Source organism: Ochlerotatus camptorhynchus, unplaced genomic scaffold, assembly GCF_037179485.1.
Source record: "Ochlerotatus camptorhynchus isolate MF236.1 unplaced genomic scaffold, CSIRO-AGI_Acam_v1.1 ptg000417l, whole genome shotgun sequence".
NCBI classification, from domain to species: Eukaryota; Metazoa; Arthropoda; class Insecta; order Diptera; family Culicidae; genus Ochlerotatus; species Ochlerotatus camptorhynchus.
The window spans coordinates 598,056-659,003 of NW_027040903.1; the positions used below are offsets into that span (position 1 = coordinate 598,056).

Below are 60,948 nucleotides of genomic sequence, written 5' to 3' on the forward strand. Positions count from 1 at the left end.
AATACCCACAGGTCACCCTTAATAGCACCCGAAAAAGAGCAGGAATTAAGATGCCCTGCCCGAAGATTTTTTTTCATTTCTTTGCAAACCGTTTTATTTTGCTTTACCCTGCACTCAACTACTAAAATAATTCCAAAATACGTATGTTTATTTTAAACATGAGAAGCATGTTTAAAATAAACATATATATTATTGTTCGCATAGCTGTCAAACCAAACAAAAATAAATACGTTTATTTTCAACACGAATATTTTTTTAAATAAACGTAAAATTATTTTTATTTTAAACATTGATTTCACATGACTTCAAACATGGAAGACGTTTGAAATCAACCTAATTTATGTTTGTGGCCAGAACAAACTGAGTTTACGTTTAAATTTACCTCAAATATTTTTGTTACGATGATAGTTTTTTTGTGTGTTTAACTTAACTCTGACTTTATTTCAACTTGACTTGATTTTGTCTTTAACTAAACTTTAGCATAATTTTTACTAAGCTTTAAATATTTATTCAATTAAACTGGATTTTAACTTAAACACACAAGTTACTTAACTTTTTCTAAACAAACATAATTTTAACTTAACTTTGACTTGACTTAACTGTAGAGGAACTTCCAAGAACTGAAATTCCTCTGAAGTTCCCTGGACATAACTTTCACATAACTTCAACGTAACTCTAACTAAACATCAACGTAAATTTAACTTGACCAAAACTCAACTTTATCATAGCTCTTACTTAATTTTTAAATATACTTTAGCTTAACTTTAACTTAACTTTAATCAAGCTTTATCTAGTTATGCTTTAAATTAAGTTTTACTTTACCTTAACTTTATTATAACGTTAACATATCAGGCATAACATTTGATAACGGCACAAAAGCATTTGTAAACAAACTTTTTAAGGCCCTTTACACGCGAACCAAAGCACGCCCACGCAAACCAATACCACTTTCGGAAAGGTGATAGTTGCCCCTATCCGATTATGTTGTTGGTTTGCGTGGGCGTACTTTGGTTCGCGTGAAAAGGGCCTTAGAAAGTTTGTTTATAAAAAGTTTTGTGTCGTTATCAAATGTTATGCCTGATATCTTTAACTAAACTTTCACTTAATTTTATCTTAAGCTAAACTTTAACTTAACTTCGGTATAATTATAACTCATCTGATTTTATATAACCTAAATTCAACTTAACTTTTACTAAACTTTAACTGATTAACTTTACTTTAACTTAACTTTAACTAAACATTAGCTTAAATTTAACTTAACTTTGACTTTATCTTAACTTAAAAAGAACTCCCAATTGAAGTTCCAAGAAGTATCAAAAACTGCCAACAAGTTCAAAGAACTGAAGTTCTTTGAAAGTTTCCCTGATGTTCCGTGGAAATTTGCTATAAGTTCTCTAGAAATAATTTTAACTATACTTTATGTCGTTTTTGTTTTTGCAGTGTAGCTACACCGGTGCTACACTGCCGTTCACCGAAATATTTTAGGGTGTAGATATAGGATGCACCTTTGTTTACAAACAAATCTAGATAAACATTTCAAAAGGTCCTATCTGCATTGCATGATTCTCTTCATCGACTTTCTCTTTCATTAATAACTCAACTTCAAAAGCATTCCCTGCTGTGTTCAACGTTCTAAGCACAAGATAGGAACTGCTGCTATCAAACTGTGTGGCAAAATTAACACCAAATGCATTTGCGTAGGCGTGGTTATCAAAAGAGAAAGTCGATGAAGAGAATCGATCAAAGCAGATAGGACCATTTGAAATGTTCATCGAGAAATGATGTTGAGCTGTCAAAGACTCGTCCTTATTCCTGCTTACACTACACCAGTGCCACACCGCAAAAACGAAAACGACATTAGCTTTACTCTAATATAACATTAACTTTATGTTGACTTAACTTTAAATTAACTTTTACCTTTAAACAGCTTTAACTTAACTTTATACACCGTTCACATTACAGCGTATATCACGTGATATACGCTGTCTTGCAATGAGCACTCGTACATCTAGTTTTCACTGGAAATCCTATGTATGACTGCTCATTGCAAGACAGCCTATATTACGTGATATAGGCTGTAATGTGAACGGGATATTATTATACGTTTTACTTAACTATCTCAATTTTAACCTGAATTTAAATTAACTTTAAATCAACTTTAACATAACTTGAACATATCTAACGTAACTTTAACATATCCTTAACTTAACTTCAATTAATTAATTTAACTTAGCTTTGACATACCTTTAACTAAACCTTCATAACAATTTATCTCAACTTGATTAATTCTAACATAACTTAAACTTAATTTTTACATAAATTTAACTTAACACGGATACGAATTTTGTTCATTTATATCAAAAATATAAATGTTTATACCCTAAACATATTAAAAAACATATAAGTAAATTGAAAACATGTTTAAAACGAAAATATTTATGTTTGAATTAAATTTAAATGCATGTTTATTTCAACAATATCAAAATCCATTGTATTTGACAGCTTTTGTCACCATGTCTGTGTTTGACTGACGATGATCGGTTTCTGGACGTGACGAATAAGAATGGAATCATTCTCCAGTGGGACCTGGCCAAGCGGAATTGGTTGGCGGCGACAATAAAGGCGCAGAAGATGGTGGTAATTTCACTAGGCATTTCGCACGGTCTGAAGTTTTTGGTACTGACCGGATTAGATCAAGAGCTGGACGAAGAGACAATGGAGCTGGTGATACTCTGATTGGAAGAATTCCTATCAGTTATATTCCTGTACGAAAGATAGGACTGGCTCCTGGATGAGATGTTCTATGTAGAGACATGATACAGTCATCAAACGCCGGGTACCAGCATTGATGCCATGTTTCGAAAACGTTGCATTGTGGAAGAATCGCATTTGGTTTACAACTGTCTTCCCAGCTTGAGTGTGTCAGGTTGATTGGAAACGAACGTTTTAATTTCTCTTGCATTGATGATTTATAATAATAAATAAATATATATTTTTTAGATACATTCTAAAATCATGTTTTAAATAAAAATATTTATTTTTGTTTACAAAGCTGTCAAATCAAACAAAAATATTCACGTTTATTTTCAACTCTATTATTTTTAAAATAAACGTATAATGATTTTTATTTTAAACATTAATATCACATTACTTTGAACATAACGTACGATTGAATCAACCTATTTTATTTTTGTGGCCAGAACAAACTGAGTTTACGTTGATTTTTACCTCAAATATTTTTATTTCGATGATACTTTATTCTACGTGAACCATTACTAATAAATTTAACTTCTACTCTCGGAAATTTAAAGGATTTCGTTAATGACGATTGCGTGAAGTTTTGCTTCAGTGTAGTGATGCGAAGAAAAAATCGATGAAGAGAATCGATCATCGCAGTTAGGCCGTTATGATTCTGAACGCTAGATTTATTGACGTTTTATACACGGTAACAAAAAAGTCCAAACGTCCAGATCATTTTACCTACTTTTGACTAGAGTCGGTGTCGGCAAAACCACCCAACAGGGGTAGTAAAGTGTGGGAACCCAACGTTACGTATAATCATGTTTACCTACTTTTGGGTACAACTAAATTCAGTGCCAACATTTCAAAGGGGCGTAATTGCATTTGTAAACAATGGCTTTAGCCGTCGATTTCCCGCGAATAAAAGCTCACTCATGAAAAATAATGACACCAGCAGGTAGAGGAATGTTTCCTCTACCAGCTCGCATTGTAATTTTGGAGAGGTAAGATTTCATTCGCGAGAAATTGACGGCTAAAGTCATTGTTTACAAAAGCAATTACGCCCCTTTGAAATGTTGGCACTGAATTAATTTTTTAGTAGAATGCAAGTGGAAAATTTCATACGAATTGCACACAAGTAAACGAAAGCTACTTTGACTTGCTTTACCTACTTTTGGGTTCCTGCGCTGTAGTGCCGAGATGAGTGAAAAGAACTTACTTTTGGGGACTTTTATCTTACCGACATATAGAAAATGAACACGCTTTTTCAAAACTACCCAAATTTGGGTAGAATCCACCCAGATCGGTAAAACATGGGTAAGCTGTGTTGGGAGTGACAAGTTGACAAAATTTTGATGAACAACTTTGACATAAATTCGATCGACGTTGTTCATTTGTCAACTTGTCACTCCCAACACAGTTTACCCATTTTTGGGTAGGTTCTGTTTTGACCGATCTGGGTGGATTCTACCCAAATTTGGGGAGTTTTGAAATAGTGTGTACACGCGCGCGTATTTTTTTTTGCTGGCTAGACCGTGTACGCGCGCGCATTTTCTTCACACACTCCAGACTGCAAGCTGAACATTGCATTAGGTCCTGAGTAACATTGATCGATTCACTTCGTCGACTTTTACTCTTTCGTCAATAACTCAAACCCATAGCCCTTCCTTTTTGTGTTTGTCGTATTAGATGCTAGATAAAGTTTTTTTTTTATTTATCGATTTGCGTGCTGAATATACCTAGGAATGTCCTTACATGGCCGTTAAGAAAGTTGACGAAGAGAATCTATCAATGTTACTTAGGACCTAATGCAATGTTCAGCTTGACTAGTGTGAAGTTTAGTTTAAATCGAATGTTGTTTACATTGTTTCCGTTTGGTTTGTAGTTTGTTTCTCGTGTGAGTTTATTTTGAAGTAGTTTAATAAAGTTTGAATTTACTGACGCTCTCTAAAAAAACCGAAAAATGGCTTATCTTAAACCGCTGAAGTGTCTCAATCTAGGTAAGATTTGTCGATTTTATTTTTCGTGTTATTTACTTTGTTACATAAAACTGTTTCTTGCAGATACGAATCAACAAAAAAATTTCATTAAATTTTTCAAGATGTTACCAGATGTAAGTAGGATATAGCATAAATTTCTCCATAATTTTCGTTGAAATAGCCTTGAATTATTCCTCATGAGTATCTGCGGAATCCTGGAGCTTACCTCACAATTATTGACTTGGAATCTCATTGTCTTATCGGAATAACCTTAGGAACTTTCTTCAGGATTTTCCTGAAAATTCCAGTTATCCTCCCATACTTCCCTTATATGGAGTACATTTTGTATTTATTTATTTATTTCGTCAAGTAAAATGCTCATTACAGCTAAAATAGGTACTATTTTTCGGATTTATGATGTTATGAGATATTATCTCATTATATTATTTTAGCTGTAATGAGCATTAGCAAGCTTGATTGTAACCACTGTATGTAGTCTACTTTAGATTGTTATTTACAAGATGCAAGAAGAGAAGGTAAAGTGTGTGTATGACACATAAAACCTGTCAATCTAGCTTTCAGAGGGCCACAATAACGATGAGCAACGCGATGAGCGAGCAATCATCGATGATAAAATCGCTAGTTGTGACCTTCTGATAGCAAAATTGACAAATTTTATATGTCATACACAAACTTTTCCACCTCTTCTTACCTCTTACAAATTAAAATTATCATTATAGTACCTCATAGTTTCATAATTACGAAAAATAGCATTTTAGCTGTAATGAGCAATTACAAGCCTGGTTACAATGTTTTACTTACATACTATGCTTTATTTCTATTATGTTTTAGTCGGGTTTTAATTTCTTCTTTTGACATAGTGATGTTAATGACTTCACAGTGTAGATTATACTGTCGCATCGTTCGAATGAAGGGGCCATTTTTTGCGTAATTTGTTCTGTGTGATTTTTCTGAGAATAATTTTCGTGTTCTTAGATGCCGACAGGGTGTGTAGAAGTTTAATTGTGAAAGTATTTCTGATGATTCTATGCGATGTGAAATAATGTCATTGATGAAGAAAAGCATTGCAAATTCGCGGTGTTGCACCAGGGAGGCAACTTCAAAATCATCTTCAGAACTTTGTTCTGAATCCTTTTAAGTGCTTTTTTTCTGGTAGTGCAACAACTAGACCATATTGGCACAGCGTAAAGCATGGCCGGTCTAAAAACTTGTTTAAATATTAGAAGTTTATTCGTCAGTTTGTAATGGATTTCCTGTTTATAAGACGATACAATGTGATCTTTAAAAGTTTTAATTTTTGGTCAAGTACTAATCCAAGATATTTCACTTGGTTTGACCAGGAAAGTGGAACTCCATCACTATATGTGATTACTAGGTACTAGGTAGGCAAATCAGGGAGGTCCGAAGTGAAAATGTTATACAATATAGGCCCAAGAATGCTACCCTGAGGAACTCCTGCTCTTAACAGGTAGTCGATCAGATTTGGAATTTTGATAATTTACCTGCAGAGTTCTGTCAGTTAAATAATTATGAACTAATTTCATAATATAAAATGGAAAATTAAACTTTTTTCAATTTAGCAATCAAACCTTCATGCCAAACACTGTCGAATGCTTTTTCTATGTCTAGAAAAGCAACTCCAGTTGAGTGGCCTTCAGATTTGTTTGAACGAATTAAATTGGTAACTCTTAAGAGTTGATGAGTAGTTGAATGCCCATGGCGAAATCCAAACGGCTCATCTGCAAAAATTGAGTTCGTATGGATGTGATGCATCATTCTATTTAAAATTATCTTTTCAAAAAGTTTACTTATTGAAGAAAGCAAACTTATTGGACGGTAACTAGAAGCTTCAGCTGGATGTTAATCCGGCTTCAAAATTGGAACAACTTTTGCATTTTTCCATTTATCAGGAAAGTATGCTAAATGGAAACATCTGTTAAATAATTTTACCAAGAAAGACAATGTACTCTCTGGGAGTTTTTTGATGAGGATATTGAAAATTCCAAAAGGGCCTCCCTTAGCTCAGTCGGTAAATGCACAGCTACAAAGCAAGACCATGCTGGAGGTGGCTGGGTTCGATTCCCGGTTCGGTCTAGGAATTTTTCGGGTTGGAAAATTTCTCGACTTCCCTGGGCATAGAAGTATGATTGGACTTGCCACACCATTATACCAATGCAAAAATGGTACAGGCATCGAAAGCTCTCAATTAATAACTGTGGAAGTGCATCTAGAACACTAAGTTGAGAGCACGCAATAAGCTAATATGCGATAAGCAATAAGCTTGAAAATGCGAAGAAGAAGAAGAAGATGGAAAATTCCATTATCACCTGGAGCTTTCATATTATGAAACTTTTTAATTATAGACCTCGCTTCGTCCAAATTAGTCCCCCAGGAATCCTCAAAAATATTTTCCCGAGTGAAAATATTCAGATAATCCCGAGCAACCTGATTCTCAGTAGGACTAGTAAGACCCAAACTGAAATTATGGGAACTCTCGAATCGCTTAGCAAGTTTCTGAGCTTTTTCCAAATTTGTGATCAAAATTTTACCACCTTCTTTAAGCGCTGGAATAGGCTTTTGAGGTTTTTTCAAAATTTTTGTGAGTTTCCAAAAGGGTTTGGAACTCGGGTCTAATTTAGAAACATTATTTTCAAAAGTTTTGTTCCTCAGGGCAGAGAATCGCTTTTTAATTTGTTTTTGCAAATCCCGCCAGATAACTTTCATGACAGGATCGCGTGTTCTTTGATATTGTCTCCTGCGGACATTTTTAAGACGGATCAAGAGCTGAAGATCGTCGTCTATTATAATTGAATCGAATTTAACCTCGCATTTTGGTACTGAGGCAGCTCTTGCTTCAACTATAGAAGTAGTTAGAGATTCAAGAGCATAATTAATTTCATCTTTGGTTTGCAAAGGAATGTTTGGATCGAAGTTATATTACATAAATGTTCGATACTGCTCCCAATCAGCTCTATGGTAATTGAAAGTAGAGCTGTTGGGATTACAAATTATTTCTTGGGATATTTCAAAAGTTACTGAAAGGTGATCAGAACCGAAATCAGCATGGGTAACCAATTGGCTTCAAAGTTGACATAAATCAGTTAAGACCAAATTAATAGTTGAGGGATTTCTTGCAGAAGAAAAGCATGTTGGGCTGTTTGGATATTGAATAGTGTAATAACCTGCAGAACAATCATCAAACAGAATATTACCATTGGAATTGCTTTGAGCATTATTCCATGAGCGGTGTTTTGCATTAAAATCACCAATAATGAAGAATTTAGACCTATGACGGGTAAGTTTCTGGAGGTCACCCTTGAGAAAATTCTTTTGCTGGCCTACGCATTGGAATGGCAAATAGGCAGCTATAAACGTAAGTTGTCCAAATTTTGTTTCAACAGAAACTCCCAAAGTTTCAAAAACTTTGGTTTCAAATGAAGAAAGAATTTTATGTTTATTCGTCTATGAACAATGATGGCAACGCCACCACAGGGTCCATCAAGACGATCATTTCTATAAATTAAATAATTTGAGTCCTTCTTAACCTTATGGTCAGGTTTAAGGAACGTTTCAGTTATAACGGCAATATGCACGTTATGAACTCTCAAAAAGTTAAATAGCTCGTCTTCATTATCTTTAAGAGATCGAGCATTCCAATTTAAAATGTTTAATGCTTTAAAATCCATTACTGAATTTTAAAGTCATGACAATATTATTGGCAAATTTTACTCCAGTTTGAATAGCATCAAACATGGAGTTAGATTTAAGCATATCAGAAATCATGTCAATTAATGAATTCTGTAAAAATTCCATTTTAGGAGCAGTAATGCTTCCTAAGTCAAAATTGTCAAAATTTCCGTTAGAATTACGTTGGTTAGTATTTTGATTTCTACCCGTTGCAATAGCAGCATAGGTAGCTCCATTAACTGCGCCGCTACGCTGGCGACGCCCATCGCTGCTGTTTTCAACCGTTCGCTCCAAGACAGAACGTTCCCAAATGCATGGAAAATGGCGTCCATAGTACCGATCCATAAATCCGGAAGCTACAAGTGTGTCACCAATTATCGAGGTGTATCCATACTTTGTAGTCTAAGTAAGGTATTTGAGAAAGTGATCCACACCGTTTTGTACAGAGCTGCTGCACCGATCATCTCCAACAGTCAGCACGGCTTTTTACGCGGATTTCGGAATTTACGCGGTTTTTTTTTACGCGGATTCCGGAATTTACGCGGTTTTTTTTTACGCGGATTTTGGTTTTTTTTTTACGCGGATTTCAGAATTTACGCGGTATATCGCTTTTTACGCGGTTTTTTCTTACACGGTCTTTTTTCACTCGGTTTTTTTTTACGCGGATTTCGGAATTTACGCGGTTTTTTTTACGCGGATTCCGGAATTTACGCGGTTTTTTTTACGCGGTTTTTTTTTTACGCGGGACGTATCACCCGCGTAAAAAGCGACTCCAGTGTAATATCCTTCACTCGCTGCAACAACGTTATTCACCATCAATATTACATGGGGCCGGATTCTCTAGAACGTGCAATTTCAATCTGCGATCTAGGTATTACGATCGATTCGAAGCTAAGGTTTAACGAACACATAAACATCGTAACTGCTAAAGCATATAGGGGAAAAGTTGGCTTCGGCAATACCTTAACCTATTATCGTCAGGGGGGTAAACAACGTCCTTGAGAGCTCAATTTTGGCATGTGGATACATTGTGTTTCAGAGCAACTATTTGCCAAATTTGAGTGCTCTAGGACTTTGTTTACCCCCCTGACGATAATAGGTTAAGGTATTGCCGAAGCCAACTTTTCCCCTACTGTGCTTGGTTTTATTCGTCGTCATGCTTCTGGTTTCACCGATGTTTATTGTCTCAAGACGCTATTCTGCTCGCTGGTTCGCAGCATTTTAGAATAGGCTTCCCCGGTTTGGTCTCCATTTTACGTTACGCATATCCTTGCGGTTGAAAGGATTCAGAAAAGTTTTATAAGGTTTGCATTGCGTCAGCTCCCCTGGAATGATCCAGTCAATCTTCCAAGTTATCCCGACCGATGCAAGCTGATTGATTTGGAATCCCTCTCTGCCAGGCGTCTCAAATTGCAACGACTGTTTATCTTTGACCTCATAACAGGAAACGTGGACTGTCCTGAACTTCTGGAACTGATTCCATGGAATACTCCTCCTCGACGATTCCGTAATTCCCCGTTACTTGCAATTCCATTTCACAGAACGAACTTTGGATTCAATAATTGTTTTAATTCTTGTTTGCGTTCCTTTAATGATGTTTGTAGCGAGTTTGATTTTATTTTGACCAAACATGTGTTTAGTGCTAGAATAAGGCGTTTAGATTAAATTAGGTTTTAAGTAATGAGTCTGTACGACGTAGTCGAAGATGGTGATCAAATAAACAAATAAACTCGCTGAACATTGTTAGCAGCGAGGGGAGTAGGTATAGATGAAAAATTTGAAGCAGGGGTGATATTTGTACCTACGGGTACGAATGTAGAATTTGTTCCTCGCTGACCGTTATTAACAGCAGAGGAATTTGTACCTGATCGGGAACGTGGAGCGTTTCTTACCTGTCGCTTAGAACGAGATTGTAGGATCGCTTTGCGAGTCTTACATTCCCAAAAAATGGATTTGTGGTTTTTCCCTCCCCTTGGCTAGTTTTTTAACCTGGACGTTGATGGGCATGCCTAATCTTATGCTTCATAGTGGAGCGTTGGAGACGGTTGGTTTAGGTCCGGCATCGTTGGCTCATGTCGTGACAGAATAGCGTCATGAGCATGCGATGAGGATTACTGAGCTTCCCCTCTCTGATGAACCATTGCATAAGATAACCAAAGTTCTAGCCTGAAATGATAGTATCACACTTGTTACTCCTTTATTTGAGAGCCGCGTTGTGGTACGCTTACGTGTAGGCACTGACGTTGGGTGCGATACTGGTGGGTTTTGCCGCAAATCACTCTTGTTTTATTTATTTTGGCGCGGATGGATTGCAGGGGAGTTATACCAACCGGTGAACACTCGTGTTTATTTCAGTTACCGTGGGGACGTAATTTGTGATTAGCACCGGTCCCTTTCAAATTGTATCATTATTTATGTACGGTCCTTATATTTGAAATGACGTTTCACATGCATCTAGTGATGGCCGATTTTCTTACGAATAATTGATTAATCGATTAACGAACCGAAAAGTAAAATATTTGTAATCGGTTATATCGTGCTGATATAAGGATTAACATCTCCAGAGGATCCTCACCGATCGTTTCAAACATGTGCTGCACTCTCATTGGTGGAAAAATGGCAGTACAGCGAACAAAAAATAATCGATAAGGGGCTGTTCATAAACTACGTAGACAGTTTTTTTTTGGGATTATAGACCCCCCCCCCTCACCCTACGTAGACAATTGTCCATACAAAAAATAAATTTGTATGGGCCGTGGATAGTTGCCAAACCCCCCCCCCCCCCTAAACTGTCTACGTAGTTTATGGACAGCCCCTAAGTTGTTAATCGAGTAATTAAAAAATGGGACATCTCTGATTTAGGTGTGTTTGTTTTGATGAAAATGAGCGCAAAATTTCATCTGTACCGAGGGGGCAGCAAAACCACAAAATTACCTTGAATACGGGGGGTATTCATTGGATGAAAGGGACCGTGAAAGAGGACAATAAAATAGAAAGTTTTTCTTCCGACAGTTTCATCTTAGTATTTATCTTTGGTTGTACTATTGAAATATTTCAGAGGGTGCCCAACGGTGCTCCTTCTACACTGAACCAAAACATCCGCAATACTTCGAATGATTATTGCATTGCTCGAGCCCTTTAACAATATGCATTCGAATTTCGGATGATTTTCTTATGGTTGAATTCGTCGTCAGATGATGAACATCCATATGACTGTCATCCAAATACAGGATTATTTTCGTTTGAAAATCAGCTATAAAACATACGGCACTCAGAGGACAAACATTTAAGAATAGTGTGACATGCAAGTGCTTTTAATTAGATTTATAATTTGATAATCTACAATTCCATACTGAATAGCCATTATAAGCCATTCCATTATGCATACAAAAAATTTTCGTGGTGGAGACAACCTCCTCCATCACGAATTAGTCAAACATTGGTTTTCATCCTTTACCTATGTTCGTAACAGCTCTGATAGCGATGCATATGCTTCCACCTTGTTTGTCAGCTCAGATCAGCAAATGACGTTCGATAGAATTATTTACATCATCGTTTTGAACGATTTGCGTTATGGGGCTGAACCAATACCATATGCATTTCCATTTAGTATGACAGACATTCTGCAGAGAGCATTACGCATTTCAACTGAAGGCTCTATCCCTTCTCATAACAAGTTTCATCCTGTATTCGAGAGGAAATTATCTGATTTCAAAACAACCGTCATCCGGTTGTAGCTATCATTCGAAAAAGCGATTTCGGTGTTTTGTTTTGAATGGTCTGAGGTTTCATTCGATCAGAGGATGATGTTTGTGTACAGTGTACTTGCGTGACAGGCTTTCGTTGTTGTTTTCATTGAGGTATTACTCAGGGAACAATGTTGAACGCCATTTTTGTGCATGGTATTGCGGCTAGTCTTATATGTGCTTCATTTTGATTTGAGATAAGTGTTTGAACTATGGCTCGGGATTTCCACTGTGGCGTGCTTCTATTGTGACATAACCATACGTATTTTTGTGGTGCGACATAGTGGAAACGTGTGAGCGTGGTTGAAGCATGTACCCTCCCTAATAAATTTGTTATGGTTATTTTCCTTAACGACGTGTTTGGGGTATCATCCAAACCATTTGTGGAAAAGTTCGACTATTTGGGTTATTGTTCGTTTATGGTATTTTTTTATTAGGGCTGTGTAATTTGGGAGTCGGATAGGAAACTAGCTTCAGATTGAAGCATTTTAGTCGGTTGAAGGTGTCACCTGGGACGAACTAATATATATTAAATATAGGTCAAAGTCAAAAACAACTTGAAACACGTTACATTTTGGATTACATTCACAAGTGCAGGTACTTAATAAAGCATGGTAGGTAGATTAGAGATTTCAATTATTTATTAAATTGGACTAGAGATGTCATAATCATCAAGCGGACTTAAATAGGAGAATTCAGACAGTCTAGTAGCATTGGGTGGATTAACGGAAGAGTTGGGATGCGGAGGGTCCGCTTAAGGAGGCAACTGGCAACTAGCCTTTTCATGTATTGTCTGTTTATTTTGATTATTGCTTTAAAATATCAATTTGGTATATATGTGAAAGGATGAATCAGTGGGAGATGGATTTTCGGTTTCTTTACATTTAGCATCACTATGTGTCATTTCTTCAAAACCCCCCAATAACCGGCCTCTTCAATCCCTTCCTTTTCCCATGGCGTTCAAGTGGTCCGCATAGACTATTCAGCCATTACCCGTCCTTTATCCTCGGCTTTGGATTGACTTGCGCTCCCATTGCCTCACCAAACGCTGCAAAATGAAAATGAAATGAAAAATTGGATTTGTGGTTTTCACCACAATTTGAACATTTGAATTTCTTAGGATCTTCCTTCACAGAACAGTCGTCCTTTGCGTGAGAGGAATCACCACAATCAGGGCTCTACAATTTCGAAGCTCTAAAATGAACTCGTGTTTTGTTTCTCTCATACATACGTGTTCGACGCTTCATTTCTATAACGCCTAGCTAGACTATCAGCAAGAAACGAAAATAAAAAAGAAGGACGCTTGGAAGGAAAGGCTGGCTGTGGAACTTCTCGTCGTTGCTTTGCTCATCGCTTTCAATGTAAATAACGTCGATTTTCTAGTTAAACGAACTTCATTATGGCTTTCAATCCCCTTTCACGAACACTCTATCGCCGCTCTTTCAATTTGTTTAAAATGCGTTATGTCCCGTTTTCGATCATTTTTTTAGATAAATATATGGATGGAAGATAAATTAGAAATATGACGTGTAATCTTCAAGTGTTTTTACGTGAGAAATGCTTTAAATGTGTTATTTCATTTTCCGTCATATACGTCATGAAACCTCTGTTGATGTGTTTCATGAAAGAGAAAACTATCAAAGTCGAGCGCTCTTTCGCTCATCCATTTCGACGAAGCTTGAAAGGAAGACCAATGGAGCGACGGGAGAAAGAGAGACAAGCGATTGAACATTTGTTTGTGCACGCCGACTGAGGTTCTAGAATGCTACGAAGCTGTTCGACTTTAACAGAAAAAGAAAGCCAGCAGTCTCTTCGTCGCATCGATTTGGTCGATTGAAGCTGATATTGTGACGCCCTGACCACAATTCATGCATTTAGCTGGCATGTAGCAATTTGTAGTTCCGTGACCCCATCACTGGCACTTACGGCGCTGGGTGAGGTTTTGGAAATTTCCTCCAGTCTTCCTGAAGTGTTCGCACTTTACTCGTATGTTTTGAATCGGGATGACGTATAAAGACCGGAAATCAATGGCAGACGCCATTTTGAAATCCAATATGGCGGCTTCCGGTTATAGAAAAACTGGGAAATACTCAGAGTTGGTTGGAAATGCTAACATGAAGCTTTTTTAGTGTGATAATTTATTAGCTAGAGAATGATCTTTAGAAGAGAGTAGGTGGATAGTTCCGTTAGAGTACGGCAGTATGAAAATTGAATAGAAGTTGAAAATGAGCGAAGGGCCATTAATGCGACAGTTTTTAAAGTTAGACGCACATCTTTTGCCTAACCCGTACGATGTACGCGGAGACTTGAAGTATGTCTCCAAGTCTACAGGCAAAAAATGTTCGTCCTTCTTTTGCTCATAAACTGACGGCGGTTGTGGAATAGTTCTAGCGACGTTTTCATCACTACCTACTTTTTTGCCTGTAGACTTGGACAACTAATAAGCAGACGCCTTGCAAAAAGTTAATGAAGCTAATGTGTTAAATGAAATGTATAAGCGGTTACACATACCTTTTATGCATTCTTATAGGACCTATGTGGTTTGCCTTATGGAATGTATAAGGCTGATCTTTTGGCAAAAATGTATAAGTGAAACACATGAATAAAATAATGGACGTTTCGTGAATATTGAAGGATATTTGTCCGGAAGCCGCCATATTGGATTTAAAAATGGCGTCAGACATTGATTTCTGGTCTCTTGACATCACCCCGATTCCGTAAATACGCATATTGAAGGATATTTGGCATTATTTCCCAGTTTTTCTGCAACCGGAAGCAGCCATAATGGATTTCAAGATGGCGTCTGACATTGATATCCGGTCTATATACGTTATCCCGATTCCGAAAATACCCATATTGAAGGGTATTTGCTAGTATTTCCCAGTTTTCCTACAACCGGAAGCCGCCATCTTGGGTTTAAAGATGGCGTCAGGCATTGATTTCCTGTCTCAAGACGTCACCCTGAATCCGGAAATAACCATATTGAAGGGTATTTGATAGGTTTTCATTTTTTTCCTACAACCGAAAGCCGCCATCTTGGAGTTTAAGATGGCGTTGGTCGACGATTTCCGGTCTCCACGTCACCCCGATTCTGGAAATATTCACATTGCGAAGAGCATGGAAATCGGAAGTGGTTATCACAATAGGGGGAATCTTTTCCTTCTTGGCATTAAGCCGGGAAAGTTTACTAGAATTTTTCTTGGATGATGGATAATTCTAATTCAAATTGATTGCTCAAATTAATTTCATCAGAAGGAGGATCAAGAGTTTGCCCCTTTATTTTGCGCTTAGGTGGCAGTAAATTTTTATCCAAATCGACTTCCAAGCACATTACTATAAGAATCTGAAGGATCGAAGAGGAATTTTCCAAATCGATATCCAAGAAGGATTACCGCGGGTAGGGTCCAAACAAAGATCGAAGAGGAATAAGAGTTGAACAAGGTAGAAATTTTACAGGTGGACCACTGAAAAGTGCTGTTTAAATTTGTTGTAGCTTTACGTAGTAGTAACACTTCCTTCAGCAAAAAGCAAATAGATCCGCACGGCAAGAGAGAAATAATTATGTTTCATTACTTATTGTCTACTTCCAGAAACCTACCACAACGGTGCGTTTTTTTGATCGGTCGGACTACTACAGCTGCCATGGATCGGATGCCGAATTCGTTGCCAAATGTGTGTTCAAATCTACAAACGTAGTAAAAATCATGGCTCCTCCGGGATCGGATGTTGAAGTACCCTACGTTGTGCTCAGCAAAAACAACTTCGAACGATTCGTGCGTGACCTTTTACTGGTTCGTAATTATCGTGTTGAGGTCTATACGAATAAGGGTCCCATTAAGGCGTCCAATGATTGGGTGCTGGAATTTAAAGGATCACCCGGAAACTTATCCCAGTTGGAAGACATATTGTTCACAAATAATGACATGGTAGCAGGATCGGCGTTGATGGCTCTTCATGTAAAGCAGCAAGGGAAACAGAAAGTGATCGGTATCGCGTGCATTGAAAGCATCGATCGAGTTTTTTCGGTTTCTGAGTTTCTCGACAATGACTTCTACTCGGAACTGGAAGCGCTAGTGGTGCTGCTCGGACCAAAGGAGTGTATTCTTCCATCTGCGGAGGCCGACGTAATCTTATTTTTTTCTAAAATGGCTTATATTTAGGCTTTAACTTGATTTTTTTTTAGTATGAACGTATCAAAACTCTTCTGGAGAGGAATAACGTTATTGTCACATTGAAGAAGAAGCAAGATTTCTCACTCGAAAAGAATGACATTATACAGGATTTGAACAAGCTTCTTAGATTTTCTAAAGGTCAAAAAGAAAGTGCCAATACTATGCCTGAAACCTCGAAGATAATTGCACTAGCTGCACTGGGTGTGGCCATTCGGTACTTGGAACTAGCGAATGAATCCTCCAATCATGGCCACTATGAACTGAAGATGCTAAACTTAAACAGGTAAGTGGAATTAGTTGAAGAACCTATTTGCTTCATATTTACTCCATTACTGGTATTTAGTGGTAAGTTGGCGAGAGTTCAACAGTCAACAGTATACGTAGTTTATGAACAACACCTAGTTACACAAAGCTAATTAAATAAACCATGAATAGACATAAATAAACCGAATCTAATGAGTCAATTTTTTAATAGATTTGTTCATCTGGATGCAGCTGCCGTCTCTGCGTTGAATCTCTTCCCAAAGTCAGGTGCCAACATTAATTCAGCCGCTTTTAAATGGCACAGTATACTAGGAGTACTCGATCGCTGCAAAACTCCTCAGGGGCATCGTCTGATGGCTCAGTGGCTCAAACAACCACTACGCAGCTACGATATCATCAAGGATCGTCACGACATTGTAGAATGTCTGATCGATAGTACTTCTGCAAGATCTGAGCTACATGATTTGCACATGAAGCGGCTTCCGGACATTCTCATTGTCGTCAATAAACTGATCCGTAAGAAAGCCTCTTTGCAGGATATCTTCCGTTTGTACCAAGTGGTTCTACGAATGCCAAAAGTTCTACGTCTCTTAGAAACGCTCGAAAACCCGACAGTGAGAAACATCATCAATGAGCCAATGAAAGATGTCCTGGGAGATCTGAAGTTGTTCAAATCTATGGTTGAACAAATCCTTGACTTGGAAGCCGTAGAACGGGGCGAATATTTAGTGAAGCATACCTTCGATGACAAGCTAAAAGAGTACAAAGTACAGATGGATGACATTGAGAGTAAAATGAAACGGTTACTTGCAAAAGTTGCTGATGAATTGGGTTTGAATGCAGGCACCTCTATCAAATTGGAATTTGTTGGGCACCATGGATTCCATTTCAGGATTTCCCTCAAAGATGAGACCATTATCCGAAAAAGTACAAAATTCCAAGTAAGATATATATTCTCTATTCGTAGCATACCGCTGACTGTCATTATATCCCTTTCAGATTTTGGATGCCGTCAAGGGAGGAGTCAGGTTCACCAATGAAAAGCTTGCCGATTACAGTGCCGACTTTACTAGTTCCAAAGAGTCTTATGAAGAACAACAGAAAACGATTGTCGATGAAGTCGTTCGAATTGCAGTAGGTTACGTCGAGCCGTGGACAATGTTGAATAATCTAATTGCCCAGCTTGACTGCTTTTTGAGCTTTGCTGTAGCGGCTGTCAGTGCGCCAGAGCCGTATGTCCGTCCTAAAATATTCCAGGAAGGCGAAGGTCGTTTGAAGCTAGTTCAGTTGCGTCATCCATGCTTGGAACTGCAAGAAGATGTTAACTTTATTGCCAATGATGCCATCTTTCAAAAGGATGAAACGACTATGTATATTATTACTGGTCCAAATATGGGAGGCAAAAGTACATTTATTCGATCTGTGGGCGTAGCTGTGCTTATGGCCCACGTTGGAGCATATGTTCCGTGTTCTGAGGCGGAGATAACAATTGTCGATTCGATTTTGGGTCGAGTTGGAGCCGACGATAATCTAAGCAAAGGGCTGAGTACATTCATGGTGGAGATGATTGAAACCGCTGGTATTATTCGTACCGCCACCGACAAGTCATTAGTAATTATCGACGAACTTGGTCGGGGCACCTCCACGTACGAAGGATGTGGCATTGCTTGGTCCATTGCCGAATATCTTCTAAAGGAAACTAAATGCTTTACACTATTTGCAACACATTTTCACGAGATTACTGAAATGGCCGAAACTCTCACAACCGTAAAAAGCTGCCATATGGATGCAATTGCAGACAATGGCAAATTTACATTGCTATATCAAGTTAAACCCGGTGTCATGGAGAAAAGTTTCGGAATTCAGGTTGCAAAACTCGCCAAGCTCCCCAGCGAAGTTGTTCAAGTATATACTCTCACTTAATAAAATCAACAAATTTTCCAAGTAGGTATTGTTTCGTTCTAGCTGGCTCAAAAACTATACGAAGAATGTGAAGACCATTATGCTCAACTACAGATGGAGAACGACGAAGATGGAATGAAGCTCCTTAAATCTGCCATTGGAAAAATTGTTGAGGTTGATCCAAATAATGATGAGTCTATTGAAACGATGCTTCAGGATATCCGAATCTGTGTAAGGAATTCAAGCAGTACATATTTCCGTAAAACATTTCCTAAACTCTACGCATAATTTTTAAACGTCGGCGTCGAAAACCTTGACGTTTAATTTGTTTAACATCTACCTATCTCGTTTTACAATATAGAAAATAAAGTTAAAGAATTTACGTTGGTGTCAATTACATTTAATTTAATCTGAAATGCTTAATAGTAAAATATGCAAGAAAACGGGTTTCCCAGGACATTGACCCAGTGTTTGGAAATCTGTCAACATGCCATTGAACTACCGTGTGTCAGGTTCGTAACTGGTCATGAATAGATATTCAAAAATGAGTGAAGTGTCAGACACCTTTGCCGAATAAGAGTATTCAGTTTTGTAGCACCAAATGAATGAACAAAACGAAGAACGATGGTTGCACAAAAAAAAAACGATCTCAACTGTTCACCGTATAACGTGTTCAATGATTGTATACAACTTTGAACTGCACATATCTTCTCTTCGTGTCTACCGCACAACATTGCCGTACAGATCCATACAAAGCAGTGGATGATACATAAGGAATCGCAAACGTCATGTTTCTGCCGCACCAACTCTGGCAGTAGCACAGCGCAGCTAGGTACATAAGAAACATTCCTTCGTCCTGCGTTACCTTACGAGCGAATAAGGGTAGAAATAATCGAAGAAATGGAACGCGGATAAGTTAGTTAGTTTTGATTTATAATGAACACGGATCAATGTCATGGTCGGTTTTAAATGAATGAATCTAAATTTATATACTGTCAAGAAAACTCTGATATTAAAGTTATATGAATAGATAACTTCCTGGTATCTTCGGGGAAATTATTAACTGTCCTTCTTTTGGTACAATGAGTCTTCCAGCGGGGACACCGTAACATCCGTAAAAGTGGTAAATTCATGAAATTGGAGTTAGAGCTGCGTAGTTATTAGTGGAAGCACTTATTGGTGAGTTTTAAGAAAAAATATGGGGTTTTGGTCCAAATATGTACCCTGGAGGACTAAAGCTGGTCCATTAAAAGATCCGGAACATGCGTAAAAGTGGTCAATTCATTAAACTGTTTCTAGAGCTCCATTTTTGTTTTGCGAACACTCTTGTTTATGTGTTTTTCGAATTAATTTCATATTGTGGCCAGAATATTGATGATCACAGTCTGGTCCTCCGGAAGATCCGGAACATCCGTAAAAGAGGTAAATAAATTAAACTGGTCCTAGAGCCCCATGTTTTTTTTTGCGCAAGCACTTGTAGATGTGTTATCTGACTGAATTTGGCATTGAGGCCAAATTATGCACACTGGAGGTCACAAACAAGTTGTCCAGATGATCCGGATTATCCATAAAATAGTTAATCAAGCTTGCTACAACGTATGAAAAATCCGTGAATGGGTGTCTTCGGGAAAGTTTTCATATATTTTTTGGACAACTTTGCAGTGACCTTGGTCATCAGAACAACTTTGCAGTGAACAGTTATTTCTCAGAATGCCAAAATCTTTAGATATGATACATGCACAAGCTATATAAAATTTGATGTGAAATGTACGTGAAAACATCGAGAAACTTGAGTCCTTACTTACTTACTTAAGTGTCCTGAGCGCCATCCCTGGCGCAAAGGGCCAACGTAAAAGATCTCCATCCTGGGCGATTGTTTGCTTTCGCCTTGACCTGGGCCCAGGTCAAATTCCGGTCGACTTGCTTAATCTCCTTGTTTAGGCTTCGCCGCCATGAGCCCCTGGGTCTGCCTCTGCTGCGATGTCCGGCTGGATTCCAATCCAGCGCTTGTTTGCAGATTTCATTTCCGCTCTTCCGTAGAGTGTGGCCAACCCACCTCCACTTACGTTCCCGAATTTCTGTCGATATCGGCTTCTGGTGACACCGTCGATGGAGCTCGGCATTCGAAATCCAGTTGTGAGGCCACCAAGCACGAATTATATACCGCAGGCATCGGTTGATGAACACCTGCAGCTTCTGTGTGATCTCCGCTGATACGCACCATGTTTCGCTAGCGTACAGCAGTACAGATTTCACGTTAGAGTTGAAAATTCGGATCTTCGTGCGGAGACTAATCTGATTTGACTTCCAGATGTTTCGTAAACTCGCAAAAGCAGCCCTTGCCTTCTTGATCCGTGCACCTATGTCACTCTTGGTTCCGCCGTCCGACGCTATCTGGCTGCCAAGATATTGGAAACTTTCAACCTTCTCCACTTCCTGACCAGCTACCGTAAAATTGGATGGATTTCCCGTGTTGATATCCAACGATTTAGTCTTGCTGACGTTGATGTTGAGACCTGCCGCTGAGGAGCGTTCGGCGAGATCGTCGAGCTTACTCTGCATGTCAGAACGCCGTTGTGATACTAAAGCAACGTCATCCGCCAAATCTAGGTCGTTTAGATGCTCCATTGTAATAGGCTGCAAGAGCAACCCACGGTTCGGCACACGGTCGATCGCACCAACCATTATCTCGTCGATTACGATGAGGAACAGTAGCGGTGATAGAATACATCCTTGCCTCACTCCAGCGACTACCCGTATAGGGTCAGATAGGGCTCCGTTGTGCAGCACCCTGCACGTGAAAGCCTCATACTGAGCTTCGATGAGGTTGACGATTTTATCCGGAACTCCCTTGCGCCTTAGGGCGCCCCACAGGTTTTCGTGGTTGAGTCGGTCGAAAGCTTTTTCGTAGTCAATGAAAACCAAGTAAAGGGACTCTTGGAATTCGTTGACCTGCTCCAAGATTATGCGGAGCGAGACAATATGGTCCACACAGGATCTTCCAGCACGGAATCCCGCCTGCTGCCGTCGGAGAGTCGCGTCGATCTTCTCCTGTATCCGGTTGAGGATAACTTTGCATAGAACTTTGAGAACACAACACAGTAACATAATGCCACGCCAGTTATCGCATACAGTTGGGTCCCCCTTCTTTGGGACCTTCACTAAGACGCCCTGCATCCAGTCAGCCGGAAAAGTCGCGGTGTCCCAGATATTGCAGAATAGTTGATGCAACATTTGTGCAGATAGCATGGGGTCAGCTTTGAGCATCTCTGCTGATATGCGATCGACCCCGGGAGCCTTGTTGGATTTCATGGTTCGGATAGCAGCTTCGATCTCCGGTAGGGATGGCGCCTCAGAATTGACGCGAGTGATGCGTCGCACTCTTGGCGGTTCATGCCGAGATGTTGATGGCTGGTTGACCGACGAAACTTGTAGAAGCTGTTCGAAGTGTTCAAACCAGCGTTTCAGCTGATCAGTGGGGTCGGTGAGCAACTGACCAGTCGCGTCCTTCACTGGCATCCTAGGATTCATCCTTGCTCCACTCAGGCGTCGTGAGATATCGTAGAGGAGACGGATATCGCCTGTTGCTGCGGCTTTCTCACCTTCATCGGCTAGGGAGTCCACCCACGCTCGCTTATCCCGCCTACACGAGCGCTTCACTTCCTTCTCGAGAGCCGAATACAGTTGGCGGGCCTGGTTCTTCGCTCCTCTGGTTCTCGCCCGCTCTATCGCGGCTTTTGCATTTCTCCGCTCCTCTATCTTCCTCCAGGTGTCATCCGTGATCCACTCCTTTCTCTGAGCGCGCAGCTCGCCCAGGTTGTTTTCACTCGTTTCAGTAAAGGCATCCTTGATCGCCGTCCATTGCTCTTCTACGCTGCCACCATCAGGAATATCCGCAGCTCTGGTCTCCAGTTCCTCGACGAATGACCTTTTTACTGCTGGATCTTCCAATCGGCGTGTGTTGAATCGCCGTCCGAGCCGCTCCTCCCGCCGCTGGACCCGCGCGATACGAAGGCGGATCTCTCCAACGAGGAGATGGTGGTCAGACGCGATGTCGGCACTGCGTTTGTTCCGAACGTCAAGAAGGCTCCTTCTCCATTTTCGGCTGATGCAGATGTGGTCGATTTGATTTTCGGTATGTCCATCACGGGAAACCCACGTGACTTTGTGCACTGGTCGATGGGGGAAGAGCGAACCCCCGATCACCATGTCGTTATTGCCACAAAACTCTGCCAACAGCTCACCGTTTTCGCTCATTTCGCCAAGACCATGGCGCCCCATGACACGCTCATAATCCGTGTTGTCGGAGCCGATCTCCGCATTGAAGTCGCCGAACTTGAGTCCGCCCACGGAAAACATCGATTTTACTAATTATTTTACATTAAGAAAAAAATATATTCTTCAGATCGATCATTAAGCTTAGCCAAGATTTTTGTTTCTCATGATTTTTGCATTCTAAATATTCTCTTATTGCTAAATTAATTTAAATAAAGTTATATCCAAAGAAATATAGATTGAAAATCGAAGATTGTAAAAAAAAAACTGAGGGGACGAAAGTAATCAGTTCTACATTTCTTTTAACGAATTTCAATTAAATTTGCCTAATTTTCTCAAATTTGTTTATCCAAAACATCGGCCAATCAATCGATTCGTTTTGAATTAACGCGCGCATTTCGATATTATCCGATTTCATCCACTATTCATCGATAATCTTCAATGTGTTAGAATTATCGAGCATTATGCTGATTGGTACAAGTACCAACTCTGGAAGCAACGAAAATATCTGCATGGAGAGTTGGTGACCAAATTTACTACCGGCATTGATGGCCAAACATGACCAAACCATAGATACCATATCGATGCTTATGTTCACCGGATGCCAGGCAAGCTTCGGTTCACGAGGAAAGAGCATTAAAATTTTGATTACAAAAGCTAATTCACCTTTTTGTATTGTTGGTCGAGATTCCACGATGTTCCTTTCTTATAAACAGACGGGTGTCACCGTTACTTGTCATGATAATTATAAAGATGTGATCCAATAACAGAGATGTGAACGATACAAACAGATACTATCCGTGTTAAGAGATTTAAGCTAGATTATATCCGATATAATCGATAAAATGGATTTGTTCGACTATGAATCGATTCATCGAATTTTAGAGTTAGTTTTGGCAACATTTGAATAAATCTGGGACTTTCGTCCCCCTCGAAAAAAACAAGCGAAATAATTGTAATATGGTGGAGGCATAAAAGTTGATTTTCATGGGCCATTTGTGAAAAAGTTATTTTGCTTTCAAGAAATCTTTAACAAATTCATAAGGTTTTGAAATGGCTTTTTTGAAGAAAACTTGCAGACTGAATTGTATTTATCTAAAGCCATTTTGCTTGATGGTACCCGTTCCGCCGGACGTGCTGGTTCTAAAGTGCTAAAGAACTAAATTTTACTGAAATCGACTTCCCTTCGGTCGTTAGCATCGCTTGAATTTTTCCTCCAACTTCGTTTATCCTTCGAGATATCCTTGTCATAAATTTGGTTTTTATTCACTATGAGGATCCATCTGTCCACAGGGGAAAAAAATTGAGGACTGTATTTTCCATGAATGCACATAAAAAATCTCATATATACACTTACGCCACCTAGTGTCTGAACTCTGAACTTATATGTCCACCATCCGAAAGATCTTAGTCACCTGAAAATGTTTGCCGAACACAGTAACTTGCTACATCGCCGGCATCACGTGGTATTCCATTTTTGAACCAATTAAATCAAATTCCACATGATACGTGTATTAAATTTACGGGATTCACTCGTGTAATCGGAAAAAAAACTCTAGAACAACGTACTTCGGACACGAGACGAGGCGCCCACTGTTGTGGCGACGGTGCGGCATCATACAACATGCCAAAAGATCATGTGGATGAAGTGTGGCGTAAGGCAAACCTCGACAAGCTTTTTTACCATGCTAACAGATGCCGCCATTGACGAGTGCACGGATGGATTTGAGTTCACTCACTCGACAAAAAGTGACACAACAGCGGGGCCCTGTTTACTAAAAATGAACATATATGTGTTCATTTTTAGTAAACAGGACCCCGCTGTTGTGTCACTTTTTGTCGAGTGAGTGAACTCAAATCCATCTGTGCACTCGTCAATATCAGAAACTAACTTGACTAACATCATGTTGACGTTCGCCACATGCAATGTTTCAGCATAATGTTTTGACATGCCACATCGCCGCCACAGTAGTGGGGCAGTGGGTGTCTGACATTAACTGAGGTTGCATGCATGTTTTGTGGAATGAGAGGAATGTTTTCATGATGTTTTGACTTGCTAGCACATGCCACATCCACAACAGTGGACGACACCTTAACATCACGACCAATAAAGAAAATTCAGTCAAGAACATGATGGTTACTTGTGATTATATTTTGTTGGAAATACTCTGAAAAAGTTTTCAGGAATATAGTATTTCAATGGTTAATCTTCTTAAGAATATATACGCAAAATTAGGAACTTGGCAATACAAAATCTCCCCTAATAACCCACGTAATTCGATGTGAAAAGTTAATGTTCACTTTATGCAACAGCTTTTGACCATTCATATTCAGTGTCATTACATGTTGCTGAATATGAACCATTCGCCAGTGTTATACTGCGATACGCAGATGTATCATGAACAGAAACTAACGCACACAATCCATGCCGAATGGTACACACGAATATAAAGATTCTTCGATGATACCGTCAGTAGTAAATCGTTTGTGTGAACGTATTTGATCATCAATGCAGCAAGATTTATTTTTCTCTGTTTCTTTATGTGCCATGATTCGTTGTCCCGCCGATACAATGAAATCAGTTTAGTTTACTGACACATGGGGGTTCAACGGTTGCGGAAATACACGTGAATTATTCAGTGAACAGTGAAAACTTCAAACACTGCATTTGACCAGACTGATTGCTCAATGTAGCGACTAGAGTTGGGCGCTTCTAGAAAGAGTGATTCTTGGGAGGAATGGAGGAAAGTAAAATATAGAGGTAACTCTAAGACCAGAAGGTCCCGAAGAAACCTGCTCAACTTTTTGGCTCAGCTCTAGTACTATCTTCGGTCCCAAGCTAATCGATTCACCCCTCGAAACATAGGAAAATCCACGAACCCCTCAATTTATCTGTTAAACTTTCATAGCGAATCAAAATAAACATAGTACTAGAATTTCGACTAGAATGGGGTACGTTAATCGTTTGCTTGGGACCAATAGGCTAGTCAAGTAGTGAGCCAATTTAAAATCGTTAGTTTCCACTGGTTGAACAAACTGAGCCTACCTGTAGCATAGAGGTAACTCTAAGACTAGAAGGTCCCGAAATAACGTGCTCAACTTTTTGGCTCAGCTCTGGTACTCTCTTCGGTCCCAAGCTAATCGATTCACCCCTCGAAACATAGGAAAAACCAATAACCCCTCATTTTATCTGTCAAACTTTCATAGCGAATCAAAACAAACATTGCGTAGTACTAGAATTTCGACTAGAATGGGGTACGTTAATCGTTTGCTTGGGACCAATAGGCTAGTCAAGTAGTGAACCAATTTAAAATCGTTAGTTTCGTATTGATTGTTGCCTGTAGTAAGGTCGATTCTAGTACTACACTATGTTTATTTTGATTCTCAATGAAAGTTTGACAGATAAATTGAGGGGCCCGTGGATTTTCCTATGTTTCGAGGGGTGAATCGATTAGCTTCGGACCGAAGATAGTACTAGAGCTGAGCCAAAAAGTTGAGCACTTTTCTTCGGGACCTTCTGGTATTAGAGTTACCTCTATGGTTCTATTCCTTGGTGCGATCCTTACTGGAATACTGTTCTGTGGTCTGGAGTCCAAACTACAACAATGGTGCTCATAGGCGTAGCCCAAGGGCGTGGGGTCAACTGCCCCCCCCCCCAGCTTAGCCGCAAATTTTTTTTTTAGATTGCATGTATCTAGAAAAAGTTTAAATTTTCAGTTTAACTAGCTTTTGTCAACTTTTTTATGTTTATCTTCCACATTTGTTTGAGTTTCCGAATCAGACTGAAGTTAGATTCATTATACTTGTAAATGCAGTGAAATAAAAGACGTCTGATCTTGAGGAATGCTTAGAAACGAATGAAAGTTTTATTTGACTAACAAACTAACAGTGGTCACTACGAACCTCACGGATTACTTAGATTGAGATTACAACACTCCTTCCTAAGCTGCGAGTCCTATTAATGTTCTGAAAGCTTCCAGTTTGATGTTCGGTAAAGCCTTCGTAAGACCGTCGGCGGGTTGCTCCTTCGTGCTAACGTACGCAAGGTTGATGACTCCACGATCCAAAGTGTCCTTCACAAACTGGTGCTTGATGCCCAAATGTTTGGTCCGGGGGTTATATCCTTGGTTTCGCGCCTCGCAGATAGCGGATTGATTGTCACATCGAATTGAAATGACTGCTGCCCGAAAATTTTCGATTGAAAATACTGCCACCAGAGAGCCTCCTGCACGGTCCTTGAAAGCGACAAATATTCGGCTTCACACGATGAGAGTGCAACTGTCGGCTGTCGTTTCACGTTCCACGAAACTGCTCCGCCCATGAACGTGAACACGTATCCACTCGTCGATTTTCGCGTGTCGAGATCTCCTCCCCAATCCGCATCTGTATAGCCGACCAATTGGGAAACTTCCTCTCTGCAATACTGAAGCCGGTGCCCAGCTGTGCCCTTTAGGTACCTATGATCCGTTTTACAGCAGTCCAATGGCATTGTCCAGGATTACTGCAAAATTGGCTGACCTGATTGACAGCATAACTTATATCAGGCCTCGACGCTTGCACCAAGTACGTCAAACAACCAACTGCCTCCTTGAACGGTACATTTTTCATCGCCTGAATTTCGTCTGGTGTGCTTGGTGACATCTTACTGTGGAGCTTCAAGCTAGTTTCAGCTGGAGTCGAAACTGGACAACAGTTCGCCATGTTGAACCGTTGGAAAATGCTCTCCACATAATGCTGCTGGTCAAGCCAAAGCTTACCATTTCGCCTATCCCTGGATATTCTCAGTCCCAAGCAGAATTTCGCTTGACCAATGTCCTTCATGTTAAAACGGGTATTCGAAAATTTCTTCAGCTTGATTTTCATCTGAGGGTCGTTGCTGAAGATGAGGAAGTCATCAACATAGATGGTCACAAAAAGCATCTTTCCTCCTTCTTACTTGAAATACAAGCAAGTATCGACATCCGAGCGTGTAAGTCCGAAATATTTTAACGCCTCGTCGAGCTGGCTGTTCCAGACCCTGCTGCATTGCTTCAAGCCGCAGAGTGCTTTCCGCAACAGACACACCTTGCCGCTTTTGTTCACGAAGCCTTCAAGTTGATCCATATATATGATTTCGTCCTTGAGCTTTCCCTGCAGGAATGCAGTAACTGCGTCCATCTGTTCCACATCTCGGTCGTGTTTCACAGATAATGCCTGCAAATATCGAATGGTGGAGTAACGGACCACCAGCGAATAAACCTCGTCGTACTCGATACCCGGTCGCTGAGAACATCCTTTGACCACCAAACGTGCCTTGTATCGCTCAATTGCTCCATCCGGTCCACGCTTCGTTTTTAACACCCACTTGTTGCGAATACACTTCCGATCGGCCGGTAAGTCAGCCAACGTCCACGTCTCGTTCTGTTCAAGCACTTGAATTTCCTCCTTCATGGCCGCAATCCAGTGCTCACGTTCTGGACGCTTCATCGCCTCTTGATAGCTCGTGGGATCATCAACAACAATATGCTCGTCCGCACACTGTGTGGAAATAACGGGACCAGACAATGGACTAAAACATACAAAATCCAAATACTTGCCTGGGGTTTGGCGCTCCCGACCGCTGCGCCTTAACACACGCTGCTCATTACCAGCTGGTCTATCTTGTTGCGGTGGGAGCACTGATGCAGGCACATCTCTCCAGTTGGCGTTGGACGGACCTTTCAACGAATCAGTATGCTCAATCTCAGAAACCGTACAAGCGTTAGACGGACCTTCCATCAGATCATCAGGCTCAGTCGGTCCTTCCGTATCTTGCTCCTCTGGGATAGTATTCTCGACGTTTGGTTGCTGCGGTACATCGAAAACTTCATCAATCCAGGTGACAATTTCCATGAAGTCCACCGGTTTCTGCTTCTTGGTTGACATCACTGCTCGACCTTCGTTGATAATGATCACATCTCGACTGGCTATCGTTTTCCGAAAGATAAATCCGGTATCGTTTCGAATTCTCCGCGTACCCGACAAAAATGCCTTCCACGGATTTTGAATCTTCACATGGACCATCGCCTTGGAACCGAATATCTTCAGATGGTTTAGATTCGACTTCCTTCTGGATCACGCTTCTTCTAGTGTCATCATCTGCAGCGCTTGTGATAGACTTCTGTTGAACAAATACGCGGCGGTTGAGATTACTGCCGCCCAGAACTTCTTCGACAGTCCCGCATCATTGATCATACTCCGCGCCTTCTCCACGAGCGATCACGTCACGTCAGATCGCAATATTTATAACTTTCGTCCAGTTTGCCGTTCCGTCATGGCCTTGAACCTTTCGAAAACATCCTTTACTTGGCTCTTTGATTCCAGGAAATAAACGAAAACCTTTCGACTCGCATCAGCGACGAAGATAACGAAGAAACGGTGCCCTCCAAACGAGGCTTCTTCGATTGGACCACACACATCGGAGTGTACAAGGTCTAGCAGACCTTCTGCTCGGGATGAACAAGAATTAAAAGAGTCTCGAGCATGCTTACCCTTTGCGCATGCCACGCAGTCCACTTTCAGTTCATTCTTCAAATCCATGCCATCAACCATCGCGACAAGTTTCCGCAAACTGCCTTGATTCAAATGCCCAAGCCTCTTGTGCCAGATATTGGACTCAGTTATCAAGTAAGAGGATTCCGGTCTCTTCGTGTTCAGTCGGTATAAGCCTCCGGTCTCCATTCCAGAAGCGATAACATCACCATCCTCGTCACGAACCTCGCAAGTTTCAGCCGTGAAAATTACACTCAGCCCTTTCTTACATATTCGGCTCACCGATAAAAAGGTTGGTTGCCAAATCTGGAACTTGCAATACATCCTGAACTTCGATTGAACCTTCTTGCAACTACAGTTTCACCAGACCTCTCGATGTTGATTCACGCTTTGGTTGTTTGCCGTTTCGATAGAGTGTACAAAAGTTTCCTGCTTCACAAAATTTTTCATCGTCCTCGTCATATGCGAAGTGGCTCTGGAGTCAAAGTACCACTCTCCTCTTTTCCATGACCAACCGCCAGCGTAGCGCACAGAGCCTTCCCTCTTGACTTTGATGAACTTTGTTTCTGGGGACACTTGGCCGCGTAATGCCCAGGTTTGTTACAATTGAAGCACGTACCTTCCTTCTTATCTGCTCCACTCTTCGGATGCCGCGACTTCTGCTTCGTAAAGAATGCTCCTTCGCCAGAACAGTCCAGCGGCCACTGCACATCTTGAAGTACCTTTGCCTTAACGAGATCCGCGGTCAACTTGATTCCCGATGATTGCAAAGCCATGATCATTGGGTTGTAGTATTTCGGTAGTCCTTTTATCAACAGTGACGCCAACCATTGGTCGTTGACCTCGAATCCGATCTCGCTCAAATCATTCGTGATGGACACAAGCTCGTCAACGTAGTCCTCAACACAGCTACAATTTTCCAATTTCACTCCGGTCAGCTTGTCCAGCAAACCGAATCTTCGGATTAGCCCGTTGTCTTGAAACGATTTCTGCAGCTTGCTCCACGCATCCGATGCTGTAGTAGCCTTTTGCACGATACTAAAAATATTCCTCTCGACACTCAGGCTACGCCCTTGATGGTGCTGAGAGAGTTGGGAGAGTTGAGTCCGTTCAACGCCGTTTTCTTCGGTTCGCTCTGCGGAAGCTGCCTTGGAGAGACCCATTTCATCTGCCCAGCTATGAAAGTCGTTGCCAGCTGATTGATCTGGAGCCTCTCCGAACTAGAAGAGATACCTCTAGAGCCCTGTTCATCACGGACACTTTACAAGGTAGAAATAGAATTGATTGCTGCTCCTGAAATCTTGGAGCAAGTCAAAATTAACCGTGTGCTACGTAACAACGTTATGCTGAGATTGCCACTTCAGCGCACAAACTATGGCATGAACGCTGCAATTGATGTGCTGCAACGAGTGTTCAATCGAGTTTCGAGTATCTTCAATTCCCATCTGTCTCGACAGCTGCTACGAAGATACATCTCATCGTTCTTTTCTGGCACAGTTAACCGTGTATGATCGTGTGGTTTATTTATATAATTAATTTTAAATTTTTATTATTTGATCTACCTATACAAGTTACTTAAATCATCTGTTGATGCAGACAAATTAATAAATAAATAAGAAAGAGCTTTGTTTTTCGAACCCAACGATATTGGCGTTGACGGCACCGTCGAAAAATTTGCTCTTTCAGCAAATATAGACAGTTTCTTATGGGAATTTTCGGTGGAGTGAAAGGATAGTACAAAGTCCGCCATGTTTCACGCACAGTCTGACGTTTGCTTATGGATTTTCTCATAGGAGTGAAGAGCTACAGAGTCGCCGTCAACGCCAATTTATTTCAAACCCATAGACTTTCACACTGTTTGACACTAAAATAACAAACTGACAGCTCACTCCCATACAAATTCCCACCGAGGGGATCTAAGATTTTTTTTTAAAGATTTCAAACCCCGAAGTTTCTTGAAGATTAACAAAATATCGCATCGAATCGTTTTCAAATAAACAGCTAAATGATTGGTAGTTCCATCAATAACATTCAAACAGGTAGCCGTTGCGTCACAGTTCACGTGTCCTTCATGCTGCCGGAAGCGTTCTTTCTTCTCCCCCTATACGTTGGACGATTTAGTCGGGAGTGGGGCATGGAGGTACTCGGCTTTTGCGTGTTAACCACTCGTTTATTTATTGTAACGATGCGACGGAAGGACGGGGCACGTTACCACCTAGACTCCCAGACCAAAACAATCATCGGGTGATGGGTTTCTCACCATCGAACGCGAACTGTCCAGCCACTACAGTTCGGTATGGAAGCTTGACCAGAGCAGGGGCTACTGCAGTTATTGTGAGCAGAAGCGGTAGAAAATCGATAGCCAAGTGTGTTTTGAATTGAGAAATCAAACGATGAAGAGACGATTGAAATATTTTGATATTTTGGCATTTTTAATGCTTGTGGACGTTAGAAGTGCGGTTGGTGTAAGTAATTTGAAATCAAAAATAATTGTATGGGAGAAGCTCAAATCGATTAATATTCACAGGAAATGCCCAGTTTTCGGATATTAGCGCCGGAGTTCATCTGTGGACAGCCGAAACCTGAGAATACTAGCGATACTGGAAGTGCAGTACCTCAGCAGATCACCATCGGGTTATCCTTTTTGCTTGAAAAAAAATCTTCTCATTCATTGTGCAACAACTCTTTCCCACACATGCACTGTGCAGCAGTTTATCGATTTTATGACCTCCTTGATTTATTCATGACCGGTTAATAGTTATAGTTACACGCAAGGAACGCACCTTTCACTTCGCCATCACACGCTACAGCACTCTTATTAGGTGGTACGTAATGTCAGTAGGTGAAAATACTAATCGCTTCTTCTCCTGTTTCTCAAACTACGGATGCAGCCTGCAGACAAAGGGTGGTCAAAAGCTGCATTATAGCGTGACGGTTCAATTCAGTTTGTTGAATGGGTTCGTTAGCCAACGGCACACACTGAATCTGTGGGAAAGTATTCGTAAACTGGAGAAACGGCTTCAAAAAGAGCGGGAAACGATCTCGGATGGTAACCAGATAAGTATCCTCAATGAAGAGTTGGTATCCGGAGTCATCTATACCTTCCAAGTGGTTGGGATTGATCGGAATGGAACTGCCAGCCAGGAGCAAAACTTCACGCTGACCTACCGCGGGAAGAGCTTGCAGGCTACGGTTGTTCAGGACGGTTCATCGTCGACCGGAGATGTATCGCTGCTATTGTTGGGATCGGAAGTGAGTTACCCGGATGTCCCGTTCACAGTAACGGCGAAGGTGATCTTCTGTAAGGCTAAGAACAACTACAAGGTAGGTCGATCCGCTACATTGTAGAATACACTCTGGGATTCCCAACCTGTGATTCGCGACGATCTCCAGACCAAATGCAAAAAAAAAAATAAACTTATTTTGGATTTTTCATCTCAGAATTGCATAAAAGTTAGCATAATTGATCGCTAGGGGTGAGCCAAGTTTGTGCTGGAATTCGGCCATTTGTAATTTTTTTTTATCTGTGTGTATTTTTTTCTAAAAAGGCAATCTAGTTTGCTACAACTTTGTCTCAGACGTCATTTCGATTAGATGAGCCGTCCTCCTGCTATGATTTATTGAAATAGGTATATCGAATACGTCATTTGGAAAAGTTATGCGTGTTTCACGCATATACGTTTTTTCACTGATAAAAAATTACATATTCTTGTAAAAAAAATTAAAAAAAAACGGGTAAAAACTTTAATACCCCTATTTTAAAATGGACACAATGAACACTTCAAAATTAACCAAAATTGTAGAACTTAAACTTTTAGTAAAATTTTTGAACATTCTTTTCACACAATATTTGTGTGTATTGAGCATAGGAAACGATTTTGTGGAATAAAAAATATCTTTTCTGCATAAAAACAAAACTCAAAATTTGTACTAATATTTGATGTTCTACGATTTTGGTCAATTTTGAAGTATCCATTAGGTCTATTCCAGTACTTTTGTAAGTTGCGGGAACATACTTCTGCTTTTTGCTGTACAGAATGTTACAGGAAAACAAGTGCGGGAACTGTATTTTTTTCTGAAACGGCAATTCAGTTTCCTACAACTTTGTTTTCGTGCTATGATCTATTGAAAAATATCGTATACGCCATTTTGAAAAATTTAGCGTGAGTCAAAAAGGCCGATAACTGGTACAGAATTGGTTCATTTTCCCAAGTGAACAATTATGCGAAGTTGCATAAAATTCGGAGAGGGAAAAGTAAAATCGTTTGGTCAGTTGGCGTGGAACTGCTCGGTTGCAACAAGATGATGGTTTTTCATGACTGCTGTTGTAACAAGTACGCTTTTCCATTTATTTAGTTAGTTATTTATTTGCACAGAATTCCTAATTATACAATTTTCACATTTAACTATATGTGAACGTTCGTTTTTTTACAATTAAATTCATAAATGTATTCACCGTCAAGGAATGTACGTCCACTTATATATAGTTACACTTGTCATACAAAAACCAACGAGTTCCCGATACAGAGTTCAGCTAATTCACTCCATTTGACCCGAATACGCTACCTGTTAGTTAAAGTCCGGGGTTCGAATCCGAACCGTTCTCTCGCTCGTTCTCTCGTATAAAAGAGTAACCGAAAATAGATTTGAGCAAGATAGTATATTGAAATTACATGATAAGGAAAGAGATGTAGCATTGAATGGTTACAGAGAAAGATAATGAAAATTGTCGTTTGAAAGGTTGTTGAATTACTTCGGTAATTTGACGTACTTCCGGCCACGATGACCGTTGAATTCACACCTATCTGAGGGTTCTGGAACTTCTACTTGTTCACTTTGACTTGAACCGTGGAAGAGGAGGGAGTGCGAGTAGATAGTACTTAAAGGCCCAAACGCAATGTGGGCGGAAGCGGAACGGAAACGGAAAGTTTTACAGTTGTCACTAATGACATCAAGATGCCTAACCGAAGTCGATTTGGATCTAACTAGTTTCCAATCCGACAAGTAGGCTTACTCAGATCGGGCTTTTCCGCTGCCGTTGCCGTTCCGCTTCCGCCGTCATTGCGCTTGGGCCTTAAGTGTAGTTAGTGTCGCGGTGTGTTTTTCGTGGTATGTGAGGAGTCTAAAAGACCGAATTTAATGTTACATTTTTGTTCCTTTCCGTTAGCCTGTAGAGTGTAAACTGTAGGTTAGAAGTTCCGTGCGGTCCACTTATTGTGTGTGCAAAGTTCGTAGAAAGCTAAGGTGAATAATGTCTTTTGCAGTGATGCAAAATATCATGACACTCACGCGACACTCGTCAACGCATCAACCGACTATCGCTGCTTCGACAAACAAATTGATAGGAATGTATACCAAGCGTTACTACCATCAGCTGTTTGACGATAGTGATTGTGATAGATCGCAACTCTGGTCTTTTGTGTGGAGATGTATCTGAAATGTGTCGAACAGCCGTTCTACGGCTTTTTGTGTAGGATCGTTTTGTGCAGATTGGAGTTTGCACCGCTTCGCTTCTAGCTATAGATGGCTTTGCTCGGCACACCGCAATCGAGGAATTAAATCGCGTTCTCTAGACACCACGCTTCAGCGTCAAGGTTCCCGGTTCAGGGGAGAATTCGGAAGGGAGACACCGTTTAACTGATCCCCGGCAGAGCGCTAGCGCTAGTTCAGTACCAATTCGAGGGTTCGATTGGTAAATTCCGCACCATACCAGTCCGGGGTGCAATGTGCAACACCACCACCGTTTGAATAGGCTGCTACTTTGCCGACCACACTCCGACAAAGGTATGCTTCTGTGCCGATACGGAAAGCAGCGACGACAATGATTACCGTGAGTAAATGAAACGATGCGAATCTCCACACACAAACACATGAGCTCGAAAAAAATTAACAAGTTAGGCTAGCAATCGCTAGAACCAGATCAGGAAACCGCACACACGATTAGGGAGAGCTAGCAATCAAACGAACAAATGGGAAAGGAACAAGTTCCATGAATAAAAACATAGGTTAGGAACACGAATAAATCATATAATGATTTCAGTTATTTATTTAGCCCTGAAATAAATGTTGTTTTCGTAGAGCAAAAGCTTTCTCCGTAATGTTAATTTTTGTTGGCTAGATTCTTCACGTTTTGGTCGTTCTATTTTGCGTTATTTTTTTGTTGTAGTTGAATTTACTCCAGGTTGGACTGCCTGGGAAAACAGTCTCCGCACTCACGTGTCAGGTTCGGGGGAGGAAATCTGAAAGGGAAAGTTTCTCCAGTGATGATAAATGTGAGTGGGGTTGTTGTTTTACGGTAGAACGACGGTTAGCATCAACTTTCGCTTAGTACCGTTTGTGAGGATCTCAATCCCTCATGGGATTTCAGTCTGCTGAATCGCTCTCAAACTAAATTTCGGTCTCTTCCATTCATAAACCCGCCTGAGGTTGGGTTTCTTGCCGGGCAAATCAAACCTTGACGAGTGGTCCTCTCCGGAGGTGGCGCTTAAGCCACTCGTTTTAGAGACAGGAAGCGTATTCGGTGGTCGAGATCTTGCAGGCTTCGAGTCGTGCGTTACACTGTTTAAAAACGCTTTCAAAGATGTGAAGGCTTTTTATGCTTCTGAAGCGATTGTTTTGCCAGCTCTCAAGTGAGTGTTTTTAATGCATTACCATGGTTATTAATTGGAAGCTTTCTATGCCTACCAATGCATGAATTTGTACATTGTATGGTATGGTATGGCATTGTATGGTGACAGCTCCTACCAATGCATGCATACATACATGAAAGGTTTTGTCCTGTTTTGTTCGCCTCGGTTCACTCAAATCCAGACTCCTGACGTGAGAAAATTTCCACGAACGCGGAAATAATCCGTCGTAATTCCCGTTGGCAGCATCAAAAATCTCCACCGAAATCGTGTGGAAATTCTCTGGAACCTCCGATGGCAGCACCGGAATCGTACAGAATTTCCTCCACCGCAAACACGAGAAAACTCCGTCGAAATGTTCCAGAACCCTCTCCGCCGTAAACGCGAGAAAACTCCCCTCGAGAATTGAGATGCTGCTAACGGAGGTTTCCAGGGTGTTTCGACGGAGCATCCACGCATTGTCGGCAAAGGAAGTTCTGCACGATACCAGTGAAGAGATTGGATGCTGCTGACGGAAGGTCCAGGGAATATCGACGGAATTTTCTCTCGTTCTTGGCGGACGAGCTTCCGCGTGATTTCGGTGATTTTGGATGCTGCCAGCGGAAGTTTCAATGGATTGGTCTTGCCATCTCGGTGGAGGAAGTTCTGCATGATTTCGGAGCCGTTTCTAGATGCTATCAACGAAGGTTTTAGGAAATGTTTCTTGTCCTGATAAGGGTTCATCCATAGAGGTAACTTTAAGACTAGTTGGTCCCGAAGAAACGAGCTCAACTTTTTGACTCAGCTCTGGTACTATCTTCGGTCCCAAGCTAATCGATGCACCCCTCGAAACATAGGAAAATCCACGAACCCCTCATTTTATCTGTCAAACTTTCACAGCGAATCAAAACAAACATTGTGTAGTACTAGAATGGGGTACGTTAATCGATTTGCTTGGGACACATAGGCTAGTCAAGTAGTGATCCAATTTAAAATCGTTAGTTTCCACCGGTTGCTACTAGTCTTAGAGTCTTAAACGCTGTCCAGACTGGAGAGTTATAACATGTTATAACGGTTGTCAACTAATTGCAACACAGAAACCACCATCAAGATAGCGCTATAACATGTTATAACTCTGTAGTCTGAACGTACTATTAGCATAAAGGTAACTCTAAGACCACTGGGTCCCGAAGAAAATCATTATTATTTTTGGCTCACTCAGTACCAGAACAACGGTCCCAAGCAGTCCCAAGCTATTTCCGAGGGGCACGCAATAACCTTTAACTCCTACGCAAGCCTTTTTTAAGTACAATAATTACAATTAACTACATGATTAATTACTTTAATTACGAGCGTCGGAATTTTTTTGATTTAATTACTTTTAAGTACATATTTCAGCTTTAATTACAAGTCGCATAAATTAAGTACATTCCCAACAAACAATTGCCTATTGAAGAAACGACTTCTTGACGATTTTATTCAACTTCATGCTTAATAATAATTGTACTATTTTTAATAATAACTTCTGTTCAGGCTTTGTTCACACAAATCTGGAGAATTTATTCAACCACAACATCGAAATATTTGGTGTTGAATAAGGTATGTCGAGAAGCTTTTATTCGACTAAAAAGAGTTGTAACAGAGCTTATTCGATCAAATTTTTGATTATTCAGCGTTTATTAGACATCATTTACTTCCTTAAACAGCGATGGTATAAAGGTGTATATAGACGCTTGATTCTCATGTGAAATAATGTTTAATAAGACACTATTATACATTTAATATTAAACGATTATTATTATTATTATTTAGCTTTATTAAGGAGGCTGACCTTGGGCTGGTTCGCCTCCAAATCTATTAAACGTTTATTCAACTACGGAATAATTAATCCGAAAATAACGACACAGAAGAGCAGGGTTGTGTTCTCGTCAGTGATTGTTGTGTCATTTATTTCGGTCGAAGCACGCGCACCCACCATACAAGATCTAGAAAATCTATTACATACATACACACACATGTCGTTATATGGGATTCGAACCATGACCTTCCGATCACCAGCCGCTTGCCTTGCCATCTGAGCTATCCTAGATTACATCATATGGGCAGTTAAATAAGCAATAAAAACTTGCATCTGAAAACCTATCAGCACTTCCAGCCGTAACTCTAGCTAATTCAAGGAGATGTGAGAATGATTAATTCATTCATAGTTGTTTAACATTAGACCAACGTTATCTCTCCATCTCCCTAATTTCGATGCAAAGGATGCTATTATTTTAGATAGATCTATGAATTGGTTGTCCTGAGTGATACGATTTATGATTACGATTTAAATTAATTAGGCGTAGAAAATAATTAAAAAAAAAGGATTGAGGCTGGGATTGAACTCGTGACCTTCTACTTGGAAAGCGGAAACGGTAACCACTATGCTACCAATTTCGTTTTGTTGTTAGCCTGGAGCAGTGTTGTGGAATAATGAATGAATACGCCGTTTGTAAAGCATTTACAAAGCATGAAATTAAAACATGGACGCATAGTGGTATAAGAGCTATTATGCTGACTGTTTTCACCTTTATTCAGCAATATTGTTAAGCAATGCAATGGAATCTAGTAATGGAGCTAGAAAACAATTATTGGACGTTTAATAAAGCATGTTATTAAATCAATTGAAACAGTCGGATTAAAGCGTCAATGTATGTGCAAATTACACTTATTCAGTATGGTATTAGATCAAACTTCTGGTGTTGAATCAGGAAGACAGTCATCGTTTGTAAAGATTTTAATAAGTATATTAATCAAATCAGAGCAATGAGCGGAATAAAGGCGCATCATCGATCTCAATGAGGTTTTCTGAGCACATAATTTGACAACCTGTTTTATTCAGCATTGTACACTGTTATAAAGCATTTATTCAATCTATATGCTTATTTGTTACTCTGAATTGTTTTTTTGGGCAGTGTTGTGGAATAATGAATCCAATACGTCGTTTATAAAGCATTTACAAAGCATTCAACTAAAACATGGACGCATAGTGGTATAAGAGCTATTTTGCTGACTGTATTCACCTTTAGACAGCAATATTGTAAAGCAACGCAATGAAATCTAATAATGGAGCTAGAAAACATTTATAAGACGTCTAATAAAGCATTTTATTAAAACAATTGAAAACAGTCAAATTAAAGCGACAATGTATGTGCAAATTACACTTATTCAGTTTGTTATTAGATCAAACTTCTGGTTCTGAATCAAGAAGACAGTCAACGTTTATAAAGCTTTTAATAAGTAAATTAATCATATCAGAGCAAACGGCGGAATAAAGGCGCATCTATCGATCTCAATGAACTTTTTTCAGCACATAATTCGACATCCTGTTTTATTCAGCATTGTACACTGTTATACAGCATTTATTCAATGTGTATGCTTATTTGTGACTGTGAATTGTTTGTTGGGTTAACTCCATTAATGTACAACGAGAAATGTACTTAAATTTCCCCCCAGCGTACCGTTAGACCCTTTTGTAATTGGCCCGTGAAACAAAAATTTCACAGGCCCTTTTGCTACGTTAAGGATAATGTCAGTTGGTGATTGGTGCCAATTCACATACAACACAGCAAAAAAATAATTTTGATATCACGTCAAAGTGGATGCACTACAATTGTCGCCGCCAAAAGCTACTTTCTTCTCCGGTTAGGGAGAGTCTTTCGCTTCCAGGTCAGACACTGTTTCTCGATTCTAGGAGCTACTTTTTTCCCCGGTTAAGGAGAGAAGTTTTCACTTCTAGGCCGAAAGTTCTTTCGGATTCAAAAAAGAGAAGAATCTGGAGTAACCTATGAAACTTAATTTTATTCAACAAAATTGTACAAAGTGATCTTACGGCTACGTGTTGCATTAGCAACTTATAATTATGTAAAACTTTTACATGATTTGTCCAGGGTTTAACATATCCCTTTCAATACCGAACTTTAACCTAATTTGCCTATTCTAATAAGCTAGGATTCCGATCGCCCTTGAAAGGGTAAATTTGTGTTGTTCAGGCCTTATATACTATGCCCTCTCAGATCTGGGATTTCTCAGGTATCTTGTAAGTTTATTTATTTTCGTAACTCAGATCTGATATGGCTCTACAAATAAGAATGAGACATTTGTAACGTTTAAACATTATAATTATATCCTTCGTTAAGGATAAACAGAGAGGGAAAGCTAAACGTATCCTAGATGCGCAAGCATGCCATGCGTGGGCGTGTTTATTCTACTTGAACGCAGAAACGTTCCTAAGTAAATACTGCAGTTAGATTATGTAAAACGAGCTCTCGCTCCTTTTGCCCTACTTTTCATTTCATATTCTTGGCCTTGGTATCAACGTCAGCTAGGGCTATGCAAACGGGATGCAACTGTGAGTATCTAATGATTTTGGTTTGAAATTAATTGCCTCGCGGTAACAACAATCATGTCGAAAATATGGTGTAATATTACTTGCTAAAAAGGACAAAATTATCATTAATACAATGCATGAACTGACATTACGCTGCTTTTACTGCATTTGTTTATTTATTTGGTCATAAAAATTACATGAAATTTTCGACATGATTGTAGTGCATCCACTTTGATGTGATATCAAAATTATTTTTTTGCTGTGAACGATCGGTTCGTGATTGGAAATGTAGTTGGATTTCAATACTGCCGAGGTGTTGGCAGGGCAATGAACTATATCCTGGATCACGCCCCTGTAAAAGCACCGGAGTATGCGACAGTGAAAGGAATGTTTGTGTGTGCTACCTGGTTCAACCTAAGAAATAACGAATTTAATTTGGAGGATGCGAACGAAAACAGAATTACAATAGAAAATTATGTTAACCTTTACGTGCCTAACGTCTAAATTTGCATAGATTTCAAAATTCAATTAGCTATAAAAACATGATTTCTCAATATTTGTCTTTACAACAAATTGAATTTTGTCTTGAATCTATTGAAGTTTCTGAATACATCTGAAAATATTTTGATCAATTCATGGTTCCGGAGTTATTTCGGTTCCCGGTGGGGTCGCTTTTGGTCGGCATTCGGCTTTATTGTTCTGTAATAAGTATACACACGATGAAAATCATGTTTTTTTTCTCTCAAACGATGTAATTGGACCAGTGGCAGCTATTTCGATGGTTCACAATCACATTGGGCATCCCGAAAATGTTCCGGTGCCCCGGGGAAGTGGCCAATTTTCAACAAGAAGAAAAACCCATCATGCGACATATCAAACTTCATGATTTTACAAATCTTGGCCAGTAATGGCCTTATTGAGAGTTCATGGTCACACTAGCCCTCCCAGACATGTTCCGGTGCCCCCGGGGAAGTGGCCAATTCTCAACAAGAACCAAAACCCATCATGCGACATATCAAACAACATGATTTAACAAATCTTGGCCAGTAATGGCCTTATTGAAAGTCCATGGTCACACTAGCCCTTCCGGGAATGTTCCGGTGCCCCCAGAGAAGTGGCCAATTCTCAACAAGAACGAAACCCATCGTGCGACATATCAAAATTCATGATTTTCCAAATTTTGGCTGGTAATGGCCTTAATGAGACTCGACGGTCACACTAGCCCTCTCGGGCATGTTCCTGTGTCCCCGGGCAAGTGACCGATTCTCCACAAGAACCAAAACACGTCATGTGACATATCAAACTTTATGATTCTGCTGAAGTCGGCCAGTAATGGTCTTTTTGAGAGCCCACGATCCCATTGGCCCTCCCTGGCATATTCCGGTGTTCCCGGGTATATTTTCTCGGTGATTCTTCTCGTGATGAACATTTGGATTTCAGCGCAACACCCACTCAAATTCATTGCATTCTGCCGATGAACGGACGAGAAGTTTGTGACAATCCTTCCTCAACAACTTCCGAGCTACGCATTTACTATCAGAATGCACGAGGACTTCGGACAAAGATAGATTCTTTCTTCTTAGCTACAACTGACTCGGAATATGATGTTATCGTGCTAACTGAGACTTGGCTGAACGATTGCATCTTGTCTACTCAATTATTCAACGACTCTTACACTGTGTTCAGGATAGATCGTAGCTTTTTGAACAGTCGAAAAACTCGTGGTGGAGGTGTATTGATTGCCGTCTCTTCTAAATTGTGTTGCTGTATTGATCCAGCTCCGATAAGTAATGCTCTCGAGCAGATTTGGATCAAAATCAAACTGCAGAACTATGATGTCAGCATTGGAGTGCTTTATCTACCACCTGATTGCAGAGACGACCTGTCGCTCATACAGCAGCATACTGACTCCATTGATTCAATCCTTTCCGGCTTGAGGCCTCATGACCTTGCTTTCCAGTTTGGAGACTATAATCATCCTGAAATGCACTGGGTACCATCAGAGGATGGTGGCCTCACAATAGATTCCCATACATCGAGATTAACGAATGCTAGCTGTGCATTGTACGATGCCTTCTGCTTCCAGGGTCTGACACAAATCAATACTGTGAAGAACTCCAGTTCACGGATTCTCGATTTAGTACTCGTGAATGACTCAGCGTTATCAAGCTGTTGCGTATCCGAAGCGGCTGAATCGCTCGTAGAAATCGATACTCCACATCCTGCTATTGACGTCACCGTTTCTATTTCGGTACCAGTGTCATTTGAACCATCTCTAGACGACTGCCAGTTCGATTTTCGTCGGGCTGATTATAGTTCGATGAATGATGCGCTATTATCAATCGATTGGCAATTTTTGGATTCTGATCAGGATCTGGACGATATTGTATGTATTTTCAACACGGAGATACGTCAAGTCATCGAAGCTCACGTGCCTCTTCAGCGCCCTCCACTGAAGCCTCCTTGGACGAACAGGAGCCTCCGCCTGTTGAAGCGCCGTAGGCGATCTGCACTTCGAACGTATAGTCGGAGTCGTTCGCAGCACTCCAAACATCACTTTGTAATGACCAGTAACAAGTACACACGATATAACCGTCTATTGTATGCTCGATACGTTGATCGTACGCAGAGAAATTTACGTCTACATCCCAAACAGTTCTGGTCCTTTGTTCGTACTAAACGCAAGGAAGATGGATTGCCTACGTCCATGTATTTCGGCGACCGATTTGCTAGCACAGCCTCTAGTAAATGTGAGATCTTTGCTGAACACTTCAGGAATGTCTTCTCAAATACGCCTGCTACGCCATCGCAGATAGAGGCTGCTGTTCGTGATACGCCGCTAGACAGCATCGACTTTGGAATTTTCCAGATCAGCGAGGAGCATGTCGAAAATGCATTACGTAAGCTCAAACATTCCGTGTCACCCGGTCCTGATGGGATTCCTTCATCTGTGTTGAAAAACTGCTCGAGTTCTCTGATGACGCCGTTAGTAAAACTGTTCAATGTCTCGTTACAACAGCAAAAAATGTCTCGTTAAAACAGCAAAGAGGCTTTTCACCATCCTAGATTTCATTAAGACTGAAAAAAGTCAGATGAAATAAGAAATAAATAAATAAATAAATAAATTAATACAGTGCAACCAACAATCAATACGAAACTAACGATTTTAAATTGGCTCACCGCTTTAGTAGCCTATTGGTCCCAAGCAAACGATTAACGTACCCTATTCTAGTCGAAATTCTAGTACTACGCAATGTTTGTTTTGATTCGCTATGAAAGTTTGACAGATAAAATGAGGGGTTATTGGTTTTTCCTATGTTTCGAGGGGTGAATCGATTAGCTTGGGACCGATGAGAGTACCAGAGCTGTGCCAAAAAGTTGAGCACGTTTCTGCGGGACCTTCTAGTCTTAGAGTTACCTCTATGGTGCAACTATCGACAAGAACCAAAATCCTTCGTGCGACATATCAAACTTCATGATTCTGCACGGCTTATAATAGTCTTAGACAGTCTACAGTCCCATTTAATTGCGCCCCTCCCCCCCCCCCCGCTTAAATATCCAACTCCCAATAAGAACCGGAACCCCTCGTGTGACATATCAAACTTCATTATTTTACAAAACTCCGTCGGTAATGACCATATTAAGAGTTCAAATTTGCTATCCCAGACAGCTGAACGGACACTGGAGCTGGTGAATACTTTGGACATTCACACGCTGCGCTACTTCCGGTAAAAAATCGCAGCTAGTATGCAATGTCTTCTCAGCACGGATAACTTGAGCGTGTCAAGTTGATCGGTAACGATCATTTCGTGTCCTGTGCACATGGGACTCATCGTTTCCTATCGGTTTGGAGTTCTGCCCATAGTATTGTTTAGTTGACCCATGGAAAGACGAACAATGGGGATGCGAATTTCATAAGTGCTATCGCGTGAATTCTGAATACGGATGTGATCATATGATGGCGATAATAAAAATAAAAGCACACAATTGGTTTGAATCATGTTGGTGTCTGCAACCAAAACCTGATTATACTTTTTTTTTAATGAACTCTGCCTTAAATCTGTTAATTATTATTAGTACAATAATATTAAGTTTGAAAGAGATATTGAAATAATCGAAGAATTCACGCGTAACATCAGAACATTAATGCAAATGCAAATACATCTTCCATTGAATCTGTTAATTCAGGCAGAAGCTAATATCATCATCTGTCGAACTGTGCTGCGAGCATGGCTTGAAATTCTTTTGATCGGGAGGAAATTTGCTCGAGGAATTGCTTGAATTTAAGGAAATGTAAAATTTAAAGACTTGTCGTCACAACTAAGAGATTCCCATTTCATTTGTATGGCAATCACGGCCCTCATTATGAGTATCACTTCCTTTTCACTGTATATTGTCGCTAGAGTTGCAAACCGATATAACCCACTCGTGACAATCGATTTTATTCTAGTTTTGCATTAAAGCGCATTATTCAACGAATACAGTGCACTAGATACGACATTATGTTGAACGTACAAAACGAAAGTGAAATCGATTGTCGCGAGTGGATTATTTCAGTTTCCAACTCTAGCATGGTGCTCCAAGAAATTAAGTATAAGTATTCGCAGAATTGGTCATGTTTGTAGTCTAGTAAAACATTAATATGCGTATTTCAGGGTGTAAGAAGAGTTTTTGAATAAATAAATTCATTCGAGGTTTTCTTCATTTTTTTTAAATAGTTCAAGAATAAGGATTTGGGTACGTTTTTAATTACATTTGTGTAACTTTAATTACATTAATTACAGAAAATTAATTTTTAATTACATTAATTACGTAATCAAATTGAGGTACGTGTTTTAATTACAGTAATTACACTGGCACTGCTTTGATTACGCGAAATTAAATTTAATTACATGAAATACTTAATTTTCATTTTTAATTACTTAAGTACATAGTTAAACACCTTGTACTTTAAATCCAACGCAGTCAAAAAGGCTATTGCGTGCCCCTCGGCTATTTCACTCACCCCTGCATGTTCTGCATGAATCCACACACCCCTGATGTTATCTGTCAAACTTTCATAGCGAATCAAAACAAACATAGTGTAGTAATAGAATTTCAACTAGAATAGGGTACGTTAATCGTTTGCTTGGGACCAATAGGCTACTAAAGTGGTGAGCCAATTTAAAATCGTTAGTTTCGTATTGATTGTTGGTACTACCAACAATCAATACGAAACTAACGATTTTTAATTGGCTCACATGCGGTTCAGTTGGCACCAATTAGCAAAAGCGTTGAGTTGGAGTTGGAGAAGGTGGCAGTCAGCGATGGCTCGGATTCGGAGATAGATTTTCATGTCGTCTGCGAACGAAGGTCGTTGACCGTCTAGGACGAAATTGACGACGTTGAAATACACAAGAAATATCAATGGGCCGAGGTGGCTACCTTGCGGAATACCCCAAGTGGCAGGGAACGAAGGAGATCGGCTGTCGTCGATTACGATTGACTTCAGTTGCGAAGCCGCCCTAGTTATCATAGCGAGGTCGTTGTTGATAGCTGTCAAAGATTGACCAGACATTGGAACATTACTGGCTGCTAGAGAAACGTGCTCGTCCGGTAGGTTCTCATCCGAGAATACACTCGCAAGCTTGGTTGAGAACAGACGGCAAATGTCCTGAGGGGATGAAGCTTCTTCGCCGTTCAATACCATAGTCGATGGAAGGCCAGACTCCTTCCGTTGCTCATTCACATAATTCCAAAAAGTTTTCGGGTGAGATCGAAGCTTCCGTTGAACATCTCGTTGATAACGCCGATAACATTGGTGACTGGTTCGTTGATTCGTATGATTGATCCTCACATAATGGTCCTTGAGTTGGGGTGTGGTACTTGGTGTATTTTTTTAGCGCGGCTCTTTTGGAAGACTTTAATATACGGAGTTCCCTTGTTTGCCAAGGATGATGATTACCTTGTTTAGGAACTTTTTTCGGAACGTGTCGCTCAATGACGTAAGCCAAAATATGCGAAAGCGTTTGGGCAGCTGCATTGACATCGGCAGGGACGAGTATCTTGTGCCAGTCCAAATTCGAAAGAAGTTCCCCGATACTGTCGTGGTTAGCATTTCGGAAATCGTATGGAATGACCTCAAGAATTTGGTTGCCTTCAAGTGCAATAACTAAAGGAGGATGGTGTGGAACAGTCTTTATCAACGAAGAAACAGCCATAGACAAATGCAGAGCAGTATCCTGAGCGCTGACGAAGCAAAGGTCTAAGCTACGATTGTTCTCATTAATCACGTGGTTGATTTGCTTCAGAGTGGCGATACTGTAATGATCCAAAAGGCTTACAGCTCCAGAGTGAAATGTAGAACGGTTGTGGTCCGGATACAGGAATCCACCGCCAAGAAATTGCCGGTAGATTGAAGTCGCCAAAGCTCCTTCGGTTGGGTGTGGGATTCCCAATTCCCGGAAACATCATTTTCGTTTCCCGGGATTCCCGAATTTCCCGGGAATTTTTTACTTATTTAACGATTGCTTTAGATTCAGCTGAACTTTATTTTCACCGGTGAAATTTATCATTACTGTGTGGTGCCCAGTTAAACCGTTTCATTTCCCTGTCCAAAATGCTTGAATTAAATATCTGGTCCCACTAGTCAACTACCAAATCGGAGGTGTATTAAATGTACGTGATCGTATTATGTAATAGAAACAGTGGTTAAGAAAAACGCTTATGATGATTGTTCGACTGGTATCAATTTGAATCGGTCCAATTTCAGCCAACATGACATATCTTCTATACAAGGATAGTCAGAAAAATTGACGTAAGATAGACTAATCAACTTTACATTCAATTCGAATTCTACATAGCATTCCTTTACCGTTCACTGTTAAACCCTGCTTCCCAAAACAATGAGAACTAGAATCAAACAAGGCTCCACGGAATATTGGTTCGAAGGATGATCTCGAAATAGCACAGGCTGGGAACCGTCCGAAGAGAACTCGTTCTTGTTGATATATATATATGTATATATTAATTCTTAGCTTACATTTCTAGTTCAAATGGACTGTATCCGGTCCGGAAGACGCCCCCTTAGCTCTGAATACAAACTCAGATGTCCTGGAGATTCCTGCTGGAACGTTATCTCCAACCGAAAGCTACGAAATAGGCATCACGGTTGTAGACTCCAGTGAGGAAAAGCAAATTGTTGCAGCTAACATGAAGCTGAACGTACTGACGCGCGCCTTAAAAGGGAACGTATTGCCGTCGGATGCATCCACCGGATTTGCCCAAACGACTGAAGTGCGAACCATCTTTAACGACCGAAGTGTATCCAGCTTGGTCTGGAGCTGTGAAGACACTTCTGGTGACACACGCTGTTCTGAAGATTTGATCATTTCAGAACGCACAGCATCAATTTCTTTTATAAAGGAATCCAATTACACCATATCTGCCACAGTAGGAGACGTTAACTTGATTTCAAATCTACAAGTAAATGCGAAGTCAACAATATCCGTGGTGCTGCAAACGCTGCCACCAATGTACCTTATACCTGGTCAACGGTACGAAATCTTGGTGGACGTACATGGACTTGTCCCAAAATGCATCAGTAACTGGACCGTTGTGAAAGGCGAGGGATACTCTTACTTTGACACTGCTGCTATGGGTGGCCTTGGAGGTGTCTTCATCAACGATATCGAGGAGAATTTTCTCTCTGAACTCGTAGACTACGGGAACGACACCGTGACACGTGAAGTCACACTGATTCTGCCCGCAAATGCACCCAACTGGGAAGGACTAGCACCTGACGTGCTCTACAAGTTTAGATTGGTTACAAATTGTCCTGAACCGATCGATGACAGCGTTGATTCAAAAGTGTCTCGCGGAACCGTAATCAGCCACTGGGATATGATCTTGGAAACCAATGCGCCGCCCAAGGGTCTCCCCTTGGAAGTTACACCCAACGAAAATGGAACTGCCCTCAGCACGTTCTTCACGTTCGCCACTGGAGTTGCCCAAGAACGAGAATCGGACTTTCCGCTGTTATATTCGTATTGGTACTCCGCCGAAGGAAACTCGATTAATTTTGCTAACTACTACGAAGTTATGTCTGCGGAAACTCAGCTCCCTTATTCCAAGGATGGTATTTCCACATTCTACGAAGTATGTGACTCGCGAAGTGCCTGTTCCCGTGTTGACGGACCTAAAATTACATTAAAAGCTAATCCCTCGTTGACCCCGGCAAACACAGAATTTCGTATTGATGCCGTGGAGAACAACTTCCTTCGTGGTAACCTTCGCGAAGCAACCAAGACAGCGTTCGACACTCTGATTACCCTGAAAAATCAAGACGCGAAAAACTTCAACGACGTCTACTCCAAGATGATGGCCTTGTTGGAAGACCAAACTCCTATAGTCAGGAAGGTGTTCGTTGAAAGATCACGCTATTTGCCAGAATCCTCAATTCTTCAGTTCGTCCAGCAGGTGAAAATTCTGATTGACCTGGGACAGAAGGGTTCCAACGACAATCTACTCGGTGAACTACTTGAGTTAATCGACTCCGTCGAACGAGGGCCTGCTCGGAAAACACGGGCTACTGAACCTAATCTGAAAACCACTCTAATCGGTAAGGCCGAAACCAAACTCGAGTTGTTTGAAAGCCTGATAAACTCTCCGAATGGAACGGAAGAATCCAAGAACAGTAACAAGGCAAAGTTGCTATACTACATCCCGACGGCAGTTAGAGAGCTCTGTGATAATGACAAGAAGTATGCCTATTCGAGCGATTTGTTCACAATGGAGGTTATGAAGGTGAGTTCAAAGGTGATAAAACCGCTTCAAACGGGTATTCGCATACCGGACAACGAGACCAGTCTGCAGCATGCGGTACTGAAGAGTACAGATGAACCAAAGATTGACAACTTACCGGCGAAAGTGCCGTACTATTGTCTAGGAAAAGTGTGGTACCGAACAGATCTCCTCACTTCGTATCCGATGTTGGGGATGTACCAGGTATTTCTGTTGATGGATGGAAGTGAAAAGCTCGCTGAATGGAAGGACGGACAATATCTGTGGAACATTTCTCTACCAGTTGGGAATTCTGCTGAAGGTTACAAGGTAAGGAACTGTAAGCAGATTAACAAAATCTTAACAGAGTTTTGTTTCAGTGTGAACTATGGAGTAAGGAGCAAAGGTGGGCAAATAACCTATGCGAGAGTTCACCTCATATTGGATTCTTGGAATGTAACTGTAGTCAGCTGAACTACCTAAGGTAAATCCTACCGTCAACAGTGGTTCAAAGAATGTAATTTATATTTTATTTGCATGAGCAGGATAGTTTCCTCGATGGGTAATGATACCGAGACTAACGTTACCATATCTACAACAACGGTGGCTTCAGTTGCAACGGAGACATCATCGATTGCTGATCAGCCGACGGAAATTACAACTAGCACTGACATGTTGACGTTCGCTTCTCTATCGACAGACGTTACACCAGTTACGTCCCCTGCAAGTACCACATTATCATCTCCTGTGACCGTCCCGATGACGACCGTCAGTTCAACCACAACCCCATCTTCTACGATGACAACTCCATCTTCCACGATAACTACCACAACCACTTCATCTCCAAACGCTACTCAACCTTCTCAACCTACTACTATCACTAACACCTCCACCAAACCGGTGGATGCCATCAGCAACCCCAACACAACTCTGCAGGAAGCGGAACAGCTAAAGGCCAATGCCACCCGTGGCCACCTGGGTGGAGGTGGTACCGGACCCCTAGGATATTCCATGATCGGAGCATTGTTTTTCTTCGCTATACTGACCGTAGTTGCACTGATTTTATACCGCCGGCGACGGCATACGACGTCCCTGGCCGAAGAACTGCATGGGATTGCAAGCCGAGTACGGACCCAATCGCTGCCGGTTCGATACGCACGGTTTCAGGATGAGCATAACATGAGTGGGGATAATGTTTCCACCATCTCGGATACGGTTACGATTTGAATAATTGGTTGTGTTATTCCAATGGAATTGCTTTACATGTTGGTGCTGTATTTTCATATAGGTATTTGTTTAAAGTGTTTTACAGATACAACATTTACGGAATATATTAAGGTTATATGTGTTTACTAAATGTAAGACTTTGTATCAATTATGGATGTTAAAGTAGCATAATCGCATCGTCGATGTACCCTTACGAAAGGATTTTTTTTCAATTGCCAGCAATGATTATCGCCACTACAACAAGCTTCTTTACAAGAGGTATGTAATTCGTACCCAACATAATCTGCAGGCCACCCCAAGGGATTCTGGTCGTTTGTGAATACGAAGAGAAAGGAAAGTGGCCTGCCGTCAAAAATGTTTCGCTACAAAGACGTTGCATTGACAACTGAGGACAAATGCAGCCTATTTGCTAGGCACTTCTTAAGCGTCTTCTCGAATGACTCCCCATCGCAAGCAGAAATTGAGCGAGCCGTCCGTGATGTGCCAACCGACGTCGTAAACATGGATGTTTTTGCCGTAGATGTACAAATGGTTCTCTCTGTGATGAGTAAAACCAAATCATCATTTTCACCAGGTCCGAGTGTTATTCCATCGGGTGTCCTGAAAAAAATGCTCCGATATCTTAGCTGTTCCGCTGCCCTTGCTCTTGAACCTGTCACTTCATCAGCGCTATGGAAACGGTCTACTATGTTCCCTCTGTTCAAGAAAGGAGATAAACGCAATGTGGAAAACTACCGTGGGATTACCTCGCTCTGGGTTGAATCTAAGGTGTTTGAGTCGCTGATAAATGAGAGATTGTTTGCTTCCTGCAAGCATAACATAAGTACATGTGAACATGGCTTCTTTCCTGGCCAATCCGTGGAAACGAATCTCGTCAGCTTTACGTCGTTCTGTATGAAAAAGGTATGCAAGAAACTTCAAGTGGATGCCATCTACACTGATCTTAAAGCTGCGTTTGATAGAATTGTGCACGACGTTCTGGCTTAGATCGTACCTCGTGCAACGTGATGTTATTGTATGCCTTGGAAACTACTCATCGTACTGCTTCTCGAACAGTTCAGGAGTTCCACAGGGTAGCACTTAGAGACCACTGCTCTTCTTTTTGTTTGTGAACGATGTAACGTTTATTCTACTACGTGGAGGTAACTTGTTTTTCGCCGATGACTTGAAGATTTACCTAGTCGTTCGAGGCTATGCTAGGACTGCCGTTTTGTTTGATTGTAACGTTGCTGGGACTGCACTTCGGTGTCATGTTGAATGAAAAGCTCACGTACACTCGCCACTTCCCAAGCAATATGTTCAAGATCTCTAAGGAATTCCGTGATCCTCTGTGTTTTAAAGCCCTTTACTGTTCATTGGTACGCTCACTACTGGAATTCGCGTGTGTTGTCTGTAATCCCTTCCAAGCAGTATGGAGTGCACGATACGTTGCTGTTCAACGCAAATTCATCAGATACGCACTGCGCTATCTTCCTTGGAATGACCCGCTGAATTTACCACCGTATGCTGACCGCTGTCTTTTGCTGGGTTTGGATACTCTTGCTGAGCGACGAAACGTATCGCTGGCCGTCTTGCTTCCGTGCTTTCGTCTATTAACGTCTTTTTAAACTGTTCCCCTGGTAGAGGCCGTCTTGGTTGCTAAGGTCTTGCTCGCAGAATATGATGTTCCTGAGTTACTAGCCAAAATTAATCTGCTCGTGCCCGAACACTCCATCCGAACATGCAACCAACTATGCTGCAAACTGTTAATTTGTCTCCATGATTCATCAATTCAACGAAGTATCTGACTGATGAACATCAATGCCTGAGTATTGACTTTGACATCAATGCCTCCAGATTTCGTCATCGTTTGCTGCCGCCCAATTTTTAATGAGTGACTACATTTAGATTTAAGTGTTTCATTGAGACTACCATGTCAGATGGACTATTTATTTAGTTAATGATAAATTTACCAACAAATAAACCCCCGTCGCATTTTTTTTTTCAAAACTATTCAACAAATCCCAGTTTAGTATTTGCAGATGACACACCTTGAAATACGAAAATTTCTACTGCTCTGCTGCTATTGTACTAAATATGACACACCTTTCAAGAAGATCACCATGCTTGGCATACACAGTTTTGGTCACGAACTGCTCATTTGCTAATAACTTTGCACGCAGTTGTCGAAACATAGTTCTTTTTGAAGCAGTGGATAGAAAAGAGTTCAAGCTTGTTATAGAGACGTAAAAAAGAGTGGATTTTAATTCTAGTAATGAACTGTATTTGTTTTTGGGTTGTAAAAATGAATTGAGAAATGCTCGCTGCACATCTCGGACTTAAAGTGTTAAATTCAAATGTTAAGATTCACCTACTCTTTGCATATCTATAGTAAACTATGATCCTAATCTATCAATTACTTTAAAGAAATACAAATTTCAACAACTGAGTGAAAAGTTATTAACAAATGAGCAGTTCGTGTGTACAACTGTGCATGCCAAGCATGTAACAGTTGGGGCACTCCCTGCCCAGCACTAATGAGACCCCCCTCTACACTGCCTCAGGGTCGGCATACACGTGTGACTATCGCGGCCAAGGAAACACTCAAATACTCTTAACATACCCCGATGAACTTTCACGCGTGTCTCGTTTATTTCTCTAACTTTCCCACTTTCTTATCGGCTATCTCCTACCTTAGCCTTCACTAGTTCTTCCTTCGTCTTCCGTTGTCGATGGGGGCCCCCTTCTCCTGCGTTCTGCTACACCTTCACCTTCACTTTCTCCTTTCCTTTGCTTCTGTTCAAGAGTTAATGAACAATCAACAAAGCACGTGCCGCGAAAGTATCAGTTTGGCTCTATCCAGCCTTTTCTTCGTTGTAGTCTCCGTTACCTCGTGAACCTTGTATTTCTTGTACGACTTGTATCCCAGGTCCTTCGTCATGATGGTGTGGGCAGTAACGAACTCCTTTCTCGATTAGCGAGGTACTTACAGTTCAATATGTTAGGGCAGGATCGTGGTTTTCCGGCGGGGTATTTCGGGATCACACACGGACACTAGTCACCCAAAAACGGAACGGCAAAATCGGCGGAGTAGGCACTCAAGATCATCAAAACTTTATTTAATTGGAAAAAACGATCTTTATTTCTTGGCTGTTGCAACTTTACTAACTAATTTTCATTCCTTTACATTGTCTATTTAAACCTACGTTGTGTTGGAACATTTTATCTAATCAACTTGCATACAATATTGGCAGTGCAGTACTAGAACTGCCAGCACTATCTTCTCAATCAGTTTGAGAACTGTCATCGCCGCCACCTGAAATTTCTGAATTTCACTTTTTCTAAATATGTCATAATAATTCAAAAACAAATCAATCTAAACACACAATCAAAATATTCTAAGCTTCTTCAGTTGCTTCTTCGAACGACAGCATGCAAATCTTCGTAATCGGACGACGGATGATTCCCTTGCTGGTTTGCAGATCGACGACTCGGATGAGCCCAGCTGGTCCGGGGATGGTGTTGACGATTCTTGCGAGTTGCCACTTCACGGGAGCGAGAAACTCATCGACGACGGCGACTAATCTTCCGGGCTGGATTGCAGTGTTCGGTATGATCTGTTGGTTTTCCTTCTGCAGCTCCTGCAAGTATTCGATCTTCCACTGGTACCAAAATTGCTGGACTTTTTGCTGGAGACGCCGGTAGTGGTCCAAACGACTGGTGTCAATTTTGCTAACGTCGACTTCGGGGAGAGCGGTCATTGTAGTGCCAATAAGGAAGTGTGCCGGAGTGAGCCGGGTCCTCAGTCAGTGGAGTCAATGGCCGGGAATTCATTGCTGCCTCAATTTGTGCCGGCACGGTGGACATATCTTCGAACGAGAGCATTGAGTTGCCGAACTGTCGAACTGCTTCCCACAACTCACCAAAATGTGGGGCTTTCGGCGGTGCCATATGCCACTGGATTCCCTGGTTCGCACAGTGAGTGGCTATTTCACCGATCGTCTTCTCCTTCTGCATCAGCTGGTATAGTTCGCGAAGTTCATTTTGGGCACCCTGAAAGTTTTTCCCGTTATCGGAATGGATGTGTGCAGGACAACCACGACGAGCGATGAATCATCGCAGTGCAATGATAAATCGTTCACAAGTTCCAGGTGCACGGCTTTGGTGACGAAGCATACAAACACGCTGATGTAGACCTTGGTTGGTGCAGCTCGTTTGTGGATTGGCCTGATGTATAATGGGACGGCATAGTCAACTCCGGTGACTGAAAACGGACGGCTAGGAGTGATTCTGTCTTGGGGCAACTGTCCGGTTTGTTGCTTGGTGGGTACGGGTGAAGCACGAGCGCATCGAAAGCAGTTTCTAACGATACCATTGACCAATCTACGTCCACCCAGGTCAGCGGCGGTCTTCCGGATCGAGCGGTTCATTTTTCGACGAAACCGCTCCCTCACAACCTTGATGGCTGCTGGTGTCCTCGCCGAACGCAGCTGCCCGGATCTCACAAGGTCCTTGGCCGAGCCTCTCTCCTGGCACCAACTGATGGTGATATAGATGAAATTCCGCTTCACCCCGTGGGATTTCAACCGCCGGAATATGTTACCGGGTCGCTCACCTCTCGCAAACAACTTTACTGCGACGTTGCGGTACTCCTTCATCGTGCGCGGTAAACAAACAACAAATGACAGCAAGTCGACACCGTGCGCGTCGGCTAGCCTATATATGAGGCTAAAGCTGACACCAATACCAATACCCAGACTGCACATGGTGCGCACCTACACGATGAAAAGTTGTATTCGAACTTATTGAACACCCTGTAGTGTGGGTACCCCAAGTGCATTTTGAATCAAACCAGACTCCAAGGTATTTAAAGGTTAAAGATTGGGTAATAGGGGTCGTCCATTAATTATGCCATACATTTAGGGGGGAGGGAGGTTTTTGAAAACTGTGACGAGCCATACAAAAAAAAATAAGGTTCATACAAAACATGTGGCAAAGGGGGGAGGAGGGGTTAAAAATGGGCCAAATTTGCGTGACATAATTAATGGACCATCCCATATCTCTGCCCAAAAGATTTAGATGCAGTTGGGCTGGAAACCGCTTCCTTGTAAACACTACCAGTTCAGTTTTCTGCGGTGAAAACTCGATCAATAAATTACTTGCCCAGAAAGACAGATTGTTTAGGGAATTCTGCTATGGTCTTTGCAAGATTTCCGCACGTAGACCTCTCAGGGAAACCACGGGATCGTCTACAAGCTGTCTAAGTGTGCATCGATTATCTAAGCAGTTATCAATATCTTTGACATAGAAATGATAATGGATGGTCCATTAATTATGTCACGCAAATTTGGTCCATTTTCAACCCCCCCTCCCCCCTTTGTCACATGTTTTGTATGTACCTTAATTTTTTTTAGTATTGCTCGTCACAATTTTTCAAACCCCCCCCCCCCCTCCTCCCTAAAGGCTCACGCACATTAGATCCGGATCGGACGCGTTGCGGCAAAGTGACAGCTAAATCTATTGTCTAACTGTCAAATTTACGTCAACGCAACGCAAACGGATCTAATGTGGGTGGCCCTTAAATGTGTGAGAAAATTAATGGACGACCCCTAAAGTAAGGGCTTAAACATGAACCAACCAGTGGAAACTAACGATTTTAAATTGGCTCACTACTTGACTAGTCTATTGGTCCCAAGCAAATCGATTAACGTACCCCATTCTAGTCGAAATTCTAGTACTACACAATGTTTGTTGTGATTCGCTATGAAAGTTTAACAGATAAAATGAGGGGTTCGTGGATTTTCCTATGTTTCGAGGGGTTAATCGATAAGCTTGGGACCGAAGAGAGTACCAGAGCTGAGCCAAAAAGTTGAGCACGTTATTTCGGGACCTTCTAGTCTTAGAGTTACCTCAACTTTTTGGCTCAGCTCTAGCACTCTCTTCGGTCCCAAGCTAATCGATGCACCCCTAGAAAAATAGGAAAATCCACGAACCCCTCATTTTATCTGTCAAACTTTCATAGTGAATCAAAACAAACATAGTGTAGTACTAGAATATCGACTAGAATGGGGTACGTTAATCGATTTGCTTGGGACCAATAGGCTAGTCAAGTAGTGAGCCAATTTAAAATCGTTAGTTTCCACCGGTTGTCTATGTCTATGGAAACAGAATCAAATGCGCCCTTAATATCCAAAAATACTGAAGCCAATTGGGTTCTTTAAGGGTATTGAAGTAAATGCATATTCGTAATCTGCATTAAAAATGGAACCCAAACCCTAAATTTCATCAATTTTGGTACACTGGAACTATTTTAAATAAGAACGATTACATTCGCAAAAATCACCTTCTAAGCGCCCCTCGGTGTCACTTTGTATGGGAGCGAGCTGTCAGTTTGTCAGTTTAGTGTCAAACAGTGAAGTTATTATTTTGCTTTAAATCTTGATTTAAAAATCAAGATGAAAGTGTGTGGGTTCAAAAAAAAATATCGCTGTGCTCAGAAAACGAAGCTCTTTCAGGTGATATATAAAAACCGATGTATTTTTCAAAATTAAAGAACCCAATTGCTCCTTGTGCGCAAAGGTCAGTTGAATATCAGCTGAAAGCAGCGCTAGACAATCGTTTGTTCCTTTGCTCTTTCGGAAACCAAACTGCGTATTTGAAAGTAGGTTGTTTGATTCAACCCAATGGTCAAGTCTTGATAGGATCATTTTTTCTAATAATTTCTTCTGGCATGATAACATAGAGATCGGACGGTAAGAATTGTGAACAGACGCTGGTAACGTGTAAAGTTGAAGCTGAGAGTATAATCAACAATCAATACGAAACTAACGATTTTAAATTGGCTCACCACTTTAGTAGCCTATTGGTCCCAAGCAAACGATTAACGTACCCTATTCTAGTTGAAATTCTATTACTACACTATGTTTGTTTTGATTCGCTATGAAAGTTTGACAGATAACATCAGGGGTGTGTGGATTCATGCAGAACATGCAGGGGTGAGTGAAATAGCTTGGGACTGCTTGGGACCGTTGTTCTGGTACTGAGTGAGCCAAAAATAATAATGATTTTCTTCGGGACCCAGTGGTCTTAGAGTTACCTCTATGGTATAATCGACGCAAAAATGATTCCGTTGCACCTCGTTTTCTTAGAAAGAGCAGACATAATAATTTTTACTATCTTAACCGATGGCAGACACGAAGCGACTAATGCTCGCCATTAAGGTGAAAGTTAATGCTTTTCCGTTGATACTGAATCCACACCCGTTCGAATCACACCCAAATTCAAAATGCACAAATACCAACAAGCATTGCAAATTAGGAAAATGAGAAGTAATTAAATTTTGACCGTATTCATAAACACAATATCACAGACAAACAGACGTAACTCTTTGAAAAACTTGTTCTTGAAAACATAGTATCTCAAAACATATAACCTCAGTAACGACATCTATCTGGCTTCTCGCGGAAAACAAGCTTGCTCGCTAACTCGTAAACAATATTGCATAAAATTTCTATAGAATATATAGAAACGTCAAAGTGATTCGATGCCAGCGCTGCGGCGAGTAGTTCGCGAAACTGATAATATTCAAATCAACCGTTAAATGCATGAACGAAGATACACAATGAAGAGTTACGTCTGTTTGTCTGTGACAATATTCTTGTATAATTATAATAATTCTACTACTGAAATGACAACTTCAATTCAAAGATTCCAAGTTCAGGAAAGTCCTACTAATGATCTTGCCATAGTTCGGTAGGGACGGCCTGCCGAACTTCAGCGAAGTCCTGATGAAGTTCAGGGAAGTTTTGCCGAAAGTCCTTCCGAAGTTCAGGGAAGTCCTGCTGAAGTTCAAGGAAGTTCTGCGGAAATTCAGAGCAGTTCTGCCGAAGTTCAGGAAAGTCCTTCCGAAGTTCAGGGAAGTCTTGCTGAAGTTCAAGAAAGTCCTGCTGAAGTTCAGGGAAGTTCTGCCGAAGTTCAGGGAAGTTTTGCCGTACTTCAGGCAAGTTCTACCAATGTACAGGGAAGGCCTGCCGAACTTCGTGGAAGTCCTGCCAAAGTTCAGGGAAATCCTGCCGAAGTTCAGGGAACTCCTGCCGAAGTGATTTATTAGATTTTTCGACTGGTACGTATGGAGATTTCTTTTATATGGCTTTCTCAGTCTAGGGTAATCCAAACAGGGAAATGCAAAACTGACTGTTTGGATTACCCTAGATTGAGAAAGCCATATAAAAGAAATCTCCTGCAGAAGTTCAGCGAAGTCCTGCCGAAGTTCAGAGAAGTTCTTCCGAAGTTCAGGGAAGTTCTACCGAAGTTCAGGGAAGGACTGCTGAAGTTCAGGGAAGTCCTTTCATTTCAATTCTTGGAAATCAGGGAAGTCCTGATGAAGTTCAGGGAACTCATTCCGAAGTTAAGGGTAGGCCTGCCGTAGTTCAGGGAAGGCCTGCCGAACCTCAGGAAAGTCCTGCCGTAGTTCAGGGAAAGCCTGTCAAAGTTCAGGGAACTCCTCCCGAAGTTCAGAGAAGTTCTGCCGAAGTTCAGGTAAGTTCTGCCAAAGTTCATGGAATTATCTAATTATCTTTAAAAATACCAAGATATATCAGAATACCTTCATCAAAAAGGCTGAAATTTTCACAGAATATCATGAAATAATTGTGAAGCAACTTGTGAAAATCGAGGATAATTTTTCATGCGAAATACTTGTGTAATTGATAAGCAAAGTTAACAACCACTATGATTGTGGTCCTAAAATTGAACTTAGAAAATGGTTTTCAGAGAATTTAAACAATAAATCAATCTTGTAAAAATGGCTAGAGACAGCAATTTTAGTTCTTTAATTTTGCACGGAAGAGTTTTTTCGATTGAGCGCTTCATTATTTTGTAAAAAATCGATGAGTTGAGTCATTCTAATCCGATCCACTTTCACGTTAAGCTGGATTTAGACAGGGCAAGTCAATTGATCAAGTCAGTTGAATTCAACTGACTTGAACGCGAATTGAAATTGTAAACCATGTCATTCAACTGACTTGATCAACTCACTTGAATTGAAAAAAGTTGAACTAGGCACAACTCACACATAACACGCGACGCGAGACAAGACACAACACTTATCGTTCTTACAACATTTAAAACGGATTAAAAATTACCTTTCTGTCGGCCGGTTTCGGGCGCGATGCTGCCCATCTACGGGACAATGTCCGGTACAAGGCACAACTTTTCAAGCTAATTGAATTCAACTGAGTTGATCATTTGACTTGCCTAGTCCATACCCAGCTTAAAGCAAAAATCATGAAACTTAATCTCACCACAGTTTGGAGATATTTGCAGCTGGTGAGTTTTGTTATAGGGGAAAAGTTGACTTCGGCAATACCTTAACCTATTATCGTCAGGGGGTAAACAACGTCCTTGAGAGCTCAATTCTGGCCTGTGGATGCATTGTGTTTCAGAGCAACTATTGGCCAAATAGTTGTGCTCTAGGACTTTGTTTACCCCCTGACGATAATAGGTTAAGGTATTGCCAAAGCCAACATTTTCCCTATATCAACCACAGTTGTGTGCTTGTTGATTTTCGTCTACGCGCGTTGTCCAAGCGTGATCTTGGGCTTTGGTGAGATTTGATTTTTTGATATTTTTCCATTACTGATTCAAACCTTTGACCTGTGAAAAATGTGTCGGATTGGTTAAATATCCTAAAAGTTATTGAAAATTGTAATGCTGGCTAGAACAAAAGTAGGAGTGAAATCATAAAAAACTCTAAAAATACATATAAGCAAATCTCAGCATAACATGACTTTTAGTAGACTATCCGAAAAATCCCTTTTGCGATAAGTCGGCGATGGTAACTTGGGAAGTGTCCCCAGGGATCAAGTGTGTCCAGTTTCGCCTACCTTATAATTTGGGGTATCTTATGCATGGGGATGACGTGTTAAGGTCGGACATCAATTGCGGGTCACTTATTCCCTGACACTGTGGAACCATTGGCCAAGAACTTTTGCGTTGACGACTTACTAGCAGGATCCTATGATATCGATCCGAATCCGACGGGAAGTTTCAGGATGCTTAGTTCTGCCGTAATCCCGCTGAAAAAGTGGACTTCAAACTCCGTTGAAGTCCTGGAAGATATTCCACCAGAAAATCGATGGCACGACTTGCAAGGTCAACAATCCGACAGCACTCTCAGTCTAATTTGGGAACTTGGCACCGACATCTTTCGTTTGAAGGTGCAATTGCCACTTCCGACTGCTGTTCTCATCAGGCGTAGAGTGGCCCAAATCTTCGATCCCTTGGGACGTGTCGATCCCACCGTTACAAAAGCGAAACTCTTTATGTAATGCCTCTGGGTGTTGAAACGCTGATTGGGATCAACCTTTGCCTTCTATTAAATTGTAGCAAGAGTGGATTCCATGCTACCATCGAAAACCTTGTTCGTGAAGTTCGAGTTTCTAGATGTGCTTCAATCGCTGATGCGCCAGACAAGGCCTACGGGACGCTATGTTTGTGCCCAATTGCTGGTCCCAAGTCCAAGGTTTCTCTTCTCGCAGTACGCCATTAGATAGACAGACGGGAGCTATCCGTAGCTCATCTTTGCACACAGCTGTACAAGAAAGTCTCTGTTTGGTTACAAACTGGAAACGACAAAATAAATATTCAAATAAAGTGAGGTTAAATGATGTATAGTAGGGGTAAGAGGGGCATAGTGAACAGGTGGGGCATAGT

General features: G+C 41.0%; 2 protein-coding genes across 2 annotated transcripts; both read left to right on the plus strand.

Moving 5' to 3' along the window:
- The first annotated feature begins 4,631 nt into the window (after positions 1-4,631).
- Positions 4,632-18,845, plus strand: spel1 (DNA mismatch repair protein spel1). The gene is made up of 7 exons (XM_065233809.1): positions 4,632-4,739; positions 4,803-4,852; positions 15,763-16,296; positions 16,356-16,627; positions 16,820-17,549; positions 17,608-18,513; positions 18,574-18,845. The coding sequence occupies exons 1-7, from the start codon at positions 4,703-4,705 to the stop codon at positions 18,796-18,798; spliced, it is 2,754 nt and encodes a 917-aa protein (XP_065089881.1). The 5' UTR covers positions 4,632-4,702; the 3' UTR covers positions 18,799-18,845.
- Positions 18,846-31,608: 12,763 nt separating this feature from the next.
- Positions 31,609-50,256, plus strand: LOC135711048 (uncharacterized). Its single transcript, XM_065233789.1, has 6 exons — positions 31,609-31,760; positions 31,823-31,929; positions 32,187-32,619; positions 47,299-49,359; positions 49,410-49,513; positions 49,575-50,256. The coding sequence occupies exons 1-6, from the start codon at positions 31,689-31,691 to the stop codon at positions 50,254-50,256; spliced, it is 3,459 nt and encodes a 1,152-aa protein (XP_065089861.1). The 5' UTR covers positions 31,609-31,688.
- Positions 50,257-60,948: the final 10,692 nt, after the last annotated feature.

Excerpts from the sequence above, each read along its gene's own strand:
- spel1 (XM_065233809.1), top strand. The coding sequence starts at position 4,703 with ATGGCTTATCTTAAACCGCTGAAGTGTCTCAATCTAG. Across the intron at positions 4,740-4,802 it reads GCTGAAGTGTCTCAATCTAG|ATACGAATCAACAAAAAAAT; the intron begins GTAAGATTTGTC and ends TGTTTCTTGCAG. Across the intron at positions 16,628-16,819 it reads AAGATGCTAAACTTAAACAG|ATTTGTTCATCTGGATGCAG; the intron begins GTAAGTGGAATT and ends ATTTTTTAATAG.
- LOC135711048 (XM_065233789.1), top strand. The coding sequence starts at position 31,689 with ATGAAGAGACGATTGAAATATTTTGATATTTTGGCATTTTTAATGCTT. Across the intron at positions 49,360-49,409 it reads ATTCTGCTGAAGGTTACAAG|TGTGAACTATGGAGTAAGGA; the intron begins GTAAGGAACTGT and ends GTTTTGTTTCAG. Across the intron at positions 49,514-49,574 it reads AGTCAGCTGAACTACCTAAG|GATAGTTTCCTCGATGGGTA; the intron begins GTAAATCCTACC and ends TTGCATGAGCAG.